Consider the following 72,089-nt stretch of genomic DNA (forward strand, 5'->3'; position numbering starts at 1 on the left):
TGGTGCTTCGTTTTTCTGCCAGAATAATGGGATTAGACCCTTTGCCGCGTTCATCAAGTGGGGGGTTAGTGTCACTTTATATTGTTTTATCAAACTTTTTGTACCGTGAAAAAGACAGAGCCAAGGATCTTCTTTTATCTATATTTTTGTAATTTCTTTAATTTGGGCTAGAACTTCCTTCCAAAATGTTTTAATTTTTGGGCAGTCCCACCATAGGTGGGCCATTGTACCAACTTCTGTACAACCCCTCCAACAATATTTTAATTTCTCTTTTTGATAATTATGAGTTCTATCTGGGGTGTTGTACCATCTTGCGATGCATTTATAATTCATCTCCACAGTGTTCACATCTACTGAAGAACTGTGTATTAGTCTAAGGCTTTTTTTTCCTAAATTATAACCTTTGTTCCATGCTCCTATTTCTTTTTCCCATTCTTCAATGTATGGCGGTACCGTTGGACCCGTCAAGTCCACCAATATTTTATAAATATTTGAGATACTGTTCTTGTATTTTTCAAAAGAACATATTTGCTCATAAGGGAGCAAATCGTTCTCCGATCTTAGCGGTTTTGGTAGGGTGGATACAAAATGTTTTAGCTGACAGTACCGCCATTCATTTATCTTCCATTTTTTTTCTTTTAAATTATTTATTGTGTACAACTTCCCCTTTTCTATGATATCCTTAACCCGTGAATCCTCATCTGTGATCCAGCTTCCTTCCGTCTCTTTCTGGCCTGGTGGAAAAAAGTTGGTATCTCTTAAAGGAATTAGTGGTGAATTGTATTTCCATTTGTTTTTTTTTTTGTGAATTGTGTCCCATATTCTCATAGCGTGCTGTGTAATCATATGTGTATTAATGTTCAATTTCCTATAGTGTGCAGGGATCCAAATAATTTTCCCTAATTGAGTGCCACTCATAGTGCTTTCTATTTTTATCCAACTTTTTTCGTTTTTTAACTTCCCCCACTCCATCACTCGTGACAGTAATGTTGCATCATAATATTTTTTGAAGTCTGGGACCGCTAGCCCTCCTTGGTTCTTGCCCTTAATTAATACTGTATATTGTATTCTAGGTTTTCCCTTTTTTCCAGATGAATTTGGATACTTGAGATTTCAACGTTTTAAAATATATTTGAGGGAACGGTATTGGTAACATTTGGTATTTATAGGCTATTTTCGGTAATATTGCCACCTTAATAATATTAATTCTTCCTATCCAGGATAGCTGTCTATGTGAGATCCTACTTAACTCCATTTTAACTTCATTTAGCAGTGGTATATAGTTTTCTTTTTATAGGTTTTCAGGTTTTGTTGTTAGTGTAATTCCCAGATATTTTAGGCCTATAGTTTTCCAGGAGAAGGGAAATTCCAATCTTAATTTTTCTTCTTCCTTTTTTTTTATATTGATATTTAATATCTCTGATTTTACCAGATTGATTTTTAGATTAGAAAGTTCTCCATATTTCTTTAAAATTTCCATCAGGTTTGGGAGAGTAATTCTTGGGTTGGAGATGTATAACAAAACGTCATCCGCGAAATCGGCCACTTTATGTTCCACATCCCCAATCATCACTCCCGATACATCCGGGCACCTCCTAATTGTTGCTAGGAGTGGTTCCAGAGAAAGGACAAACAATAGCGGGGACAAGGGGCATCGCTGCCTCATTCCATTGGACATCCCAAACGGTTCAGAGTGGATCCCACTTACCCTCACCTTAGCTGTGGGGTGGCTATAAAGTGTTTTTATCCAGACCATCATTTTTACTCCAAACCCTAATTCCTCCAAAGTTGTATTCATAAATTCCCAGCCTACTCTGTCAAATGCCTTTTCGGCGTCTATTGACAGTATTAGTCCCTGGGATCCACTCTTCACCATCTGTTGCATCAATATAAGTGTTTTTGCTCCATTGTCTCTTCCCTGTCTCCCTGGTATAAAGCCTACTTGGTCACTATGTACCCATTTCGTCATCAGGCTTTTCAACCTGGTTGCCAATATTTTTGCAAAAGGTTTTGTATCTATTTTTATAACAAAATGGGTCTATAGCTTGAACATGTTGTAATATCTTTTCCTTCCTTTGGGATTATTGTAATCGAAGCTAAAAGGGCTTCTTTACTCATTTCATATACTTGACCTAGATTAATAAAATAATCGTTTAATTTGGGTATCAATAGATCTTTATACTTTTTATAATAGTTCACTGTATATCCATCTGGTCCGGGGCTCATTCCTGACTTTGTTGTATTAAGGGCTGTTTTTATTTCTTCCTCTGTAATTGGGGCCTCTAGCTGTTCTAATTCGTCCTGTTGTATTTTGGGGAGTCTCGCCTCTCTTAAATATTGTTGAATTTTACTTATTTTATTCAAGTCTTTCTTGTCTGCTAATTCTTAAATAATTTAGAGTTTCCCATAGTAATCTTGAAATACTTTTGCTATATCAGTTGTTGAATGTACTATTTCCCCCTTACCATTTCTTATTTTCTCTATATAATTCATTGTTTTCTTTCTTTTTAATACCCTTGTCAAATTCTTCCCAATTTTGTTTTTCCATTGATAGCTCTCTTTAATGGCTTTGTTATTACCCTGTCTTATTTCTTGTACCCATAGTTCTTTTAGTATCTCTCTTCTTATTTCTAGTTGGTCTTGAGTCTCTATATTCTGTATGTCTTTATGTCATTGTTCTAGATCATAGATGTCTTTTATCAAGCTTTCTTTTTTTTCTACTCTCTCTCTTTTTTCCTTCTGGCCCCTTTGGAAATTAAGATCCCCCTCATATATGCTTTTTGGGTCTCACATAGTATATTTTTTGGGGTGTCTTCTTTTTCATTTATCTGGAAGAATAGTTCTGTTTCTTTTCTAATTTCTTCCCCCCATTTTTATCTCTCAATAGCTCCTCATTTAATCTCCAGGTGTTGGTTTTGGTCTGCTCTCCTGCTATTTTGGGACTAGAGTGAAACTGGATGTTTGGGACAGACCTGAAGACAGCAACCATCAGATCCAAATCCATCATGAAAGCAGGAAGCAAAGGTTTCCTCTGGGCCCCAAAACCTCTAGGCATGAGAGCAGAGGGTAGCAGAGCAGAGGTGACGTGGTTCCAGCAATGGTTTTTACAGTTGAGCATTCAATCTAAGCTTTGTCAAATATGTGATGTCCGCTGGACATTTGCTGACAGGGATGGGGGCGATCGTTCAGCAGGTCTTCATGATGCTTTTGGTCAGAACGTCAAAGTATTGGAGTATGAAAATGGCAGCCTATACATTTTCATTATAGACTTATTGATCTTACCTAGTTGCCGCCCGCGCTATAGCTGAAAAGACCTAAATTGCCAGGAGGGCGTACATTGACATTCTCCTGTGCATGAGCGGCCTTCGTGCTCCCGGCTTGCTCTGTGATCGGCGAGTCCATGAGACTCGCATGATCACTGATTGGAGTAAGGGGGAGGTCCTGCCCCTTAACACGTGATCAGCTGTCAGCCAATGACAGCTGATTGTTTAAAGTAAACAGCAGCCGGCGATCAGCTGTTTTTTCTCCTCACAGTCAGTGTGAGAAGAAAAAAAGCGATCGCCGGCTGCTGTCAGAGGGACCGGGGTCCTGAAGAGGAATGGAATTATTTGTGCCCCCAATGCCACCTGCCAGTGCCCACCAGCGCCACCTATTTATATAGGTGCCCCATTATAAGTGTCACCTACCAGTGCCTATTTTTGCCAATCAGTGCCGCCCATTAGTGTCCAGCACTGATAGTGACCTATCAGTGCCCATCAGTGTCGCCTATCAGTGCCCAACAGTGCAGCCTACCAGTGCCGCCTCATCAGCGCACATCAATGAAGGAGAAAAATTACCTGTTTGCAAAATTTTATAACCAACTATAAAAACGTTTTTTTTTTCCTTCAACATTTTCGGTCTTTTTGTTTGTTCAGCAAAAAATAAAAACACCAGTAGGGATTAAATACCACCAAAAGAAATCTCTATTTGTTTGAAAAAAAAATTTCATTTGGGTACAGTTTTGCATGACCACGCAAATGTCATTCAAAGTGCGACAGCACTGAAAATTGGCCTGGGCAGGAAGGGGGTTTAAGTGCCCTGTAGGCAACTGGTTAAAGAATACTAGGTATAGTAAAAGAAAAAACATGTGAGAACAGTCACATACATCATAAAATTAGTTTAGATCATCCAATTAGATTGTACGTGTCCATAAAAAACACCACCACAGTTCATATACCACAAGTAAAGGTAAATCTTCCACCATTGACTGCCACCAAAGAGCGTCACCTACATGCTCAATCGGGTGTTGCCTCAGCTGATGCAAGGGACCCTTTAATATAAATCAAGGTGGTCAAAAGCACTTTAATCACAGGCAACAGATCTGCAGCACCGAGGTCACATCTCCATATTTGCAGCTCTTGTAAAAAAAAGGCTCAAAAATATGTGCAATAGTGTAGTATTGCCAGTGACTTTATAATAAAAGAATAAAAAGGAGTAACACTGACAATGCACAGACACATACAAGTGTGTGTTCACAGCATGCTTATACACAGTGTAGACCTGTCAGCTCAGCGAGATGACACCTTGCCTCCCCTCCCCTCCCCAGAGTGATGTAGTTACACAGGTCCCTCGACGATTGGGCACGTGGATGAGACTCTTTGATGGCAGTCCATGGTGGAAGATTTACCTTTAATAATAACACAAATTGTGGTGGTGTTTCTTCTGGACACTTACAATCTAATTGAATGATCTAACCTAATTTGATGAAATATGGGATTGTTTATTAATTTTTTTACTTACAACCTAGTTGGATGATGTATGGGATTGTTTTCAAGATGTTTACTTTTTTTGCACAGGATTTATGATAATTGTGTACATTTAGGAGTTCTGTGGTTTATATGCACATTTGATAAATGTTATTGGGGAGCGCTTTGCTGTTAATAAGCATACATTTATTGATATTAGTGTAGTACAGCCTTTCTCAACCTTTTCAAACACAGAGGAACCCTTGAAATAAAATTTCTGGTCTCGGGGAACCCCTACTAAAAATTAAAAATCTAAAACTCATGGGGGGCGTAGCCTGGAGCGGCATGCAGTAGGACGCGAGTGAGAGGAGCTCCGCCGGCTGTTAAGGGAGAGGGTTACAGATGCAGAGCAGCGGATCAGTGGGGTTGAAGACTCCCTGCCCCCCCTTACAGCTAGCCTCTGACAATATCCAGCTACAAGTTGCCCAACTACTGTTGAAGCAAGATGATATGGAGAATAGGCTGCGGAGGTGCAACATTATGCTGATAGGCCTGCCTGAGGTAGCTGAGGGATCCCACCCTTCAGACTTTCTGAAGCAGCTACTAATTGACACCTATGGCTGTGAAGCCTTCTCCCCCACATTTGTGGTAGAGAGGTCCCACCGCCTCTCTGGCCGACCACCGCCTCAGGGGGCACCCCCCCCCCCCGCACCTTTATAGCGAAGCTTCTTAACTTCAGGGACAGAGACACCATCCTTAGACTTACCAGAAAAAAAGGCAACATCCCCTTTGGCAATGGGAGACTTGCAATCTTCCCTGACTTTTCAGCTGAAGTTCAGAAAAAGCGCAAAACCTTCATCGAGGTTAAACGCAGGCTCTGCATAAAGCACATTAAATATGCTATGCTCTATTCGGCCCGCCTTCGTGTGGAAGGTGAAGACAGAGTGCACTTTTTTGACGACCCTGAAGCAGCTATATCCTGGCTGGAACATCTTGAGGCGCGAGCCTGAAAGTACCTCATGCCTCCCTTCTGGAACTAATGAGACAAACAAAGAGGAAGCCGCTCAGGTGCAAGTTCAGAGCCTGGTACAGGTCAGATCCGTCATCCAAAAGTAGAAAAAATCCAAGTTGAGACCGCACTCAAGGTGATATGATGACGTCAATAAATTATTTTATTCCTCATAAATGAAGCAAACAGACAGTGCACAAACAGACGTGTCGGGTTGACGCGTTTCACGATGCTGTAGATCGCTTACTCATAACCACTCGTGTGGTTATGAGTAAGCGATCTACAGCATCGTGAAACGCGTCAACCCGACACGTCTGTTTGTGCACTGTCTGTTTGCTTCATTTATGAGGAATAAAATAATTTATTGATTTCATCATATCACCTTGAGTGCGGTCTCAACTTGGATTTTTTCTTTTTTCCCTTCTGGAACTACCTGCTTCCCCTTTTCAGAACCCGGCCTCTCCATCCTTGAATTAGATCACCTGCAAGTCTGTTTTGGCCAGGTCCTGTTTCACCAGCTATCTACCTACCCTTCTTTAAGTGCTGCTGTGGATTCGGATCCTGCTCTGGATGACTGACTATTGTTGTCCTGGCTCCCCCTGCGAGGAGGTTTATCCACCCCCCTTTTTGTTACCATTCACCTTGCCAGGTGTGCTCACCCTCCTGTCATATCCCTCTCCGCCTTCCTCACCTGGAAAAGGGACGGGCCTCCTTACAAGCCGACGGAGCACCTACATCTTCTAGCCCCTTATGTGCGATACCATCCCCTCCCCCCAATTTTTATTTTCATTTTTTTCGCCTTCTTTTTTTGTCTTTTTTTTGTCTTTTTTGCCTCTCTTCGCCCCCCTTTTTTGTCTCCTTCCCATTCTTCATTTTTTTTCAGCGAAGTGTCCTGCTCGCATGCCATGCCACCCAGCGAAGTTTCGCTCCCCAAGTTTGCCTATGTTAGGCACGCCTGCCAACCACCCTTCTGTCACCATGCACGGTGACAGGACTTGTTTTTCTTCAAGGCCCCTGCAATCTTTAGTGTTTTTTGCCCCTGTGTACTTTTTCCTCCTATGCTGGACCCTTTTTTCCCCCCTCCTGGGGATTTTTCAGCCTTGTTGGTTGACTGGTTGGGTTGGGATTTTTCAGGCCCGCACAAGTTGGGGTATGTGCAGGGCGGGGTGGGGGGCAAGATGTCTTTATTGATGCATTTTATTAGTAGTTTTTTCTTGTCTTTTAGCTATATGTCATGTATACTCATACCTGTTGTGCTTGTTCTAAATTTCGCATACAGTCATATCGTTGCTCCTAGTGATGCTATATGTTGGTCTGTCATGGGATTGACTAGAAATATTGTGGGTCGAACGGAACCCCTGGAGCTCCTATACATTATGCTGCTTTCCCTCCTAAAGGGCGTGCCTTAAATTTCTAACATGGAATGTCGGTGGCCTCAGGGACAAGATTGAGCGCTCAGCGGTGTTTGACATGCTCAAACGTCATAAGGCAGATGTTATGGTACTATTGGAGACCCATTTGGATGGCGCGCTGCAACAGGCGCTGAGGCGACCGTGGATAGGCTGGACCTTTCACTCCATGTTTACCTCCCATTCTCGGGGAGTAGCGATCCTGATCGCTAAGACTACACTTTGAGCTCCGGGGATCCCTAGTAGACCCAATGGGCAGATTTGTGTTTCTAGAGGTACTTTTGTATGGTGACCCGTATTTACTTATGGCATTCTACGCCCCCCCCCCCTCTCCTCGGCCATCCTATTTGAAGGGCTGGACTTCATGATGCTGCACCCCAATTCCTGTGATCTGGCTTGGGGATTTTAACAACACCATGAATCCCAGTCTGGACAGAGTGCACGTCCCTGGGGCCCCTCAGACTCCACCCACTACCACCAGGTTTGCCCGCCTGATGGCGGAGTTTAATCTTCTGGATTCTTGGAGAGTCAAGTATCCCACTCTTCAGGCCTTCTCCTGTCACTCCTCCACCCATCGCTCTATGTCCCGTATAGATCTCATCCTCATCTCCCCGTCCTTGCTCCCTAGTTTACTAGATGCTGGTTTCCACGCCCGCGGCCTCTCTGACCACAGGCCATATTGGATATCCCTGCGTCTCCGAGGTGTGCGGGCCAGACCCACTTGGAGACTGAACCCCTTTTGGCTCTCTCTTATTCCCGAAGAGAGGAATATAGCTGAAGACTGGCAGCTTTTTTTTTGCTGATAATACCGATTCGGATTCCCCTCTCGTGGTCTGGGAGACTTTCAAACTGCATGCCCGGGCGACCCTGACTGCCACCATTAATGCCATAAAATCTGACTCAGCACAGGCATATACCCAGGCCATGCAGGCCCTGGCTGCGGCGGAGGAGGGCTTTTTGGCTGACTCGACGCCGCTGGGAGCGGATCAACTTAAACTTCTCACTAGTGTGGTAGAACAATTAGACTATGAAAAAGCACGTAGAACAATTTTTTTTCAGAAGCAAAGGCTGTACGAACATGGTGACCGTGCGGGCAAACTTCTGGCCTACCTAGTTCATAGTAACGACAGACCACCGGTTGTTATCACCTTGCGCTCAGCTGATGGCACCCCAATCTCAGACCCTGCAAGGGTGGCGGACTGTTTCCGGGACTTTTTCTGTGACCTTTAAACTTCCACGGCTCCTGTTGACGACTCTCCAATTCTTCCTTACTTGTCCCCCGACGTGCTCCCGCAACTGACTGAAGAACAACTGACATTGTTAGAAGCCCCCCTGATGCAAGATGAAATCGTAGAGGCAATTGCCAAGTTCCCCAGGTCTAAGTCCCCTGGGTTGGACGGATTGCCCATTTAATTTTCTCTGCGTACTCTGACGTACTGGCACCCCAACTTCTGACAGTGTTTGAAAAAGCATTTGACGCCTCCTCATTGCCCCCCTCTATGCGAGAGGTCCTCATAGTATTAATCCCTAAACCAGGTAAGGACCCCCATCTACCGGCCTCCTACCGCCACATTTCCCTGCTACAGGTGGACGTCAAGATCCTGGCCAAAGTGCTCTCAATCAGACTCAATAAGGTAATCCTTTCCTTGATTCACCCGGATTTCATGCCCAGTAGAAACACTTTGTTCAATTTGAGACGCCCGTTTATGAATTTGCAGGCGCGACATGACAATTCCGGCTCTAGGGTTGTAGTGTCCTTGGACACAGCCAAGACATTTGACTCGGTGGAGTGGGGTTTCCTATGGCGTTGCCTGGAGGGCTATGGCTTCGGCCCCAATTTTATTCACTGGGTCCGGGTTCTATATCAGGCCCCGGTGGCCAGGATTCTGGCCAACGGATGTACGTCAGCGGAGTTCCCCCTTACCAGAGGGACCCGCCAGGGTTGCCCACTTTCGCCGCTCCTCTATGCCTTGGCAGCCGAGCCCCTGGCAATAGCTATCAGGGCACACCCTGGTATCTGTGGCCTTCGGGTTGGTGCCTTGGAGGAAAAAAGCTGAGTTATACTTACTGGTAACTCCTTTTCTAGTAGTCTTCCAGGACAGCCCATGAGACCTTAGGGCTCTTCCCCCAGGACAGGAAACACATTCCAAAATTTAAATAAAAGGCAGTCCCTTGATCCTCACCTTCAGTATTTCATGAGAACCGTAGGACATCCTGTAAAACATACATATATATATATATAATATGTATGTATATATATATACATACATATCATACATTATACATAATACAAGACAAAACCGGGTGGGAATCCGGCTGTCCTGGAAGACCACTAGAAAAGGAGTTACCAGTAAGTATAACTCAGCTTTTCTCAGAATCATCTTCCAGGACAGCCCATGAGACGATGAGCAAGAAAGTTACCAGTCTAGGGAGGGACTACTGCCTGGTGCACCTTTCGACCAAATGCCTGTTCCTGAGAAGAGAGGAGGTCCAGGCGATAATGTCTAACAAAGGTCGAAAAGTTAGACCAGGTAGCTGCCTTACAGATTTGGTCTGGTGAGGCACCGGCCCTTTCGGCCCAAGACGTGGACAAGGCCCTAGTGGAATGTGCGTTGATGAAAGGTGGAGCCACATTCTTCACTATATAGGCTTCTGTAATAGCCTGCTTTTTCCACCTAGCTAAGGTGGCTTTAGAAGCTTTTTCCCCTTTATGGGAGCCGGAAAACAGCACAAATAAGGTATCACACTTCCTGAAGGTTTTAGTCACCTCGAGGTACCTCAGAAGAGCTCTTCTGACATCCAAAAAACTAAATTCCTTCTCTTTTTCGTTACATGGGAATTTACAAAAGGTAGGTAGCACAATATCCTGTGTCCTATGGAAGGAAGTAGCTACCTTGGGTAAAAACCCTGGATCGGTTTTTAACACTATTCTGTCATCAAAAATCATAAGAAAAGGCTCCCTGATCGAGAGGTCCTGTAATTCACTTACACTTCTAGCTGAAGTTATTGACACTAAAAATAAAGCCTTTAGGGTGAGCAACTTTTCTGATAAGTCCTCCAAGGGTTCAAATGGAATGGTTACCAAAACCTGAAGAACCAAGGATAGATTCCAAGCTGGACACGTTTTTATCACGGTCGGCTTTGTTCGGGCAATTGCCCTGAAAAAATTAGTTATAACTGGATTTTCCCTAAGAGGAAACTGAAGAAAAACGCTAAGGGCAGCAGCCTGCACTTTCAAAGTCCCAAGGGAGAGACCCTTGTCGATGCCCTCTTGAAAAAATTCCAAAATAGTTGGTACGTCTGGAGATTGTCTCTGATTCTCAGCCATCCACATGTGGAACTTCTTCCATATTTTAGAATATATTTTTCTTGTGACCAGCTTCCGACAGCTGATCAAGGTTTTGATCACTTTGTCTGAGAACCCCTGAGAGCCTAGTATCTGTTCTTCAGATACCAAGCTGTCAGGTTCAGGGATTTGACATATGGATGGGCCACCGGACCCTGTGTCAATAGGTCCTGTCTCCAGGGTAAGACTATTGGAGGTTTGGAAGATAGTGCCTGAAGGCGTGCAAACCATGGCCTTTTGGGCCAGAAAGGGGCTATCAGAATCAAATTTGTGTCCTCCTGGATGAACTTCTGGAGGACCTTCGGGATTAATCTGACCGGAGGGAAGGCATAACAAAAGCGTTGACACCTAAGCACTGATCCCCTTGAGTTATGGAGAAAAACTTCTTTGTTTTCCTGTTTGTCTGGGCAGCATATAGGTCCACTACTGGAAGACCCCAAGTAGTTGCAATGTTTGCAAATTCTTCTGGGTTGAGGGACCAATTGTCTTGATTCACCTGGTGGCGGCTGAGATGGTCTGCTAGACCATTCTGAGTCCCCTTCAGATGAATAACTGAGATGGGTGCTAGATTTAGCTCGGCCCAGGAAAAGATCTTCTGGGCTATGGACTGTAACCCCTGACTCCGTGTACCTCCCTGTTTGTTGAGGTACGCCACGGTTGCTATGTTGTCGGATCGAATTTGTAGATGACTTCCCTCTGTCTACCTGAAAAAACTCTAAGGCCTTTTGTACTGCCATGAGTTCTTTCTGGTTCGATGAGGTTCTTATCTGTAGTGGGGACCATTCTCCCTGCGCCCACTTGTTCTGCAGATATGCCCCCCATCCGGAAGAGCCTGCATCCGTGGTTATCCTCTGTGATACTTGAATGGCCCAGCCTAGCCCCTTCGATAGGTGAAGACAAGATCTCCACCACCATAGAGTTCTTTTTACCTTGGTGGGAATCTTTACTTTTTGTTCCAAGGAACTTGGCCGTCCGTCCCAGCTCCTTAGTAAGAACTTCTGGAGGGGACGTTGCTGGAACCGTGCCCAGGGTACAGTTGGGAAACAGGAGGTCATCAAGCCTATTACCCTTGTTATGTCTCTTAAGGAGACCCATAAATTGGTCTGTAAAGAGGCTACCATCTGGTGCATCTTCAAAATCTTGAGCTGTGGGAGGAAAACCATTTGATCTCGAGAGGAAATCTCGTATCCGAGGTAAGTTACTCTCTGAGATGGTGTTAGGCAGGATTTTTGCTTGTTGATGATCCAGCCTAGTGAAGTCAGAAACTCCTGAACTATTAGGAGGTCTGCTTTAAGCTTTTGATATGACTCCGCTACCACCAGGATGTCGTCCAGGTAGGGGGTGATCATAATGGACCTTAGTCTTTTTTTTTTTTTTTTTTTTTTTTTTTTTAACATTTTCAAAATATTTTATTGGTTCATAAAAGATAAAGTACAAATGTACAACCAGCTTAAGTTGGCAAAAGAAACACGACAGAAATGTACAAAATTTTCAGAAAAAAGGGTACAAGCATGTAAACAGCCGAAGTCGGCAAATGTAACAGTATAAAATTGCATAAAATAAACATCATTGATAACCGTGGGGATCCGGGACAACTCTACCCTGTGAGGCGTATGAAGACAATCAGGGGTCGGAAGTGTGGACCTTAGTCTTAACGGGGCTAATGCCTCCCCCAGAACCTTGGTAAAGATACGGGGGGCTGAGGATAACCCAAAGGGCAGTGCCTGAAATTGGTAATGTTTAACTTCTGGTCCTAACTTCACTGCTAATCTCAGGAATTTCTGGTAAGATTTGTGGATGTGGAAGTAAGCATCCTTCAAGTCCAGGGTTGCCATGTAACACCCTGGATACAGCAGGTTCCCTATGGAGTATATTGACTCCATGCGAAAATGTTTGTATGTTATTGAGAGATTCAGACTGCGTAAATTCAGAATCAATCGATAACTCCCCGAGGGTTTTCTTATCATAAAAATGTGAGAGTAAAACCCTCTGCCCTGTTTTTTTCTTGGGGACAGGAATTATCACCTCTTGGTCTAATAAGTCCCCAAATTGGAGAATCAGGGCGGCGGCTTTGGTTGGATCCCTGGGCAACCTTGTAACCAAGGTTCTCTCTGGATGCTGGAAGCAGAATTCCAGCTTGTGCCCTCTGGCTACCAAGTCCAGAATAAAAGGGCTGGAAGTAATTCCCATCCACTGAGGGAGGAAGGCCCTTAATCTCCCCCCCACTCTGAGAAGGGAGTCATTGGGGCTTGGTGGGGTGTTGAGGAGGATTAAACAAGATGTTCCCCCTCCCCCCACCTTTATGCCCAGTCCAGTGCTTCTTGACTGCTGGCTGAGGCTCCCTAGATTTTTGCTGTTTGCCCCTGCCCCGAAAAATTCTTCTGGGTATAAGGGTACTTTCTCCTTTCTGGAAATGCTTTCTTTTTATCAGCAGTGCGTTCCAGAGCCTCTGTTAGGCCCGGGCCGAAGAGATGGTCGCCTGTAAAGGGAAGATCACAGAGGCGTGATTTAGAAGTACAATCACCTGACCATGCTTTGAGCCATAGGCTTCGTCTGGCTGAGTTAGCCAAGGCTGAGGTTTTTGCTGCCATTCTTACCGACTCGGCTGAAGAATCAGCTAAAAACCCCACTGCCTGAAACAGGAGGGGGAAAGATTTTACAATCTGTTCCCTAGGTGTTTTCCGGCTCATAGATGGGATTGAATTTGTGACAGCCATAATTCTAGGTGTCTGGCTATGCAGATGGATGCTAGGGCTGGCTTCAGACTCATAATAGAGGCTTCCCAAGCTTTACGTAACGTGATGTCAGTCCTCTTGTCCATTGGGTCTTTCAGTGAACCAGAGTCCTCAAATGCCACGTCTGTACCCTTGGATATTTTGGCAAGAGGGGCATCCAACTTAGGGACTTTATTCCATGGCTGCTCCTTGCTGTCGTCAAAGGGAAACCTTCTTTTCAAATTTTTGGGAAAAAAAGGTTTCCTGTCAGGCGTATTCCATTCCTGTTTGATTGTATCCAACAGGGAGCTATGCACAGGGAAAACTCTAGCATGCTTCTTATGGGCAGCATACATAAGATCATGCTTAGATAGTTGCACCTTCTCCTCTTCAATTTCCAATGTAACATATACTGCCTTAAGTAGATCATCCACATCCTCCAAGCTCAGTTTAAAATTGGAGTTTCCATATGAAATTCTTTCCTTGTTCCTCCCCTGACCCGGATTCCTCAAAAGAGGAATGGGAGGACTCTGATTCCTCCTCCTCAAAGCCATGTGCTGGCTTGGTCATAGTTGTAGGGATTTGGGTTTGGGCAGGGACCTGAGTTGGTGCCTGAATCTTTTCTATGAGGGTTCTAAATGAACTGAAAGTACTAGTCAGCTCGTCTCTAACCGAGAACAGCCTCTGAGTGGATGCCGTAGGATCATCCCTGACCAAATTCTCTATACATGTACGGCACACTGTTTTGTTCCAAGTGGAACTTAATTTAGCTCCGCAAACTGCACACTTCTTTTTGGGGGGCTGTGGTTGGACCTTGTCCTGAGCCTTGGTCTATAAATAAAAACAAAACACATTTTTAATTGAAGATCCCATTGCCCCCCCCCCCCCTCGTGGAAAGGTAAAGAATAGTGCTCCCTTCTAACCGACCATTGACTTTAAAAAGGAAGGGAAAGGAATACGGAGTCCCCGACAGGTATATGCAGTAGGGCCACAACCATCCCCATTGCTTACCTGTGAGGTGCCGATGCCAGAGCCGGCTTCTACCGACTGTGCGGGTGCTGCCGTGGGATCCATCGCTCTGTCCGGTGGTCACAGCGTGTGCTGATTCACCTAACACCGGTCGCCCATTTGTCTCAGCTGTTCGCTCCTCCGGAAACTGGAACGAGGGTTTCCTGGTGCCCGCGGATGTCGTCACTGCGCCGGAAGCAACGTGTGTCACTTCCTTTGAGGCCAGAGTGGAAGCGCCCGAGTTCCGCCCTCTCCGTTCTGGCGCCAAATTCAAATCTGTAAGTGGCGGTCTGCTGAAATCGGCGGTGCCACGGGTACACAGCGTGTGCTGCTCCAAGGGCACTGACAGAAATGGAAGAGGACTCCCCCTGCGCTTCACTTGACCACATCCACGGTCCTGCCCGTGTGGCCACGAGAACAGGAGACAGCGGTCAGCCCCTATTGCGGCACTAAGGGGTACCGCTATGGGCAGAAGATGCATATATTTCCAAGTCTTTCCATGGACAGTCCAGGAGACCGGGAGCTTCAGTTCCAGGAACATGTTACCCCCTGTCCGGAGGAAACACTAAATACTGAAGGTGAGGACCAAGGGACCGCCTTTTATTTACATTTTGGAATGTGTTTCCTGTCCTGGGGGAGGAGCCCTAAGGTCTCATGGGCTGTCCTGGAAGACGATTCTGAGAAAATAAGTATGTACGCAGATGATACTCTGCTGTACCTGGCTGATCCGAGTGACTCTCTTCGCACTGCCCTGTCCCTTATCGAACACTTCGGCCATTACTCGGGTCTAATGATTAACTGGGACAAATCCCAAATTTTGCCCATAGACGATATCCCCTCCTGCCCGGCGGACCCGCGCTTCCCTCTACAGACGGTGGAGCGTATCAAGTGCTTGGGGATTCAGATCACCAACTCCCATATGCATTATCTACCTGATAATATACAGCCCCTTTTTACTATGCTTAAAACGAAAACCCAGACGTGGGCGCGTCTCCCGTTGGGGGTACAAGGGAGAGTCAATCTGGTCAAAATGATCCTCTTGCCCAAACTGTTATATGTTCTATGGCATTCCCCACTTTATCTTCCCCTCAAACACTTCCTGCGATTTGACTCTATTCTTAACCACTTTCCCACCGGAGGATTTTGCAGCTTAAAGACCAGACCCCTTTTTTCAACTTGGCACTTCGTGACTTTAACTGATAATTGCTCGGTCATGCAATGCTGTACCTAAACGAAATTGACGTCCTTTTTTTCTCACAAACAGAGCTTTCTTTTGGTGGTATTTGATCGCCTCTGCGCTTTTTATTTTTTGCGATATTAATAAAAAAAGAGCGAAAATTTTGCAAAAAAATGACATTTTCAACTTTGTCTTTTAAAAAATATCCAATATACTCAATTTATGTCATTTTTTTTTGCCAAAATATATTTAGCTACATGTCTTTGACAAAAAAAAAATCAATGAGCGTATTTTTATTGGTTTGCGCAAAAGTTATAGCGTCTACAAACTATGGTGTAAATAGTGAAATTTACGCAGCTTTAATTTCTGACTGCCAATCTCATTTCATGAAGTGCTAAAATGGCGGGGCAGTACAAAACCCCCCCAAACTACCACTTTTTGGAAAGTAGACATCCTAAGGAATGTCCTGACAGGCATGTTGAGCTCATTGAATATTTCATTTTTTTGTCACAGGTGTTTGAAAAATGACTAAAAAAAATTTTTTTTTTTTTTTTACACAAAGTTGTCATTGAAATGATATATTGCTCACACATGCCATGGGTATATGTGTAATTACACCCCAAAATATATTCTGCTGCTTCTCCTGAGTACAGGGATACCACATATGTGGGACTTTTTGGGAGCCTAGCTGTGTAGGGGTCCCCAAAAACAAATCACCACCATCAGAATTTCAAAGGGCGTACATTTTTCATTGCATTTTCTCACTACCTCTAACGGTTTAGGAGGCCCTGAAATGTCAAGATACCACAAAACCCCCCCAAATGACCCCATTTTGGAAAGTAGACACCCCAAGCTGTTTGCTGAGAGGCATGGTGAGTCCATGGAATATTTTATATTTTGCCACAAGTTTTGTGAAAATTACAATTTTTTTTTTTAATTTTTTTTTTTTACACAACGTTGTCACTAAAAGATAAATTTCTCACACATGACATGTGTATATGTGGAATGACACCCCAAAATACATTCTGCTGCTTCTCCTGAGTATGGGGATACCCCATGTGTGAGACTTTTTGGGAGCCTAGCTGTGTACAGGACCGCAAAAGCCAATCAACACTCTCAGGTTTTCTAATGGCGTAAATTGTTCATGTCATCTCTGCACTACCTGTCACAGTTTCGCAGGCCCTAAAATTCCAAGATAGCACAAAACCCCCCCAAATGACCCCATTTTGGAAAGTAGACACCCCAAGCTATTTGCTGAGAGGCATGGTGAGTCCATGGAATATTTTATATTTTGCCACAAGTTCCGGGAAATATATATATATATATATATATATATATATTTTTTTTTTTTTTACACAAAGTTGTCAGTAAATGATATATTGCTCACACATGCCATGGGTATATGTGAACTGACACCCCAAAATACATTCTGCTGCTTCTCCTGAGTACAGGGATACCCCATGTGTGAGACTTTTTTGCAGTCTAGCCGAGTACAGGACCCCGAAAACCAACCTCCACTTTCAGGCTTTCCAAGGGCGTAAATTGTTGATTTCACTCCTGACTACCTATCACAGTTTCGGAGGCCCTAAAATTCCAAGATAGCACAAAACCCCCCCAAATGACCCCATTTTGGAAAGTAGACACCCCAAGCTATTTGCTGAGAGGCATGGTGAGTCCATGGAATATTTTATATTTTGCCACAAGTTCCGGGAAATATATATATATATATATTTTTTTTTTTTTTTTACACAAAGTTGTCAGTAAATGATATATTGCTCACACATGCCATGGGTATATGTGAACTGACACCCCAAAATACATTCTGCTGCTTCTCCTGAGTACAGGGATACCCCATGTGTGAGACTTTTTTGCAGTCTAGCCGAGTACAGGACCCCGAAAACCAACCTCCACTTTCAGGCTTTCCAAGGGCGTAAATTGTTGATTTCACTCCTGACTACCTATCACAGTTTCGGAGGCCCTAAAATTCCAAGATAGCACAAAACCCCCCCAAATGACCCCATTTTGGAAAGTAGACACCCCAAGCTATTTGCTGAGAGGCATGGTGAGTCCATGGAATATTTTATATTTTGCCACAAGTTCCGGGAAATATAATATTATTTTTTTTTTTTTTGTTTTTTTTACACAAAGTTGTCAGTAAATGATATATTGCTCACACATGCCATGGGTATATGTGAAATGACACCCCAAAATACATTCTGCTGCTTCTCCTGAGTACAGGGATACCCCATGTGTGAGACTTTTTTGCCGTCTAGCCGAGTAAAGGACCCCGAAAACCAACCTCCACTTTCAGGCTTTCCAAGGGCGTAAATTGTTGATTTCACTCCTGACTACCTATCACAGTTTTGGAGGCCATGAAATGCCAAGACAGCACAACCCCCCCCCAAATGACCCCTTTTCGGAAAGTAGACAACCTGAGCTATTTGCAGAGAGGCATGTTGAGTATTTTGCAGATCTCACTTTTTGTCACAAAGCTTTGGAAATTGAAAAAAGAGGAAAAAAAATGCATTTTTCTGTTTTTTCTTCATTTTCCAAAAAAAATTAGAGCTGCAAAATACTCACCATGCCTCTCAGCAAATAGATTGGAGTGTCTACTTTGCAAAATGGGGTAATTTGGGGGGGTTTTGTGCCATCTTGGCTTTTTATGGACTTCAAAAGTGTGATAGGTAGTAAGGAGTGAGATCAACAATTTACGCCCTTGGAAAGCCAAAAGGTGCGCATTGGTTTTCCGGGTCCTGTACGCGGCTAGACTGGCAAAAAGTCTCACACATGGGGTATCATTGTACTCAGGAGAAGCAGCAGAATGTATTTTGGGGTGTCATTTCACATAAACCCATGGCATGTGTGAGCAATATATCATTTACTGACAACTTTGTGTAAAAAAAAATAAAAAAATAAAAAAAAAATTTTTTCCCGAAACTTGTGGCAAAATATAAACTATTCCATGGACTCACCATGCTTCTCAGCCAGTAGCTTGGAGTGTCTACTTTGCAAAATGGGGTCATTTGGGGGGGTTTTGTGCTATCTTGAAATTTCAGGGCCTCTGAAACTCTGACAGGTAGTCAGGGGTAAAATCAGCAATTTACGCCATTAGAAAACCTGAAGATGTGGACTGGTTGTCGGGGTCGCGTACACAGCTAGGCTCCCAAAAAGTCTCACACATGGGGTATCCCTGTACTCAGGAGAAGCAAAAGAATGTATTTTGGGGTGTCATTTCACATATTCCCATGGCATGCATGAGCAATATATCATTTAGTGACAACTTTCTGTAAAAAAACAACAACAAAAAAAATAATAATAATTTTCCCGAAACTTGTGGCAAAATATAAAATACTCCATGGACTCACCATGCCTCTCAGAAAAAAGCTTTGGGTGTCTACTTTTCAAAAAGGGGTCATTTGGGGGGTGTTTGAACTGTCCCGGCATTTTATGCTCAATCTTAGCCACACATCACCCACTCTTCTAACCACTTGAAAATCAAGCCTTTTCTGTGCCTTTTTGTTTACATGAAAAAATATTTTTTTTTTACTAGAAAATTACTTTGAACCCCCAAACATTATATATTTTTTTAAAGCAGAGGCCCTATAGAATAAAATGGTGGATGTTGCAAATTTTTTTGTCACACGGTATTTGCGCACAGATTTTCCAAACGCAATTTTTGTGAAAAAAATACATTTTTTTTTAATTTATTGCACAAATACACTATATAATTCCAATTTTTTTGGTAAAATTTAAAAGATGATCTTATGCCGAGTTCATAGACACCTAACATGACATGCTTTAAAAATTGCGCATGCCTGCGCAGCGGCAAAAACATACGTACATTTTTAAAAACCTTTAAAAGTCTCTACAGGTTACCACGTTAGACTTACAGAGGAGGTCTACTGCAAGAATTACTGCACTCGATCTGGCGATCGCGGCGATACCTCACATGCATGCTGCAATTGCGGTTTACATATGACACTAGACCACCGCTTGCGTGCGCCATTGCGCGCAAGCACCGGGGGAAAGGGGGGGGGCTCAATTTTTTTTTTTTTTTTTCTTTTTTCTTTTGCTTTTTTATGTTATTTTGACACCTTTCCTTTCATTTTTTTTTTTTTAAATCATTTTTATTGTTATCACAGTGAATTTAAATATCCCCCATGATAGCAATCTGTGGTGACAGGTACTCTTTTTTAAAAAAATTGGGGTCTTTTAGACTCTAGATCTCTCCTCTGACCTTAACGCATCTGACCACACCAAAATTGGTGTGATAAAATACTTTCCCAATTTCCCAATGGCCCTGCTTATTTCTGGCGAAACAGAAGTCATGAAATGCTCGTAGCCTCCGGCATCTTAGGCCATAGAGATGATTGGAGCCATTCTCATCTCCAATTAGCTCTATGGTTAGACAATTGAACCACCGGCTGCACTCTCGGGTTAACCGGTGGGACAGGAGAGCCCGAGAAAAACCACGGAAGGCTGCGGAAGGCGGCGGTGGGGGGGGGGAGGCCCCTCCCACTGCATGTAAAAGCAGTCTAGCGGCCAATTACCTGCTAGGATTGCTTTTACATGTAAGCCGACCGCTGGCTGTAAAAAACGATACCAAGATGATGCCTAAATCTGCAGGCATCATCCTGGTATAACCACTCAAAGTCCAGCAACGTACCAGTACATTGCTGGTCCTTGTTTGGCATATAGGTTTTTTTTTTTTTCATGCAGCCTGTGGGCTGAACGGAAAAAAAGAGAACCTATCAGAAATCAGCACAGGAATAATGCGTAGTATTACTCATCATTAACCGCCCAAACAACCACCCACTGAATTTAATGATGGGTATACACGACACTATCCACGTATACCAAAATAGGATTTTAACTGCAGTGCTGAAATCAGAAAATCACCACAGCTGCTATCAGCAAAGGTATCCATATATGCTGAGCGCAAACACTGTTTGTGTCAGAATATATAAAATCAATGCGTGGTAGCCGACGAGTACCTGCTAGAGAAACAGGTCACAAAAGAATGAAAAAACAAAGGACATTAAAAAAAAGTACAGTAGGAAGAGTAGGACATATAAAATGACTGACACAACAAAAGTTTTTGGATTCTCATCATTAACCGCCCAAACAACCACCCACTGAATTTAATGATGGGTATACACGGCGCTATCCACGTATACCAAAATAGGATTTTAACTGCAGTGCTGAAATCAGAAAATCACCACAGCTGCTATCAGCAAAGGTATCCATATATGCTGAGCGCAAACACTGTTTGTGTCAGAATATATAAAATCAATGCGTGGTAGCCGACGAGTACCTGCTAGAGAAACAGGTCACAAAAGAATGAAAAAACAAAGGACATTAAAAAAAAGTACAGTAGGAAGAGTAGGACATATAAAATGACTGACACAACAAAAGTTTTTGGATTCTCATCATTAACCGCCCAAACAACCACCCACTGAATTTAATGATGGGTATACACGGCGCTATCCACGTATACCAAAATAGGATTTTAACTGCAGTGCTGAAATCAGAAAATCACCACAGCTGCTATCAGCAAAGGTATCCATATATGCTGAGCGCAAACGCTGTTTGTGTCAGAATATATAAAATCAATGCGTGGTAGCCGACGAGGGACCTGCAAGAGAAACAGGTCACAAAAGAATGAAAAAACAAACTAAGGACATTGAAAAAAGTACAGTAGGAAGGAGAAGGACATATAAAATTACTGACACAACAGTTTTTGGATCCTTTTATTTTTCTAACTGTTTCTTGATTTGGGACTGCGATCTTCTGCGATCTTCTCTTCCAGCTTGGGTCTCTCAAAATGTCGATGGACATCCAACATCTTTCGAGACCCTGTGTTTGTGCCCTACACTGTGTCGTGCTGTACCCTACGCTAATACTCCACTAGTGTATGGTAGCGCTCGAAACATTCCCCGATGCAGAGACCAGGTTGGTCAGGACATTTGGGACAATAATAACGGGTGTCACGCCTAAATCCGCGCCTGCTACAGACACGACATCTTTTTTGGGGGTATCTTTGGGTAGGGGTACTCGGGAGGACATAAGGAAAATGCCTCTCATGCAGCCGGCTCACTGCATCTGGAAGGGGAAGTTGGGCAGGCATGCCTCCTGGGTACAGGTAGGCAAGGATGATCTCTTCCTGGAATTCCCGGAAAGATCCAGTTCGTCCTGACGCCCTGTATAGGACAAAGGCGTTCAGCATAGCCAATTGGTAAAGGTAAACAGACACTTTTTTGTACCAGCGTCTGGCTTTACGGGCAACTAAATACGGCGCCAAAAGCTGGTCGTTAAGGTCCACCCCTCCCATGTTAAGGTTATATTCGTGGACACAGAGGGGTTTCTCCACAACGCCAGTTGCCGTAGTGATTTGGATCGTCGTGTCTGCGTGAAGGGAGGACAGAACATAAACATCCCGTGTATCCTTCCACTTCACCGCAAGCAATTTGTCCGTTTTCAAGCAGGCTCTCGCCCCCCAACTAAGACGGGAATTTACAAGCCGTTGGGGGAAGCCCCGGCGATTAGGTCGCACGGTGCCACATGCGCCAATTTGTAAATCGAGAAGGTGACTAAATAGTGGCACGCTTGTATAAAAGTTGTCCACGTACAAATGGTACCCCTTTCCGGATAAGGGTGACACCAAGTCCCAAACGATCTTACCGCTGCTCCCTATGTAGTCTGGGCAGTTGGGGGGCTCCACACAGCTATCTTTTCCCTCATAGACCCGGAAACTAACTGTATAGCCTGTGGCCCTGTCACACAATTTATACAGTTTGACCCCGTACTTGGCACGCTTGCTGGGGAGGTACTGTTTCATAGCAAGGCGGCCAGTAAATTTAATCAGGGACTCGTCAACGCAGACAACTTGTTCGGGGGTAAACAAGGCTGCAAACCGCTGATTGAAGTGGTCTATGAGGGGCCGAATTTTGTGGAGCCGATCGTATTCAGGGTCTCCCCGAGGACGACAGATTTCATTGTCGCTGAAATGCATGAATCGCAGAATTTGCTCGTATCTCCCCCTGGACATGGAGGCAGAGTACATGCGCATATGGTGAACTGGGCTAGTGGACCAATATAGCCGCAATTCACTCTGTTTAGTTATGCCCATGTGGAGGGAAAGGCCCAGAAAGATCTTAAATTCGGAAACCGTTATAGGTTTCCAGCCGAATTGTCTGGCAAGGTGTGAATTTGGGTTGGCGGCGATGAACTGTTGTGCATACAAATTTTATTGATCCACAATCGATCTGTAAAGATCTTCCGTGAAGAACAGCTCATAAAAGTTTAGGGGCGTAAAACCAGCTGTCTCCACGTGGATTCCAGGTTGGGCGGTGAATGGGGGAAGTACTGGCGCTGTAGTATCGGTGGGTTGCCAATTAGGATATGCCAGCGCATCAGGGAGGGCACTATGGGCTCTACGGGCCTGTCTACGAATACGCGGTGGCTGCGGGCCACTACTTGTGCTAGCCACCGCACCAGCTTCAACTGCACTTAGGGGACTCGCCACGTCACCAGGTCTTACTGCAGTGCTGGTTGTACTAGGTCCAGGTTGTACTAGGCCGCTGGCGCTTGCCAGGTCGCCAGAAAAATGAGCGGCACTAGTACCCACACTCTGCTCCATACGAGCACCCTGCGATTCCTGCATCTCAACAACTTCAGAATGGGGTCGGGTACGCCTGGGTCTAACAGGGACCCATCTGTCGTCGGAGCTATCTGTCAGGGAGCCGCTGCCGTCATCAGGTTCATATACTGACACTAATTCGGTCATTGTAGCTTCCCCTTCGCTATCAGATGACTCGGTCAGCATATAACTGAGAAGCTCTTCATCCCTGTACGAACGTTTGGTCATTTTGGTAACTAAATTTACTCGTACAGTGATGCGACTCACAGGTAATAAAAGCACCTGGTTGTCGAAGATTATTTCAAGCGCTACAAAAAAAAACTGCTAATGCTAGCAGGGATCAGGCCTGACTCTGCTAACACAGCGGTTTTGTGTCTTGTGTTTTTTTGCAAGTGACAGTAATCTATTGATTACTACACTTGCCTGGGTGAAAGGGTTAAACGCAGGTGCTGGCCGGAATCAGTACTGATCGTGCAAACACCGCGTTTTGGGAACCCTAAACTATGGGGGCGCTAGTATAGTTCTGATCAGATCAGATATTGATCTGTTCAAACACTATACTAGAAAGGGAAGTGTAGGTGCGTGCGTGCGTGCGTGTGTGGCAATCAAGGGGTTACTTCTAAACTATGCGCTGGGGATCTGGGGGGGGGTGGCGGGGACCCTAAACCTCCTTTGGGAAAGAAACTAGCTAGCTAGCGCAACCTCAAGTCACAATGACACCAATACAAAATACAGTAAAAACAGTATATTATGTGTGTATTAGTGCTAATGTGACAGAGGGTGTAGGGGTTAACGGGATGTGATCAGGGGGGGATCAGGGGTTTAAATCTTTATTGGAAGGGGCTGGCGGGTATCCTAAGGATAAAAGGAACGGTGGCAAGCGCTAAACCTGGTCACAAGTCACACTTATACAGGTATATAGAAAATGCTATATACTGTATACAGTGTGTGTTATGGCAGGGGGTGTAGGGGTGATCAGGGGGGGATCAGGGGATTAAATCTTTATTGGGCGGGTGGCGGGGACCCTAAACCTCCTTGGGACACAAACTTAGTCGCCTGCGCTAATTCTGATCACAATCACACTAATACAAAAATACAAAAACACTGTATATTACGTTTGTATTAGTGCTGATGTGACAGAGGGTGTAGGGGTTAACTAGCGGTGATCAGGAGGGGATCAGGGGGGATCAGGGGCTTAAATCTTTATTAGGGGGGGGTGGTGGGTAATTCAAGTGGAAAAAGGGGGGTCGCAAGCGCTAGACCTGACCACAAATCACACTTATACGGGTATATAGCAAAATGCTATATACTGTATACGGTGTGTGTTATGGCAGGGGGTGTAGGGGTGATCAGGGGGGGGTCAGGGGCTTAAATCTTTATTGGGCGGGTGGCGGGGACCCTAAACCTTCTTGGGACAGAAACTTACTCGCCTGCGCTAATTCTGATCACAATCACACTAATACAAAAATACAATAACACCGTATATTGCGTTTGTATTAGTGCTGATGTGACAGAGGGTGTAGGGGTTAACTAGCGGTGATCAGGGGGGGGTCAGGGGAGATCAGGGGCTCAAATCTTTATTAGGGGGGGGTGGGGGGTAATTCAAGTGGAAAAGGGGGGGTCGCAAGTGTTACACCTGTTCACAAATCACACTTATACAGGTATATAGGTATATGCTATATGCTGTATATAGTGTGTGTTGTGTCAGGTGCTGTAGGGGTTAATCGGGGGGGCGATCGGGGGTGAAATGTGCCTATCTAACTGTGTGTGGGTGTGCTTGGTGCAGTACTCACAGTAAGATGTGCTCTCCTCTCACGCTGGATCCAAAAAGACCGTTGTGGGGGGAGGGCACATCTCCTCTAAGCCTGTGTTTACATTTCACAGGCTTAGAGGGAGATCTGATTGGGCAGGACCGATCAACAGGTCCAGACCAAAAATGATTGGCCTGGACCTGATGACTGATCGGTTCTGAACCCAATCGAGCCATCGGTGTCGGCGGGCACGCGCGGGAGCGCGCACAGGACCGGCAGGAAGTAGCGACGTAGACCTACGTCACTCTGCCTGGCCGGGGCCGACTGCCGCAGTAAATATACTGTGCGCAGTCGGCAAGTGGTTAAACCCTTTATATGGGGCTCCAGCCGACAAACTTGCATGGAGGAAAGTCAAAAATCCCACAGACCTAGGTGGCCTGGCGCTCCCCGGCTTTAACATGTATTATCTGGCGTCGCAGCTTTCCCATTTCTTCCATCTACACAACACGGACAGATTCTTAGCCCTCTTTGCTCCGTCATGGGCCCGTGCATCTGCTGACCCCCTATCCCTGATACTGACGGGTGTGCGGGGGATTGAGTCCTGAGTAGACAAAACGTCTATGCTGTACCAATACAGACGTGTGTGGGATGTTGTGTCCATCAAACTGGATGTCCCCTCTATCCATGATCACACGCCGTTGTGGAACAACGCTCATCTCCCCGAACTGGCCTCTATTCCTGATGCACATGCCTGGACCCGTTACCGAATACATTTTCTGGCCCAACTTTTGACCGACGGTCACCTTAAAACGTTTGATGCCTTGAAACACCAATTCAATCTCCCACACCAGTTATTCTTTAGAGATCTGCAACTCCGACATGCATTCGCCTCTCAATTTCCCCAAGCTGTGCGGGACAAGACCCCAATATCCATAATAGAAGTGCTTCGGGGATGTGAACCTAAACTTATCTCACACCTATACAATGCGCTCCTTTTGCCTGCTTCCTCTGTACTAGCCTATGCTATCAAAACTAAATGGGAGGGTGATGTGGGACCCGTGGGTGGAGGATGAGGAGTGGGAAGATGCCCTTGACAATTGTAAGCTAGTATCCCCGAAATTGTCAGACCGCTTAACCCAATTGTTTATACTCCAAAGGCCTACTTGACGACTATCATGACAGCCAGATATCGTTCGGGAGCCTCGGCTATGTGTCCCATGTGTGGCGGTACACCTGGTACATTTTGCCATCTTCTGTGGAGCTGCCCAATCCTCCAGGGCTTCTGGAGGCAGGTTGTGGGGTTTCTGCACGATACCATGGGCTCTCCTTTAACGCTGGCCACCAAACCAGGTTTACTAGGCATTTTCCCAGATGTTAGTATCAACAAATCCACCTCTCAGTTCTTACACGAGACTTTGTTTCATGCCAGGAAGTGTATTGCACGACAATGGATGCGATCCACCCCTCCCCCCGTCTTTCCATGATTGGCTTAGGGAGGTTAATGCTGCTTTACCCTATAAGAAACTGCTATATACTCACCTAGGTTGCCCGTCTAAGTACAATAAAATTTGGGACAGGTGAGTTCAAGCTCCGGAGACGTGCATCTAGTCCTCACGCCTGAATTGCCCCTTTTGCCTGGTAAGCTGCTACTGCCTGGGTCCCCCAGCAGCTATAACTACTTGTGGTATACTATGCGGATTGTCCAGACCCCATGAATCTTGGAGTTGACCTCCTCAGCCCTTTTTTTTTTGTCAATACCCCATAGCTGTACTGAGCCCAGAATGTAATATAACTATAACTGTACATGACTGTATTCTGCCGCTATGTTACTTCGGATTGTCTTCTTTACAAGCATCTCTTAACCACTTTACCACCGGAGGATTTTGCTGTGTCTTACGTCCGGGCCACTTTTTGCGACTTTTTCGGCACTGTGCGACATTAACTGACAATTGCGCGGTCATGCAATGCCGTACCCAAATGAAATTTACGTCCTCCCCCCCCCCCCCCCCACAAACAGAGCTTTCTTTTGGTGGTATTTGATCACCTGTACGATTTTTACTTTTTGCGCTATAAACAAAAAAAGAGCGTAAATTTTGAACAAACAATATTTTTCAAGTTTTTTTTATATGAAATTCCCCCCCCCCCCCCAAAAAAAATGTAAACATCAAATTTTCTTACATTTTTGGTCAATTTGTTTTCTGCTACCTATGTTTGTTAAAAAAGAAAAAAATCACAAGTGTATTTTGATTGGTTTGCGCAAAATTTATTGCGTTTACTAACTAAGGGAAAGATTTGTCATTTTTGGTGTTTTTTTTTTTTTAAACGAGTAATGGCGGCGATCCATGATTTTTTTTGCGGGACGGCGGACAGATCGGACCCTTGACTGACATTTTTGGGGGTACCAGTGACATTACTACAGCAATCAGTGCTATAAATATGCACGGTTACTGTAAAAATGACACTGGCAGGGAAGGGGTTAATTTCTTTGGAGAGGGAGGGGTTAATGTATGCCTGGTGCTTACTGACATGTGTGGGGGGGAGGTGACTGAGTGACACAGGGACAGATCGCATTTTCAGCTATGCTGAACCCTGCAATCTGACCCTGCCTGTCACTTAGGAGATCCGCCCGCTCTGTTTACACAAGCGGGTGGATCTCCAGACTCGATTTCCCGACGATCGGGGAAGAGCAGCGGTGATTGGCGCTGCTCCTCCCCTGGCCCGACTCCCACTGTGACTGAACACAGCGGGAGCGAGCCTCCGGCAGCGCGCCCCGCCCACAAGGGGAGGAGTCCAGCGATGTAGGTCTACGTCGCTGGACAATAACGAGCCACATTGCTGCAGTAGCAGCAATGTGAGCAGACGGCAAGTGGTTAAGGAAAAAAAAAAAAAAAATCTAAAACTCATGATACAGTGTGAGAGCCAGTTGGAAGAATGCTGCTTACTCCCGTCATCATTGGGAAGATTTATCCCCTTACAGATAGATAAAAGGAACAATGGTGTCATCAGAAACTTATCTGAGAGGCAGAAACTGCCCATTGCTCAAGGAACCCCTAGCAACCTCAGGAGGAACTCTAGGGTTCCATGGAGCCCTGGTTGAGAAAACCTGGTGTAGTGATTAGCATGATAAAAACTGAAAGAGAGGCTATTATTTTTTTATGTTGGTTTATTTTCTATATATAATAGCGCAGGGTTTTTATACCCAATACTAGGCATGGACAAGTTATTTTGGACTAACTTATGAAATCTGTTAATGTGTAAATACACAGACCTCAACATCAGATACCCTACCAATGACTTGTGTTTCTCAAGGATGGTAAGATAATTACAGCAGTCTGCTGAATAAACTTCAGTTCCTAATCTCCTTCATTGACACGTTTATAGAAAGCTTCCTTGTCATACCAATTAATTTTTTGAGAGTAAAAAAGGGTGTTGGGGGGGATGTTGTTATATTCAATAGTTTAAAATTTTTTTAGACAAATATTTGTTAAAAAGAATGTATTGATTGTATTACCCTCTGATATGTAAAGCCATTTGACATATCTGTTTCTACTGTACATTTGCCGATACCACCTGGAACTACTACTACCAGTCCTTGTCTATTAGGGGGTGATATCCATCTTGGACTTGTTTTGTGGTTAGTGAGGACATGCATGGGTCCTAAGCTGGCAATACATTACACAATTTTCTTGTTCAATTTCCTTCAACTATGGAGTACAAGGGCATGCCTGATTGGATACAATTTGAAAGTGTTTAGGTTTGACCTCATATTATTTGGTTTTGGTAAATCTAAAAAGGAAAAAAATTGTACAATGTACAGCCAGCCTTAGATACAGCCAGATAGACATCTCAGATAATATCAGTGCCCTTATTTTCACCAGCACTAATATATATTAAATATAGTGAAAACAATTTGTAACAAATCAAATACCAAAAAACACAAACGCATTAAAGGGTAACACCTTTTATTTTTTTTTAACTTTAAAAGAAATAAAAAAACAACAAAAAAAAAAAAAAAAAACCAAAAACAAAAAAAAAAACAGCAGATGGTCACAACAATTTAGTCATTTTCAAAACCACATAAACCGTAAGTACAAAAGCACCACTAATTATTGCTATAGAAAATGGCATGGAAAATTCATAAATGCACAGTAAAAAACAACATCACTATATGCACAAGACTTTTTTTTTTAGTTTTGTTTTCTTAAAAGCGATAAAAGTAGATATGTAATACAGCCTCAAACACACCCACTAGTGCTATTCTTTTGATATTCTTAAAACTTGCAGACAAAGAAAATGAATCAGCAAAGCATGAATAATGAAGAGGAAAACGTTCATGTACATTATATATATGTAAAAGTTAAACTACCGTAGTCCTAAAAAAATTAGCATTTACAAAATACTTGAGAAAAATATTTTTTTTTCTTAAAGTTCTTCAAGAGGTACGTAAAATCAACGAAAATTTCCATGACCAAGTTATTCTGTCTCATCATCCGCTGCTTCAGTTTTCTGTGCCTGGGTTAAAAAAGGAGAGAGAAAAAAAAAACCAAATCAATTGCTGCAATGCTGATTGACAACTTCAGCCTTTCTATTTTAGCTCCTAACTCAACTATAATAGCAAGCTAATATACAGTGTGAAAACAGAGTGTCCTAGTCTATAAAAATACTGTCCATTGTTACTTGGTGCACTCTCATTTGATAAACCCAAGAAGCCTTACCTGAAAGCTTCACATTTTCCACACAGAAAAAAAGAACCACACTGCTAGCTCTCTATGCACTGCACACAAACATGATCTACCGTACCCTTCACTTTAACTGTTTCAATCTGCCCTTTTATTGACAGTGTGCTGGGCAGGGCACTTCTGGATGTGGAAACATTAACAGTTGAGCGAGAGATGTGAATCTGTAATAACATCATGGGCAATAAAAAGAGGTATTATCAACATGCAATCCAATGGTTGTACAGCTAAAAAAAAAAAAAAAAAAAAAAAAAAAAAAAACACCACCACTGATTCAATCTTTGAAATGTACCTCATCAACTCTATTTTCACCATTTTCAGAGGGAGCAGTACCTTCCTTTCCAGCTTCTTGTTTTTCATCCTTCTTCCCTTTAGCACCTTTGTTTGCCTTTGTGCCTGGCTCCTTCTGCAAAGGTAACGTAAAAAAATGGACATTACATACATGAAACAATCATGTTCTAACAGTAAACCTATAGCATATGTGTGTAAATAGCTTGGATTTAGTAAACCACTTTTATGCATACGTGGCACTGTAAAGGGCAGAGGTGCTCTTCCATTTATTGAGGACCACAAGGGTCAGCATATCCTTTCTCTGGAACCACAGATAAGAAATTTACAATTGTTCCTAACTCCCAAAATCATTCCTAATACAACCCAAATACTGTAGGTCATATCCTAGAACTTTAAAGCTGCATAATTTGAGTAGGACACACAAAGGGTATAGGGAGTTTCCCCAAACTACTGATAGCACAGCTCAGTCATTATGTGTGCCATTGGCATAGTATCCTATGAATATTTAACAAAATTTGCAATGACCAAATATGGTTAACCCCTGCACAAAATTAAAACCTATACATGGGAATGACCTCTCTTTACAGAACACTTTAATTCCATTTCTTACCCTTAAACCATTTGGCGCCATCACCTCCTGGCCCTTTAAGGAGTTTTAGATGCTAGGAGGCGGGGTTTAGGGTCACGTGACCGCCATGATTGGCTGTCACATGATCGGACCGCTCCTGATCTCAAGCAGCGATTGGGAGTCTTCTGTTAGCGGCCGGTAACTGTGCCCACAGCTGTTTTTGCAATATTGTACGCGATAACGCAGCCATGAGCACAAATTGGATATGGATGACATATATGGTAAATGGAACCAATTTGCGATTTACTTGACATGCATATTATATGTCCTGTACTACCCATTATTTCATACATTTTCCTTCACTTTCGCTCTGAAATAGGTTAAAAAATTGGAATGGCTGTGCCTTAAAGTAGAACTAAAAGGCAAAGATTTTTTTTTTTTTTTATATATATAGATTTGGAGAGTAGAGATGGATTAGAACACCTATAAAGGTTTTTATTGTTGCATTTGTCCGATTTACCATTATCATTGAAAGTAAAAAAGAAAATCCCAAACTTTGGGTTGTCCTCAGAAAAGTAATAGGGGGAAATTTTCCAATAATATCACATGTATTGGTGACCGGGGGGAGGCCTCAAGGTAATCCCTTAAGTGTCAGAGATTTTCTGTCACGGCTATAGGACAGGAAGTTAAGGTAAATCTCCACAATGGGACACAGAATTGTTTTTTCTTTTCTGTCATCTAACAGGGGTTATTGCCCTCCCTTACTCTATCCTAAATGGAGAAAATAACAAAAAAAAAAAAAAAAATTTGCCTATAGTTTTTATAGCTTTACGACAGGATACAATTTTTTTTTTTTTACCCAACAGAAGTATAGGAATTTCTCCAATGGAGCATTCTATAGCAGTAAAACCTGACAGGAGTGCAAGACCTTCTCCACTCTATCCAAAACTTATAACAATAGCTATAGATACAAGTTGATGAACATTTTCTAGGACAAATCTCCAACTCAGAAATTCCATGTTCAGAAACACAGTAACAAAGCTAGAACTACTTAAATCCCAAGACTTTGGCTTATGACTTTGAAGATTACCTTGGCTGCAGGTTTCTTTGGTTTTGCGTCAGGTTTAGAAGGGGCAGGTTTCTAAACACAAGGAAAAAAAAAAGAAGAGCAGGAGAAAAATCAGGAAGAGGTATTGTACTAATTTGTCAAGCAATCAATCATGAAATGGACTAAAAAAAAATAATAGCTACAGTATTTATATTTGTGGACTTTACATACAACTCTGACAACATTTTGCTACCCTATAGAATTACCTTTTACTGGCATTTCACCATATACAAGAAGCATCAGAATTACCAATGGCAATTGTCAGTATACACATTCCCTTAGTTCAATTGTTATTAAAGTATAGTGTATGTAAAAATGGTTTTTTTGACATTAAAATTCATTTTTCTGATGTTCACTGACAGACACAGCTGCTGATCTTTTTAACCATTGGGTTATTACTGCCCCCTACAGGAGTAGAACACTAGGCAGAAAAAAAAAAAAAAAAAGACTGGATACCCTTATGAGCAGTCCCAGGGGGTATACTCCCTCTCTCTGCTATAGATACGCAGTTTTGTTAAAAGCAGGGTCAGAGAGAAATGGATTTTATGGTAAGTCAAAAATCCTGTTTTCTCTTTCGTTCATTGACAGACAACTCCTGATCATCTTAAACATTGGGATGTCCCCAAGCAGTGTTAAACATGGAGGGGTGGGGAACAGCGAAAAAGAAGCTTCCAAGCCCAACTATAGCCAACCAGGAGCTCAACCAAAAACAACTGGAGTGCACCTGAGGAAAAAAAAAAAACCCATACACCCTCAAAGAGGAACAGGTCCTCTAAACAGCAGTCTGCAAAAACATTGTGGCCAAAGGAAGCATCCGCAGATGCCAACACATCCACTTCATAGAACTTTGTGAAGGTGTGCACCGATGACCAGGTGGCCGCCCTGCAAACCTGTATTACCGAGGCCTGATGACGGAAGGCCCAGAAGGGAATGAGCGCCCAAGTAGAGTGCGCCTTGACAAGGAAAGGAGGAACCTGATCCCTGATGGAATAGGCCTGAATCACCGTCTGTCTAAACCTTCTGGAAATGGTCGCAGAGGAAGCAGACAACCCTTTTCCGTAAGGACAAATTGTGAGTCTGACTTCCTAAAAGACTCCGTAGCTGCCAGGTAAACACCAATTGCCCAAACCACATCCAAGACATGCACTGCAATTTCCTTAGGATATTTTGGCCTGCGACACAGGGAAGGCAACACAAGGTCTTCATTCAAATGGAAATATGGGACAATCTTTGGGGGGGGGGGGGAGAGGCAAAGTACCACCTTATCTCGGTGAATCACCAAGTAAGGAGAATGACAGGATAACGCCACCAGTTCCCAAACCCTACACGCAGAGGTAATAGCCACCAAAATAGCTACCTACTGAGAGCGCAAGCAAGGGAATCTCCTGAAGATTCTCAAAGGGAGGCTTCTGGAGGACCGAAAGCACCAAATTGAGGTCCCAAGCTGGTAACGGAGACCGCATTGGAGGAAGCAAATGTCGAACACCCTGAAGAAAGGTACGCACGAGGGAGTTTGTGGCCAAGGGATGTTGGAAGAAGACTGCCAAAGCCGACACCTGGCCCTTGAAGGTACTCTAGGCTAATTTCGTCTCAACCCCTCGTTGAAGGAAGGTCAAGATTCGAGCCACGAGAAGGAGCGAGGAAGAACCCCAAAAGACTCACACCATGCGATGTACGTCTTCCACACATGGTAGATCTTCCTAGAAGTAATTTCCTAGCTTTTAACAGAGTTGGAATCACAGATTCAGAAAAACCCCCATCCATCAGTACCTGGCTTTCAAAGCCAAAGACTGTAAAGCAGGATGGAAGATTGGCCCTTGGGGCAGCAGATCCTCCGAAAAGGAAACGTCGGCCACCAGCTACACCAGATTAGCGTACCAGACCCGGCGAGGCCAGTCCTGGGGCCAGATGACTGGAATCCCTTCTGCCTCAATCCGGCATAGAAGTCTTGGCAGAAGCTTAAGGGGAGGAAAGACGTAAAGACAATACTGACACCACGGGGCCACCAGCGAGTCTGTGGTGTCTGCTAGAGGATCCCGTGACCATGCCACGAACCTCTGCACCTTTCTGTTGAGCCGAGATGCCAACAGATCCACCTCAGGGTTGCCACACGGGAGACACAACTGATGAAACACCTTCAGATAAAGGGACCACTCCCCTTGGTCCAACATCTACTGACTGAGGTAATTCGCCTGCCAGTTTTCCATTCCCGGAATGTGTACGGCGGAAAAGGCTGGAATTAAACGTTCTGCCCACCAGAGAATGCCGGTTACCTCCAGAGCTGCCAGGACACTTCTTGTACCCCCTTGGTGATTGACATAAGCCACGGCTGTGGCATTGTCTGATTGAATGCGCACTAGATATCCTTGGAGACGATCTGTCCAATGTTCCAGGCACAGTCTGATCGCTCGGAGCTCTAGGACATTGATCAGTAGTCTGGACTCTTCCAGGGTCGAGCAGAATTTGTCGTGAACGCCTCCCCACCAGGACAGACATCCGTGATGACCACCATCCAATACAAGGGGAGGAAGGATTTGCCCTGCTGGAGAACGAAGCCACCAGATCAGGGACCCTTGTACCGCAGCCCAGGTGGATCTGGTTGTCCAGAGACTGCGGATGCGTGAGGTATGCACACGCTAGCTGGCCAGACTAGGGTGACCACTGGATCTAGATTATCCAGCCCGCGACCCAGTCCAGCAGTTGATTGTAGATCTCACAGGAAAAAAAAAAAAAAACACAGGAGAAAAAAAATTGCCAGAAGCAGAGATCCCAGCAAGGAACGAGGTCCTTACTCCTGACTAGGTAGAAAATAATATATAGTACATATAGCAGAGAGAGGGAGTATACCCCCTGGGACTGCCCATAGGCGTAGCCAGACTTTTTTCTTCCTAGTGTCCTACTCCTGTAGGGAGCAGTATAACCCAATGGTTAAGAAGATCAGGAGCTGTGTCAGTCAATGAACGGAAGAGAAAAAGCTTTTTTTTTAGATTTGGATAAAGTTAGGGAAGACTAGTTGTTTATGATGTCCCAGGTCTGAAAAAAAATGTTACAGCTGTGACCACAGCAAAATGTGTGGGGAAATAATTTACTGATGGCAAATGTTCCAGTGACAACTACGATAGAAAATCCATTTCCAGAATAGGAAGTGAAGGAAAAAAAAACTAAATAAAATTCCTCACTGAGACGGAAGGGCTCACGTGGGTTTTAATCTTTCCCTAGGCTTTGAAAACTAAAAGTTGGGGTTTTCTTACACTTTAAGCTGGCCATACTCATAAATTTGACAGCATTAACATCTTCAGTTACTCATTCCAAAACCCAGCGGCTTTTTACTCAGCGCAACAAAGGTTGGCTTTGGGCATGCTTCATGTCTGCGAGATGTGCCATTCTGAATAAATTGGGCCTTCACTCCCCCCCCCCCCTTCTCTCCTAAACCTTCTATGAAAGGAAAAACTGGACACGGACTTGTCCCACTATGCAGTTACAACCCATTTCCGAAATAAATGGTCCCTCTCTGTCACAAAAATCCACCCCATAAAAGATCACAACTACCAGAACACTTCAGGATTCAAGAGGATATCATAGCCCTTTAAACATCTCAGCAGATCCTTCCCTGTCGAAGACCTTAAAGCCTCGGTCACATGCAATGCACCAGCCCCTGATGGGAAAGTCACCTCTTTACCTCATTGCCCCTAAAGCCCCCAGCCTCACCTGCCAAGCCTTCATGCAAGCCATAGGAAACCCTGCCAATCCCCCTTTTCCCTTGCTTCAGCTACATCTCCCTGTCTTCCACCACTCGACATTCCATCCGCCTCGTTTTTATAAAGTACACCACCTACTGTTTATTTTAGTGATTTACGCTATATGTTTTACAATGCAATGTTATCTAATTTTGAGGTTTGTTATACCGCCACCTCAGGGGAAACCTCTTTCTCCTAAGATCTCGATCCACCTTGGAGAGGGACCCCGAGGACTGCAAACCTTGCCTCGTTTTCTTGATGATCCTTCCTTTCTTTACCTTTGGCCTCAGCGCCCCTAGCTGCTACTACAACTCAATTTCTAACTAACTTGAAACTCGATTTTATAGCATACCAATTCCTCCCTTCGGTAATTTCTACTGGTACCGTATGCTGCATTTCAGTACACTATGGTTCACTTTATTCTGACGACAGTTAAGATTTCTAAACCTTGAGTTTACTTGACTTTGTTCGCCTGTTCTTGTGACATCATATATAATATATATTTATTTTTACTCTTTTTTTAAATAAAACCACCTGTTTGTGTTTTAGGCCACTTTCACAGTTCACAAAGCAGAACTTGTGTTTTGCGTGGTAATTTTTTTTACATGATTCCAGGTGTCACGCATGGGCTGCCCTAGGCACGTTTGTCACCCAAAAAAGCTCCTGCTTCTTTTTAAGCGACAAGCTTCACGTGATTTGTAAAAGACATGTTTTTCTTTTGAGTGACAATGAAGGAATAATATCCAATCCAAATGCATGTCTTGCAGCCACTGCCACTGATTTGGAGTAAAATTCAAAATCGCTAAGCAAGTGTGAATGGGGCCTTAATAAAAAGGAAAAAACTGATCACTTTGCTTTAGTTTTTTCCTCTTTGGATTCCATTTTAATTTGAGGTTTCAATAAACTTAACGCTGGGAGAAAAGGGCATTTGGAGTAGACCAGTGGATCACTTTCACAAGTATGTCTTTGTGCAGTCTGGGTCTCCACTATCAGCAGAAGATAAACAAATATAGTGAACTCTATTTAAAGAATGGATACACATTCAAATGGAATGCATGAAAGTCCCACTGATTTTTATGAATGCCGAAACAGACGAAAGGCACACTTTCCCACACAGAGGCTTTATATTTTAAAACAAATCCCTCTATAAGGATATCACAAATTGTAACTACACATTTCATTCTTGCTGCTTAGTTAGAATTTTAGTGAAAGAGGAGGGCATAATATACCAAACGTGAAGCAGGCACAAAATGTCCATGAAGAAAGAACAGATAACTTAGGAAGCAGGAACGTTGGAAAAAAATACCACTGGGGAATGCATAGAAAACATTTGCAGGATTCAACTAATGTTCCTAAAAGTGTTCTTCAGCCTAAATTTAACATTGGCTTGTATTCCAGAGAAATGGCACATTAAATTTTCAATTATTGTGGTTAACAGGGTTTTACAATACACTAGCAAGATCTGTTAATCAAAGTGATGCAGCAAACTGTAAATCATTCGCTAATTTTATGTCTCAGCTATGGCCAGCAAGCATTTCTGAATCCCATATCATTCATTTTAGGTCTGCAAATTTTTATTTATTAATAGTTATTAGATTTGATTACTGCAGAATAGTTTCCAGGGTACTATTTTCACCTTTCTTACCAAAATTTGCACTTATCCTTTGAATAATAAACTTGCATTAACATTTCATAACAAAGGCCACAAGGTAAATCCCTATAAGCACACCGGAAAACGTATAGCAAATGAAAACTTACTGATGACAGTCTTGCCGATCTTCTTGTAGGCTTTAAAAAAATAAAAATAAAAAATAATTAAAAAGAAGAGTTCATTATCACAAGAATAAACTACTAATCTACTCAAATTTTTTCTGCTAAAAGAAGCAAAACCGAAGACACGCATATGTTATAGGATCATCTTAAAAACAAACAAAAAAATAAATAGAATGAAGATACTCGACTTTATGTCTAAGGCCTCATGCACACTAAGTATTTGCTCAGTTCCTCTGAACGCCCTTTCTTCTGGCAGGAGAAAAGCTGCCTAAAACAAATAGCCTAAAACCAGGTTTTGCGCGTTTATGGATTTCATTGGTAAGCATATTCATTTTTTCTGCCTTTTGGAATAAATGAGAACTCAAGTGCTAAATGCACCTAGCGTTGAGGAGTTTAAAACGCATTCATGTGCGTCTAGTGCTTTTATCTGCTTAAAAGCTCCTCTCCTGCCCGCACTGTTTTTTTTTTTCAGCCTGTAAACACTCCTCTTCGAATATACCTGTAAACGCCTATGTGTGTATGGACGCATTGGCTAGCATTGATGTGTGTGTAGAGGGAGAAAAAAGAGTCAATCGCCTGTGAAAGAGTTTTTTTAGGCCACTGTGCATGAAGCCCAAATAGAGGAATCTGAATTGGTGATTCACTATTTTTAGTGCGGTAATTCACCTCAAGGTGTATTTTTTTGATCGATTAACAAATGGGGGGAATTCAATAAAACTGCTGTGCCACTTTTCTGGCATTAATCCCTTGTTAATGTATTTAGAGCCGGTTCACACTGAGGCGATCCGACTTGCCGGGGCGACCTGTGAAGTCGCAGTGCACAGCGCACACCGCAACCTTGGAGCGACATGCACAGACTTCATATCATTGAAGTCAATGCAGGTCGCCCCAAAGTAGTACAGGACCCTTTTTCTAAGTCGGAGCGACTTGTGTCGCTCCTATTAGAACGGGTCCTGTGCTAATCTATGGCAGGCGACCCACAGCGACTTGTCAGGCGACCAAGTCGCCCCAGTGTGAACCAGCTCTTAATATATTGTATACATAAAGAAATTGCAACACTTTTGGTTCGGACAGCAACTTGTGCACCAAATTCAAGTAGTTCTAAAAACGTGTCACTTATACGATGTGTCGCATCGAATATGCAAAAATGTAAAAAAAAGTGCAGCTAATGTGAAATGTGGATGGCTACACTTGCAGGCAGGTCCCGGCGAGGTGCCATATCACAACTTTCTTAATAGAAAGGATAGCACTTGGGCAACCATTCACCACCTGAACATTCATTCTCATCTATTCCTAGCGGATGGGATTACATTAAGAGTAGTTGAAGATTTCCTTTTAAAAAAGTATATAGCCCACCATAGTCTGAACATCTGACGTCTTTCCGGAGTCCTCACCATTCTATCAGTGTAAATGTATGTACCTTGGAGAACTTCTTATTCTCTATGATCTAAAGCCCCAATACAGCAGGGTTCTGTGTGTTCAGCAATTTTGTCTTGTTAGTCGGGAAATGTTTTTCTTTTGTTAAACTGGCTCCTTTCTTGTTTTTTTTAAATGTATATATAAAGTTGTCCTAAGAAACTATAAAACAGATTTACCTTGTACTTGGGGGGGGAAAAAAAAAAAAAAAAAAAAAAAAAAAAAAAAAGAAAAGAAAAAAGTGAAGCTAATTAGAGACCAACTCTTTTGGCATAGAGAGAAAATCTGGGTCAGGCAGATTTTGCAAAGTGTCTCACGCGCAGTCTAAAAGTGGCGCAGCATAAGCCAAGTTTAAAGAGGTTGTAAACCCAGAAAAAAAAAAAAACCCTGCAAGACAAAGGCATAATGAGCTAGTATGCATTGCATACTAGCTCATTATGAATTACTTACCCTAGAACGAAGCCCCGACACGGACCCCCGGACACCGCTGCGGGCGCTGACATGATTCCACGGCATCTCTTCCGGGTTCGGCGGATCCGGCGCTGTGATTGGGCGGAGCCGTGATGACGTCACTCCCGCGCATGCGCGCGGGAGTGATTTTCCGGCAAGCTCCCGGCAAGGGAAGCTGAAGGTCCGCGTGAGCGGCTGCATGCACTGCAAATATCTCCTAAACCATGCCGGTTTAGGAGATATTAATTGTACCTACAGGTAAGCCTCATTATAGGCTTACCTGTAGTTAAAAGTGAAAAAAAGCGGGATACTACCGCTTTAAGTACACATTCTAGACAGGTACATGAATTTGGCGCATTCTTCACCACTTTTAGAATGCACGAGAGAGGCATTGAAAAATCTGCCTGTGCCAGTCTTTATGAATTCCAGGGACAATACCATATTATAAAACATACTTACATGCTACCATTTGGAAAACTGTAAAAATGCTTCCTTGAAACCAAAGTTATTAAAAAAACATTAAATTAGAAAAAAGGTGCTTAGATTTTCATGAGAGTTAAAAAATAAATTCCAACTGTACCTCTTGTTTAGTTACTTTGCCAGCATCCTTGGCTTCAGCACCCTCTGGAGACTGCAATAAAAGAAAAGTTATGAATAAACAAAATGTCATGTATGGTTTGAAGGAAAAATATTACTTTTTAACATCTGCCCCTGGTTGGAAATTGTTTAGGCAACAGAGGATTCCTCAAGTCCCGTTCATACAATAAACCCATTCTGTTTAATTATGGATCCTTCCAAGTACAGAAGTCGGCTGCATAGCACACTGGATAGGACATGATTATTTCAATTTTATAAATGAACTTTTACGGTTTCAGAATCCGGCTGCTCCAGTTTTGATCAAGGTCCCCCCATGATCCTATTGTTATGCAGGATTCTACTGTCTGCAAACTCCACAGGAATGTGGAGATGGAAGCTGATAAAATAATGCATTTTAACTTTTAATCCCATCATAGAACAAGAGTAAAACGTTTTTTGTAAAGGCAATGACACAATTATTGTATAAAATCAGTAGGCATTCACTCAATTATATAAGCCAAAAGGCATTGTTAAAAAAAAAAAAAAAAAAAAAAGGTACACTTTATTTAATTATAGTCCTATCATTTAAACTCACGCAAGGGGTTTTGACTGCCTGATGCATTGTTTTTTTTTCCTTGTGTCAGTAATTTGGTCTTTACTGTTATCCTGCTCACCAAGCTACTATAAATTTCCAGAATTCTTGTTTGCTAAATGAATGGATGAATTTGGGCCTGCAAAACGGTCGTCCGGTGACTTCACTGGCTCAAGCACTGCCTCCTCTAAGGCTGCATTCACACTGAGCGTATCGTTTTCGCACGTTTTTTACAGCGTTTTTGGAGGCAGGCATTGACATCTAACAAAAACGCTGGTAATCAGCCCAAAAAGAAGCTCCTGTACTTTTTTCAGCTACAGGCGTTTTGCTTCAGGGGACAAAAACGCTCAGATGTGAACAGGGGCCATTGAAATGAATGGGATTTTGATTGTTGGGCGTTTTGGATTTTCACAGATGAGCGTTTTATGAGCTGAAAAATGCTCAGGTGTAAACAGAGCCTAAGCCCACTGTAGCATTGCCTGCATGTACAGTAGCATAGGGGAAAAAAAAACAGCACAGAATCAATTTACCAGATCCTGCAGTCCTCCCCAGAAACAAAGCATTGGATTAGGGCTGCAACCTCAAAACTCTAGGCATTATTGGACTTTAGGAGGGGAAAGGCCAGTGTTCAATGCTTCTAGTGTCAATTATCCACTATAGTAGGGATCGACCGATACAGTTTTTTCATCCAAGGAAGCTCCAAACAGGCAATCCCCTTACAAGGGGAGATCAGATAAGGCCTTCTTAGAAGTCTGGTCCTCAGACCAGCATTTCAGCCAGATAATACGCCAAAGGACCACTGCTTATACAGGCAGCCTAGAAATCAAAGGAGCTGCATACAAAGAGACATCACAGATAAACTGTAGCCCCTGGAACGGGGTAGCCGTTTTTCATCCAGGTCCCAGCATAAAAGTTTAGCCCACTCAGTCAAAACTTGGGACACCAGGGCAATAGTAAATAAATGCTGAACCAGCCAAAGTGAACATATGGCGGGCCAGAGCCTCCACCCCCTATCAGCTAGATTTTAAAGGCCAGGACTCAACGGGAATGAAGGTAGCTTTATTTAACCTGGAAACCGACGAGTCCACTACAGGTGGGACCATCTACCTTTAAACGCAGTTATTCCTCATAAGGACACCGCAAGCAAAAAGCGCTTTAGGAACCACTGTGTTTTTGGACAACCCCATTGTTTTGTGACAATGTTGTCAAAGTAAGCGGAAAAAGGAACGCCCTTGCCGTTTTGGAGGGCTTATGGGTGCCAAAAGGGACCAGTGCCTCCGATGCAGCATAAGCCGCAACCTCCATTTTTAAAGTGTCAGGCACTGACACAAACAGTGCATACGCCAGCGTCTTTTCACACATGCTAGAGGTACAGAGGAATCATCCTCACTATATGAGCACTCAGGGTGTGTGGATGCAGACCCAGTAGGGTCGCTATATACTAAGCTCACCCAGAAAACATAACAATCAGGGTAGGCTGCCAACTGCAATCCCACAAAGGGGTTGCCGTCCAAGGGCCCACAAATGGACCCCGCAAAAAACAAAGGGGTCGCTCTGTGACGTGGATGCACAGGCAGGGTACCCTGATGGTCCGGCAGAGCTAAAAGGGGCAGGTGCCCCACACAATAATGGTGGTAAGGCCATCATTAAAACAAATTAAGCCCCCCCCCCCATTTTAAGGGAGGTGCCATGCTGACCACATGGCCTAGCAGGCTGCGGCCTAACTTTTTGTGGAGGCCCAGCCGCAAGTGCACGGATCCCAGCCCGGCAGATGCCCAAAAGAAGAGTGGGGGCTTCAGCTAAACGCATTGGGGCTGCCCCCATCAGAGGCACCCGACTCGGCTGCTGCCTTCATTTTTAAGTGGCTATAGCAGAGAGAGGGAGTATACCCCCTGGGATTGCCCATGGGTGTAGCCAGAATTATTTTCTCCCTAGTGTCCTACTCCTGTAGGGGACAGTATAACCCAATAGTTATGAATATCAGGAGCTGTGTCAGTCAATGAACGAAAGAGAAAGGTATCCTGATCTCTTTGTATTGCTTCCTTCGTGTGAAATCCCTGGTGTTCCTGTAAGTCCCTCTTCTTTCCTATTAAAAACTGACCACACTAAACCGGAGAACACAGCGTAGGCAGTTCTCTAGCTGTGCTGGGAACTCAGCCCACTCTCCTCCAATGATCTGACACCTGCCCCTGCACAGCTCAGTGTACTGTTGCTTCCCCTCCCCCCCAGCTCCTATGCAGCTGAGAACAGAGGATATGTGATTACTTAAATATATATATATTAATTAATTATATTAAGAAGTGTTTATAATGTGTTTTTATTTCTTTTTTTTTAACAGTTTTGAACTGTTAGAAATATTTTGCCTTTCATTTCTATTTTAAAAGGAATGTTTTTTTTTTTTTTTTTTTAATAAGGTGATCGTTTCCAATCACTTTAAAGCTTTAAAAGAACCTTTATAAAAAGGCAAATGATTCAGACACCTCATCTAAGCACTGGAAAGCTGCAATATATTAAACTGTTGGTATTTATTTTAGTTAGGCTTTAAACATTCTATTAAAAATGTGTGAGGAATAAGTAAATGACCATATAAAAAAGTCCTAATTGTTTAATTTCTAAATAGTTAATCATAAATGTTCAAATCTTTTCCAAATCAGCGGTTATTGACATTTTACTACAGAAACCTAATCCTGCTACACGTGTCCAGACTAAAGTGACAGCAGGAATAAAATAATTAGCAGGTCATACTGGCTGAACTGTCCAGCATTTTTTGGGTAGGGAGTTTTACTCTGGAGACCAAAGTGTCAGCAAACAGTAAAGAATCTCACGCTGCAGTGAAGAACCTAGCAGCCAGCTATTCTTTTTGCATATGCTGAAAACGTTACAGGTCAACAAAGCAATGAAAAGAACATGGTATACAGCTAACAATCACATGTAGTAGCTAGAAAAGTCCAGAGCTCAGTCTACCATTGTTTGGACAGACTGTTTTAAAAGAGTAAAAAGGAATATACCTGAACCACTTAAACCAGAACTTCTTTTTAGTGAATTGGCAAATAAACCTTTTCCCACGTTTAGGAGGTGCTGATTGACTTTTTTTCCCCCATCTGTTCTCACTCCAATAAAAGGGATCCCTGTCATTTATAAAAAGGGAACGTATGCACAATTGCCTAGTGAAGTTAAGAGCTTGACGGAAAAAGGACTATAGTACACCCTGTCACATGGGAAAACAATAGTCATCAGTTAGAGTCGGTTCACACTAAGGCGACACGACTCTGTACTACTTCGGGGGCGACTTGTGCATTGCCATGCACCACGACTTCGGTTTGGAGCGACTTGCAGGGACTTCACATAATGGAAGTCAATGCAAGTCGCTCCGAGGTCGCCCCGAAGTAGTACAGGACCCTTTTTCTAAGTCGGAGCGACTCGTGTCGCTCCTATTAGAACGGGTCCTGTAGCGGTCAATGGACCGCGACTTGTCAGGCTGACAAGTCGCGCTAGTGTGGACCGGCTCTTAGAAAAATCCTGGGCAATTAATTATTTTACTAAACAGGTTTGTCCATCAGGCAGTGGTGACGGCCTACAAAACATACCAACATTCACTGATGCAACGTAAATGGCCTAAATAGGGACCTTTTTTTTAATCTTTGGGAACCTTATGGGTACCCAAAAATATGGGCTGCTAGTTTTAGCCAAGAATCTAGTTCCTACAGATGGTCCTGAACAGAATAAATCAAATCGGACAGCTTAGGATTTACAATGTTCCTCAAGGAGAAAAACCATGCCAGAAGAATCTTTGCCACCCCCCCCCCCTCCATTTACACTTAAGTTTAGTGTAGGTAGGCGATTGAGGCTTTTTTTGAGTATTTATAAGAGTGAAGTGCCATACAAGAGAATCTTTGGGGCAGGATCACACGTTTTTAGTGTTTTAGACTGGGGGGCTTGAAAAAACGCACAGAAAACGTGTTTATTCACTTCCTCCTGATGAAGCAGCAGAGTCAAAACCAGCCCATTTTAAGTCAGCAGTGGTATATGTACCTTTTTTGACCTTCAGGCATTGAGCTACAGGAGCCTGAATGCTCAAAATGTGATAAAGGACAATTTAAAAAGCATAAGATTTAGCTTATGGGGCGTTTTGGGCTTTAAGCTACAAAACATTCAATGCGGGGCTTTCAATACCACTTTTTTCACCCCTCTGAAGCAAAACATTCTTGTATATGGAGCCATCAGACTATTGGATCATACACAAACATCCAATCTTATGTTAAGGTGTAGGGTGGGTCTATGCACACTGGCATAAAAAAAAAAAAATGCGTTTTAGGAACATTTTACATTTTTTTCTGCTAGAAAATGCAAACCAGAAGGGTTTTTTCTGCCTCCAAATGCCCCAACGTTCATCAACACATAGGATAACACTGAGCTGCTTCTACAGGTAAAATGCTAAACTCGTTTAGAAGCAGAGTTTTTTAAAGCCAGTGTGCATGGACCCTAATGGCGCGTTTCCACTGAGCTTTCTGGTACGGTTCGGTACGCTTTTTATGCCGTTTCCATTATGAATGGTACCCTAATTCCGAACCGTACCACTTTTTGGTACCCTTTCGTTGGGGTACCAAGCACATTAGACCCGTACCAACTGGGTGGAGCTACACTCTGCAGAACTTTGATTGGTTGACAGAGAATCGTCTATCACAGCTTTCCTGCTGTGACCAGCTACACCACGCCTATCATGAAAAGGGTACTATTGGCAGTGGAAACGCAATGTGTACCGTACCGAACCGTACCGTACTGAACCGAACCACTCAGTGGAAACGAGGCATAAGAGCCCATTCACACTGATCTGACTTGGACCGCGACTTGTCAGCCTGACAAGTCGCGGTCCGTCGCGCTCCCATTGTTCGGTACAGGAACGGTTCTAATAGGAGCGACACAAGTTGCTCCAACTTAGAAAGGGTCATGTACTACTTCGGGGCGACCTGCATAGACATTCATTTTATGAAGTCCGTGCAAATCGCGCTGAAGTCGCGGTGCACGCAACTTCAAAGGTCGCCCCTGAAGTCATGCCGCTGCAGTGTGAACTGGCACTTAGACTGACTTTACTGTAGGATAGCTGCTACCACAAGGTACTGGCACAAAACACTAACTTATAATAATTCTTCAGGAGCCCCAAAACCTGGGCGTGCTCAGCATTTCCACTTCAAATCCAAGCCACCCAATCCATGCCCGATAGCGATAGCCACACCTGCTATAACCATCATGTTATATCCAGCTATAACCGTCACCTGAACCCTGAATTAAAGCTCTTCAAGTGGTTAACAAGCTCCCTTTATATGCAAAGCTGCCAACAGCCAGCATCTGCAAGAAAACATGAACTTAAAGGGAGGGTAAAAGAAATTGGTCATGAAAGAATCATGGAGGTCGCCACTGTTGGTCCACCCTTAAAATGCTAGCTGCCTGGCTGCTGCTTTAAAGTTTCAATTAAAAACCATAGGGCAAATTTTCCCTATGAAAACAGCTTACTTTAAAGTGGAATGTCATACCCGTCCATGAATTTTACTTTCCAAGGTGCACTCGCTTTACCTTAAATACTAACAAGCCTACCAAATCCTGCGCGGTCCTTTTCTTACATCCCACACAGCCATCTTGAATTGGGACCTGGCTGTCTATGTCGTTTGCACAGTTGGCCCATATATGTTGCTTATTTGATCCCACACACGTGCAGGGGAAATAAATAAAAAAAGGACACTTCAATTGCACAGCCTCCTGGGATGTGAGATACATATATCCTAGGCAGCCGTTAACTGGAGGTGGGAGGCCGGTAACAAAAACGTAAAAAAATAATATTTGCTAAAATAAACAAAAAGAGGAAGTTCAGAACAGAGCAATCTTCGATACGATCTTACTGTTGATCAATTTACTGCCTATGGGGAAAAAAATGTGATCAGAGGACTGTTTGATGCATCATTCACTTATCTTGATCCATCTACTTTCCTATGAATTTTCCCACAACCTGATCAAAATAATTTCAATGAAATTCGTTGGTTTTGTTTAAAAACGATCAACAATGGAGGAAATGTTTTTTCAAGAACTCATAGATTCGATCAGATTGCACAATTCTGTTAAGAATCATTCAATTAGCCCGTTATGTGTATGGCCACCATATAGGGTAAAATCTGCCCATACAATCTCAAATGGCAAAAAAAAAAGAAAAAAAATTTAGATCTACCAAAACGATATAAACAGGCCTTTGCAATAAATACTGGTTAGTAGATCTAATGGCGCTTTTCCACTGCATGGAACCGTACCGGTTCGGCACCCTTTCGTGCTTTTCCACTGCTGGTACCGCATGGTATAGGGTCGGAACGGTACGGTATAGGTTTGCTTTTCCACTGCATGGAACCGAACGGTACGGCTCTGAAAAAACAGTACCTACTCGATTGTGGTTCCAACAGGTACCAAACTGGTACCATATCCCACAATCCTTTGCATGCAGTCACTACTAGCCACTGATTGGTCAGAGAATCCCACCCACCCCTTTGTTATCCCACCCACTTAACTTAGTACTACTTTAGTGGAAAAGCAAACCTATACCGTACCGAACCGTTCCGACCCTATACCATGCGGTACCGCAGTGGAAAAGCAAACCGGGCCAAGCAGGGCCGAGCCGGTACTTGCAGTGGAAAAGTGCCATTAAAGGAGATTAGAACCACTTTAACCACAAGTTACAAAGGCAGGTTTTTCATCTGAATGCATTATCAGCATTAAGATAAAAAAACATGTGTGCAGCAGCCCCCTCATACTTACCTAAACCCCATCTCGATCCAGCGATGTTGAGCGAGAGCATCGGCTGTCCGGGTCTCCCCCACCTGATTGGCGCCATTGGCTCCCGCTGCTGTCAAACTCAGTGAGCCAATGAGGGGAGAGGGGTGGAAGGGCCGAACCGCGGCTTTGTGTCTAAATGGACACACAGCAGCTTAGGTGCCCCAATAGCAAGCTGCTTGCTGTGGGGGCAATTGGCAAGAGGGAGGGGCCAGGAGCATCAGCGAGGGACCTGAGAAGAGGAAGATCTGGGCTACTCCATGCAAAATCAACTGCACAGAGCAGCTAAGTATTACATGTTTGTTGTTTTTTTTTTTTTTAAAAAAAACACTCTAATATCACTTTAAAGCGGTTGTAAATCCTAAAAAAAAAAAAAAAACCTGCAAGACAAAGGCATAATGAGCTAGTATGCATCGCATACTAGCTCATTATGTGTAACTTACCTTAGAACGAAGCCCCGACACGGACCCCCGGACATCGCTGCGGGCGCTGCCATGATCCCTCGCCGTCTCTTCCGGGTTCGGCGGCTCCGGAGCGGTGATTGGCTGGAAGAGACGGCTCCGGCGCGATGATTGGCCGGAGCCGCGATGACGTCACTCCCGCGCGGGAGTGATTTTCCGGCAAGCTCACGGCAAACATAATTGAAGGTCCCCCCCGGACCTTCAGAGCGCCCGCGCGAGCAGCTGCATGCACTGCAAATATCTCCTAAACCGGCACGGTTTAGGAGATATTATTTGTACCTACTGGTAAGCCTTATTATAGGCTTACCTGTAGGTAAAAGTGTCAAAAAGCGGGATACTACCGCTTTAAGTGCCAGTTCACATTTCTGCCATGCGGGAACGCTGCGAATATACAGAGTGTTCCCGCATCGCATCTGCACCCCTGGCAGTTCACACCGCCATATGCGATACGCTGGGGGTGGCAATTAACAAAACCCCCAGATAAGATAACATATTGCAGTGCGATCTGAAAGTTTGCACAGAATCGGATCACACTAGTATGAACCGCCATATGATCCGATTCTGCTGCAGACCAAAAAAAGGGTCCTGTGCGTGTTTTAGTGCGAATTTAGCCATACGAACTATATGGCTGAATTTGCACCGCAGACAGAGATCGCATGTAATTTTAGGAGCAGTGCGCTCCGAATTACATGCAATCTCAGTGATCGCACAAATCTGAACCGGCACTAACCTATTCTTTTGTACTAGACAAAAGCAAATTCTGCATGAGCCAAATTATAATACACGATTTATATAGCGCCAACAGTTTGCGCAGCGCTTTACAATATAAAGGGAGACAATGCAGTTGCAATACAATAGGGTTAAGAGGGCCCTGCTCATAGGAGATTACAATCTAATAGGGTTGGGCATATCTTTGTGGCTAAGTATCCTAAATATGTGATTATACATTACAATCACAAATTGCTTAATACAAAAAAAATGTGTGTGTATATATATATATATATATATATATATATATATATATATATATAAAAAAAAAGACCCATTATGATCAGTTAGTTTTTAACCTTTACACGTGTTTACATAGGCAAAAATTGCTCTTGTCCATAAGTAGGGGAAAAGAAAATTAAGCTAAATACTTCCAGTGTGTTTATTAAGTCACTAAGGCTGTAAAATGCTTACACAATAGAAAAAAAAGCAGCTGTAACTGAAAACCTAACTACATAAAAAATTAAAATAAAAATATAAAAAAAAGAACTCAAAAATAAAGTTATTCCATCGGGAATGTGTATTTCATGTGAAAAAATAAGAAGGCCGACAGATATATCCACCAGGGGGTTCAAAAAAGTTGGGTCAACAATAGGGAACATCTCACTGCTCTTCAAGCACACGTGCCAGCAGCTTTGCGCCAAATGGTTACTCTTCTTACAACAACAGAGGAGAATGCAACGGATCCCATTGAGAATTTTTTTTTTAAAAAAAAAGTTGACCAGCCCCAGACAGAAATATACAGAAACTCTTACAACTCCTGTAGGTTTAGCTTTGTCAACATTTTTTCACATTACGTCCCATGACACTCTTTACATATCTCAATTAGCTCTGGTCTTTGTGTTCTGTTAGGTCTATACAAAGAGGGGGGGGGGGGGTTATTAAACCGGAGCAGCACTGCATAGAAACCAACCAGCTTTTAGCTTTAGCCTGCTCAGTTAAGCTTTGAAAATGAGAGCCAGAAGCAGACTGGTTGCAGTGCACCCCCCCCCCCCCCCCAGGCTTAGTAAAGTTTTATACTGGTCAGAATTCAAAACTACAGAGGTCAAGTGCTCATCCAATAGCAGCAATCCGATCCTTCAGACAATCGGATAATATGATCAGATCTATGAATTTCCAAAATGACACGTCCTGTGTCCTCGATCGATTTCGAGCAAAGCCGATCAATTCAACTGACATTGTTCTCATAGGTTTGGATGGAACGTTTGATTGTTAGAAAGTAGATAATGGTGCATCAAACAATTGTTTAGATCAGACAAGTAAAGTAGGCCATAGACGAGGGGAAAAAAAACAAACAAAATTTGTGATTTTCGAATCATTCACGTGCCAGCTGCGACACGTGATGGAAAGTGCCTGATCCAGCATGCTGGTTTTTTTTTCTTTTTTTAAAAAAAATTGAAACAATTGATGGCACAATAGTGTGAGAGCTATTTTTGTTTTTCGATCGACTTAACCTTCTTTTTCGAATATGGCCTGCTTAAATGGAATAACATGTGGTTGTATATAAAACTGTACCATGCAGGACTATTAATTTATTTCAGGTACTTATATAGCGCTGTCAATTTACACAGCGCTTGTACAATGTATATGTAATTTGACATCAGGACTACTGTTAGGACCAATTTTATATACGATTGTATTTTTGAATATAGATTTCCTATCCGATTAGAAATACGATCGCTAGATTATTCTACACATACACTTAACCATCATATTGTATCGTCTACTTTCCTACGATCTGATTTTCTATCTAGACTGATCCGAATAGTTTTGATCAACTTTGACAATTTGTGTCTTTGATCATTGATAAATCCAATCTTATGAATTTTTTTGGACCAGATATGAGCCCCATCAGTGATTTCTAGCCACCCCCCCACCCCCCCCATGGCCATGTTAGCACTACAACAACAAGGTGGCTACCCTGTAACGGTCTATCAGGAATGACATATGGAGTCCCACATTGGCCATGATCTGATCGATCTGCCCTGTAAAGTTCTCAGAAGGCGGCCAAGTTCTTGCTATGGGTTGAGGCTGAGAAGTTTATAGGAATGCGGGGACGATGGGAAGGCCGGGGCCCTCTATAGTCCCCACCATGACACCAGGATCTAGGACGTCACACTTCTCCACTCTTTCCGTGAGTCGTCATTGAACATGGCCAATGATGGAGGAGGGGGGGGAGAAAAAAAATAACGATGGGGATCGAGGACCCCACCCCCTACATCCAGCAGCCGAATAATTCTAGGGAGATGTGCTGGGATCAGATATAGTGATGATCGGGGGGGAAGGAGAGGTAGGCACCACCTGCAGACAAAGGGGGGGAGACCGCAACACGCACACATACAAGGGAGGGGGGAGAAGTCGGATCGGACACGTATTCAACACGAACAGCCGATCGGCTTACCTTTCTCTTAGGCATGGTGATTTCGGGGATGACGGCCTCGCCCTGGAACTGATATGGAAGAAGACGAAGAAGAGGACTCTGGCGATCGCTGGTGCTCGAGAGGAAGCGCAGTGACTGGAGCCTCACAACCGCTTTCCGCACAACTAGTCTCCCTCCTCTCCACCTCCAATCCTGGCTCGTTCAGCGCTACGACCCTCTGATTGGAGGAATCTAGTTTACAAATTCTGCGAGTCACGCCCACTCCCAACGCAGACCACCTACAGCCTCGACCGAGATGGGCGTGGCCACGCGCAAATATGACAGTATGTGATTTACTACAGGCACGCCTCTTCCCGATTCTCCGCCCAGCTCTGCCTTTGCACCTATGGGAAGGAGCGAGAGGGCTCGGCTTCCATAGTTCAAAAGGGAGACAGTGGGCGTCGTCCCGGTGACGTCGGCTGCTAGCCGCGGCGGTTGATTTTCTATGGAGCCGTTGGTTTGTGGCGCTAGCTCCGCCTCTCGGCGCCGTTGGCTGTTTATTTTTGAAATGTGTGGAGAGCGCTGGATGTTACTCGGGTGTCATAAGGCGCCATTTTACTACAACAAAGAGGAAGCCGGCAGAGTTGGAATTGTGCGCAGCCCGCTTAGACTAGAGGCTGTGCTGCCTCAAGGTCAGCGGTTTTTGCCGTATTGTGAGGGTCACGTTAGGTAATACTTAGTATGGAATCGTATTAGTGTAGTCTGTATGACCTGTATTCCATATGGCTGCTTTACACGGCTCCTGACTGAAAATAAAATGTACATAACCCCTGCTAAGTGCGGCCATATCATTAATAGGAGCTTCTGAGGGAGGGGGCTACTGGAGGCTCAATGGCTTCCAGTTTAAACAAACCTCTTTGTTGGGGGGGTTATTAATGCCCCCTCCCCCCTCCATACTTTTTATGGCTGATGACATGTGACTAACTATGGGCTCATGCACACTGCAGCTAGAAAAACACTGCTTTTACAAGCATTTTAACTTTCATTTCTCTACCTAAAAGCTTGAAGCACATGCATTTTTTTTTATTTGCATGTTTTTATTGAGAGCAGAACACTTTTGTTCATAAACCCTCTCCCCCGCTCAGTTTTCCTTCCCCTTTTTTCTTTTTTTTGTTGTGTTTATTTTGGGTGCTTATGCATTTTTTTTATTTTTTTGTTTGAAAGCTCCTCTCAAAAAAATGTTTGGCGGGGGTTCTTCTGCCTGCATGCTTGTATGTATGTATGTATGTATGTATGTACACTGAAAAAGCCATCAGCATGGACACATTGGCCAACACAGAGGGGAATTTCCAGGCAAAAAAATAAATACTTTGAGATGCATTGTGCATGAGGCCTCATGTGCTCGGGACATTAGAAAAACACCAGTAGTATTAGATGTAGAATGAGTTTTGCAGTAGCGTGTTCCCCCCCCCCCCCCCCCCCACACAAAAGCTTATGGCTCTAAACGCTGATAAATGCAGATTATCAGCATTTTTTATATTTTCAGAGTCAGGCTTGGTTCACACTTGTGCGATGCGGGAACACTGCGAATATGCAGCGTGTTCCAGCATAGCATCCGCACATCCGGCAGTTCACACTGCCATATGCGATACGCAGGGGGTGTCAATTAAAAGTTTAACGACACCCCCAGTTTGATCGCATATCGCAGTGCGATCTGCAAGTACGCACAGAATCGGATCGCACAAGTGTGAACCACTGTGCGATCCGATTTTAGATGTGGCTCAAAAAATGCCTCCTGTGCGGATGCAGCCATACAAAGTGTATGGCTGAAATTCGCACCGCACATGAGATCGCATGTAATGAAGGAGCAGTGCGCTCCGATTTACATGCGATCTCCGCAGCCGCACAAATGTGAACCGGCACTGAAATTGTTTTTTTACAGCTGAAAGACTCCTCAAAACCCACTAGTTCTTTTTTTTTTTTTTTTTTTTTTTTTTTTTTTTTTAATCCAGCCAGAAAACTCCCCTGCCAAAAACCACTGATAGCAGCCTATGTGAGCATGGACACACAGAATAACATGCTGGGGAGTTTACTGGCTGCAGGAAAAAAGGTCTAAAGCCAAAAAAAAGCGGCTGGAAAAGTGTGCATGAGGCCTAAGGCCCTTTTCACACATACTCCATCCGTTGATGGGTGAAAAACAGACATCAATGCATCTCTATGTAAAATGGATGATCATCCGCTAACATCATATTTCATCCGCTTCCGTTAATGTCCGTTTTTTGGAATGAATGCCCTATTTTTCTTCCGTCAAAAAACGGATGTAAACTGACAAACGGTCAATTTTTCATTTGTTTTTGCATTGGTAGTGGATGTAAAAAAACTGATACATTTTAACGTGACTGAACTGAGCGGACTGTATGTGTGAAAGGAGCCTAAGGCCCCTTTCACACATAAGGTCCATTCAGTTCATCAGTTCAGTGCCGGTTCACATTTGTGCAATTGCGGAGATCGCATGTAATTCAGAGCGCACTGCTCCTAAATTACATGCAATCTCATGTGCGGTGTGAATTTCAGCTATACTTTGTATGGCTGAATTCGCACCACATCTGCAATAAACACGCACATGAGGCTTTTTTTCATCCGCAGCAGAATCGGATCACATAGTGGTTCACACTAGTGCGATCCGATTCTGTGCGAACTGTCAGATCACACTGCGATATGCGATCGCAACTGGGGGTGTCGTTAACTTTTAATTGACACCCCCTGCGTATCGCATATGGCAGTGTGAACTGCCAGAGGTGCGGATGCAATGGGGGATCACAGTGCATATTCGCATCCTTCCCGCATCGCACAAATGTGAACCGGGACTAAGTCACGTCAAAATGTATCAGTTGTCATCTGTTTTTCGTCAGTTGTCATCCGTTTTTCGTCAGTTATCCGTTTTTTCGTCAGTTGTTATATGTCTTTCATCCGTTTTTCGTCCGATACGTTTTTTTGACGGATGAAAACTAGGGCATTCGTCCGTTCAAAAAAACGGACATTGACGGAAGCGGATGAAAACGGATGTTAACTGATGATCATCTGTTGTCATCCGTTTTTACATAGAGATCCCATTTGTCAAAATTGGCCTGGCTGATTTGTCCCTATATATTTGCTTTCTAGCTGAGGAAGCGAAATGTCACTCCTATTAATGGAAGGCTAGCATTATTCAGGCTAGCAAACTCTCGCGTGTCTGCGAAGGGAGTGATTCTATAGGGACACACGGGCAGCCTTTGGTGATTTGTCATTAAAATCAGCTGCATGTTATCAGCCTATGGTCTCTGTAGGGTTCAATATTGAGTTGGCCCACCCTTTGAGGCTATAACTGCTTCAACTATTCTGGGAAGGTTGTCCACAAGGTTTAGGAGTGTGTCTTTGGGAATGTTTGACCATTCTTCCAGAAGTGCATTTGTGAGGTCAGGCACAAGAAGGCCTGGCTCATAGTCTCTGCTGTGATTCATCCCAAAGGCATTTTTTTGGGTTGAGATCAGGACTCTGTGCAGCCCAGTCAATTTCTTCCACCCCAAACTCGCTCCTCTGTCTTTATGGAACTGGCTTGGTGCACAGTCATGTTGTAACAGGAAGGAGCCAACCCCAAACCATTCCTAAAAAGTCAAGCGCATTAAATTGTCCAAAATGTCTTGGTATGCTGACTCCTTAAGATTTCCCTTCACTGGAAATAAGGGGCCAAGCCCAACCCTTGAAAAACAGCCCCATGCCATAATCCTCCCTCAACCAAATGATTTGGACCAGTACATAAAGCAAGGTCCATTAAGACTTTGAGCGAGTTTGGGGTGGGGAAACTTGATTGGCCAGCACAGAGTCCTGACCTCAACCCAATAGAACACCTTTAGGATGAATTGGAGCAGAGACTGCGAGCCAGGTCATATAACATCAGTGCCTGACCTCACAAATGTGCTTCTGGAAGAATGGTCAAACATTCCCACAGACACATATAAACCTTGTGGGCAGCCTTCCCAGAAGAGTTTGAATCTGTTATAGTTGCAAAGTCTGGGCCAACTTAAAGCGGAGTTCCGGCCACAAAATCGACATAACAATTTTGTGGCCATCCGCTTGCTTTTCCTCACCTGAAACAGAAATGGACAGTTAGGATTTTTTTTTTTTTTACTTACCTTGTAATTGTAGAAAGATATACTCACCTTTCTTCCACTTCCTCCCTCGGCGGCCGCGGCCCACGCCGTCACTTCCGGTTTGCAATGATTCCTGGGAGCTGAACGTCATTCCCAGGAATCAATGCGACGGCACCGGCCCCGCTCGTCACTTCCGGTGCGACGCCGCATTCCTTGCTAAACAGCTTCTGGGCATGCCCAGAAGCTGTGGAGGAATGCGGCGCCGCACCGGAAGTGACGAGAGGGCCGGTGCAGGCGCATTCTGGGAGAAAAAGACACGGAAGAGGACGCAGAAGAGGATCGCGCTGGCTTCAGCTGCCCACAACAGAGATGGCAACGCTGGAGAAGAAATTTTAAAAGTGAGTATTTCTTCTTGCAGGTAAGTGCGAACTGGGATAGATCAGAGGCTAGCCATTGTGGAATGTACTAGCCCTGACTGTCTCGGGGGGTATGTTCATTGAAAACATTTTTTTGTGCCCGGAACTCCACTTTAATATTGAACCCTAGGGACTAAGATGGGAATGCCATTAAAATTAATGTGTGTGTAAAGGCAGGCGTCCCAATACTTTGGTATTATAGTGTGTAAATATATATATATATACATACATACATACATAAATACACCATCAATCCCTGATTTCAAGGAGCTTACAATCCTAAGGGCCCGCTTTCACATTCATACATACACATACTAGGACCAAAATAGACAGGAGCCAATTACCTCATTAGCATGTCTTTGGAGTATAGGAGAAAACCCAGGGAGAACATTAAAAACTGTATCGGTAGCGTTGTGTTTCAGATTCAAACCGATGACCCTAGCGCTGCAAGGCAGAAATAACCATTTATTAGGCCTGGTTCACACCTATGCAGGCTGCAGCAGATGTGTTTTGTTTACATGTGTTTTTGATGCATTTTGCATTTCTTAGGAAGGGTCTGTTGTCATGCCGAAGAAACCAGCAGAAATGCGTTTAAAAACCATTGTATTGAAGTCTATGGAACCAAAAATGCGACCTGCTGCTGGAAAAAAACCTCCCTGACCCTTTCCAAAAAAATTGCACTGGTGGAAAACGCACAGATGTGAATGTTGCCTACAAGAAGTCATGTTAAATAGAGTGTAGTGTGTTTTGCAGGTACTGAAAATGCACTGATAATAAAAGCATAGGTGGGAATCGGGCCTTATTCTACATTGTGTAGAATCAATGTAAGGCCCCTTTCACACTGGCGATCCGATCCGCCTGTCAGTTTTTGCAGGTGGACCTGATCGGATGATCCATGCATCCCTATGGGGTAGCGGGTGTCAACGGTGACATCTCAGCTGACCCCCACTGCTATCCTATCCTGTCTGTGAAATCCGGACGGATGGAAACCCTATTTTCCAACCATCTGGAGGATCGGATGAGAACAGACAGGCGGATCGATCCCCCGCTGAACAGAAAGGACTCCATCGGACGGTGCACCCTTGTGAAAGGGGGCATAATCTGTAACTGGGATCGCAGATGTGTGCAATCACCAATGGCCATGAAGTCTGTACAGATGGCAGGTTGTTTGCATGTAACTGCACATTAAGTGATTGGGGATAAGTTAAGCTGGATACACACTATACAATTTTCTTTAGATTTGACCTCATATAGTTTTGATAAATCTAAAGGAAAAAATCTAAACACGTTCAGTTGGTATGCAATCAGGCAGGCCCTTGCACTACATAGTTGAAGGTAAATCTAAAGGAAATTGAACAACAAAAGTTGTATAATGTGTATCCAGCTTTACTGGCCCTAAGTGCAGACAATTGTAACCTCCACGAAGCACCTGTGCAGGTAAACACAGCCCTCACATGGTACAGATTCATACACCCTGTGTGCATAAGGCCTTAAAGTACATGTATAGCCAAAACATTTATTTTCAATTGAGTATGCAGTCAGTAAGGACCTAGAAAATCTTTTCAAAATGAGGGAAATTCCTGTCATAGTAGTCGCCTGAATATTTGTCCCCTTTGAAAGATATTCTTCACCCCTTGCTTTGGCTTTTCTCTACCTTTTTTGTCCCATTAAAAAAGGTCGCCAGGACAAATAAAGGGGTGACTCTTCCCTGTGGAGAGAGCCACAAAAAGTTGACAGTATCTGACTCTTTAGGCCTTAGGCCCCATTCCCACCTGAGCGTTTTTCAGCTCATAAAACGCTCATCCAAGACGCCCAACAAGCAAAATCCTATTCATTTCAATGGCTCCTGTTCACATATGAGCGTTTTGTCACCTGAAGCGTTCTGTCACCTGGTTGTTGGGTAATGCAATTTGACGCAAACCCAGAAGCACGATAACCCCACTACCACAGCCCAGCACATCAGTTTGCTTCTGCCTAGAGAAGGAGTAGGACCTAGGTTTCCTGCTGGGTCTGTTTTTTTATTATTTTCAGAATATTTTACTTTTATTTCTCTTTACTCGCTTACTAGCTAGTGTTCAGGAAAGAATTTTCCTGGTGATCTGCAAACAACGATGCCGGCTGGGGCTTCGCACTGGATAATCTAGATCCTTATGGTCCCCCCCCCAGTCTGGCCTACGAGCGTGAGCAGGTTATAGTTTTGACCTAAGCCTAGCCAAGACGGTCCCCCTTTTCGGGAGGGGGACGAGCCTGCGAGCGGATGCCTCGATGGGACGCGATGACCTGGAACACCCTGAGTCGCAGCGTACCCCTCGGCTGGCAGCACCCCCACTTTGGGTGGGAGGCAGTCTGCCCAGAGCGGAGCCCACCCGGTCCATGGTATGGTGAGTAAATGTACCCCCTTTGCCTCTGCTAGCCTTGGGGGGATGTGGGCCCTTTCCTTGGGATAATGGATTTGTACCTCCCAAAAGATCCCCTTGGCCTGCCCGGTCTGTGTGTCCTTCCTTCCCCCTTCCCTGCGGTGGCTGTGTGTCTTGAGTGCCCTGCCACTGAAGGGGGGTTGACATGGTACCTTGGGCTTGCTGGTACCTGTTGTGGTTCCTGAGGCCTTCATGTTTCGGTCCCTAGCCACATGGTTCATAGTGGGTGCCGCCATCTTAAGTGTGGGCAATGTGATCCCCCCCCCCCCCCAAAGACTTGTATGGAGCAGCCATTTTCACTGTAATTTCTTATTGTTTTGTTTGGGCTGCTGTGCCGAGGTCATTTCCTGCCTTTCTCTCCATGCTGCTGAAGGATTCAGGAGGATGGTTTGTCTGAGGTGGTACGGTACTTGGGGGCCCCTGCGGCATATCCTTGCACTTTCTACTGTCAGTTTGGTTTAAAGGGGTTCCCTGCAGACCGCGGTGATTGGTGGTGGATACCGTGATCAGCGCTCTTAAAGCGACAGGAAATAATTTTTTTAAAAATTGCAATATGGAATCCCAAACTGTGCAATCACCCTTAGACCCACTCTGTGTGACTCCCGGACAGTGCGGTTTGCAGTCGCTGGCCGCAATTTCAGCAGTCCTGGACAGCCTGGCGACTACAGTTGATTTAGTCATCAAAAAGGTTGATAGCCGAAAACGGCTGCTGCCTTCTCCTTCTGTGGAGATGTCCTCTGATTCAGAGGCTGATGGGGTTGCTGTCCTTGCAGTCCGCTGGTAAGGAGGACCTGTCTTCTGCAGCGCGGGAACGCGCGTTAGTGGAAACCCTGATTATTTCAGTGCGGGATACTTTAAAATTGGCTGATTGAGCTGACGCCGGCAGGGATGCGGGCGGGTTTTGGCTCTCAGAATTCTTCAAAAGCTGACAGGGTTTTCCCTTGTCCTGACACCTTTCACGATATTGTGAATGACCGATGGCGGCGCGTTAAGCATTTGTTAGTGGTGCCTAAATGCTTTAAACACCAGTACCCTTTTGCTGAAAAGGTCTCCAACCGCTGGACGGTGCCACCTAAAGTGGGTCATCCTGTTTCCAGATTAAACAAATCTACCCTTGTGCCTGTGGAGGACTCCCCAGTTTTTACGGATCCAGTGGACAGGCGGGAGGAATCCGTTTCCCACCATCTTCATATGCTTGTGGGTTCCATTTTGAAACCGGTTTTTGTGTCTGTGTTGGTGTCAGACGGTGACGGAATGGATTAGGGTTTGCGGGAGTCCTTGGACCCTGAGACTGTTCCTCCAGAACAGCTGGAACTGTTGAACCAGGTAATGCAGACTCTGGTGTTCCTTTGTGATGCGGCTCTCCTCGTGGCCAGGGTCTCGGCTGTGGGCATTATTTAAAGACTCATGGCTTGGTTTAAGAGCTGGTCGGCTGACCAAGCTTCTACTAAAAAGCCTTAGCGGATTTCCCTTTTCTGGGAGACCGGTTGTTTGGCGACTCATTGGATGAGTTAATCAACGGCCTGACTGGCGGGAAGAGTACTCTTCTTCCTCAATCCTCCAAGGGTAAGACACCCCGTGTTAAACGGGGTCCCTCCTTTTCTGCTCATAAATGTGTTTTTCGTGCCTCTGGGGCACAAGCAAAAGGTAAGCCGTTCAGAACTTCTGGAGGAGCTAAGAAGCCCTGGAGCAAGCCCAAGGCTGGCCAGTCTGGTGCGGCAAACAAATCCTCTTTAGGGTGAAGGGGCACCCTCACCCGTGTCAGGGGTGGGGGGATGTCGGCAGCTTCTTTCAGGAACCCTGGACTTCCTTCATTCAGAACGATTGGGTTCGCAAACTGATTTGCTCCGGATATAAGATCGAATTCTGGTCCCAGGCCAGGGGACAGGTTCTTTCAGTCAAATCTTTGCCTGTCTCCGGAGCGTTTGAAGGATCTGCGGTAGGCTGTGCGAGATCTCCTGGCTCAGGGGGTGATTGTGCCAGTTCCTCCGGAAGAACGCTCTCAAGGTTTCTATTCAAACCTGTTCACGGTGCCCAGAAAGGAGGGCAAGGTGTGCCCAATTATGGACCTCAAGGCTCTGAACCGCTTTGTGAGGGTGCAAACGTTTTGAATGGGGTCCATTCGATCGGTGGTGGCATCTTTGAAACAGGGATTTTCTGGCTTCCATCGATCTCAAAATGCGTATCTCCGCGTCCCCATATTCGAGGGACATCAGCAATTTCTCCGTTTTGCGATGGTAGAGGAGCACTTTCCATTTGTGGCGTTACCCTTTGGTGTGGCCTCGGCTCCCAGAGTTTTTACCAAGGTCCTGGCCCCCGTGCTGGCCTTGTTACGTCGGCGAGGTATCTCCATTGTGGGATATCTGGACGATCTCCTGTTGCGTGCAGTCTCCCATTCGGATCTGCTGGACAATGTTTCTATCACCATTCAGACCCTTAAAAGATTCGGGTGGGCGATCAATGTCACCAAATCTACACTGACTCCTTCCGTGTGGGTCACATATCTGGGGCTGATCCTTGCCTCTGCTCTGGCGATGGTCTTCCTTCCCTTGTACAAGTTTCAGAAGTTGCAAAGGAGCGGTCCGGTTGCTGGTGGAGGCCAAACAGTCCTCATTGCGGGCTTGCATGAGGGCCCTGGGTCTGATGGTCTTACCTTCAAAGCACTCCCGTTTGCTCAGGCTCATACGGGACAGTTGTAGAAAGAGATTCTGTCAAAATGGAACAGGGATCCTCGGTCATTGGACCTGAAGATTCTGGTGAGCCATCTCACGAAGTTGGCTCTCTTGGTGGCTCCAGTCACCTGTCCTGTGCCAGGGCAAGTCCTTCCTGCTGGTGTTTTGGACAGTGGTCACCAGGGACGCCAGCCTGGTTAGGCTGGGGTGGAGTGCTGGGGAAGCTCTGTGGCCAGGGGACTTGGGTGATGGAAAAGTCTTCCTTGTTGATAAATATTCTGGAGCTTGGGGCGATCAAGCTCTGCCTGCTTCACCGGACGAGTCGGTTACGCGGCTCTCCAGTTCGGGTCCAGTCGGACAATGCCACGGCCGTGGCTTACATCAATCATCAAGGGGGCACCAGGAGTGCCTTTGCAGCCAAAGAGGTGGCCGAGATTTTGGTTTGGGCAGAACACAATCACAATGTTCCAGTTCTCTTCGCAGTCCACATCCCAGGTGTGGAGATTTGGCAGGAGAATTACCTGAGTCGTCAGGTGTTGGATCAGGGGGGAGTGGTCCCTGCATCCGGAGGTGTTTTGTCTCCTGTGTGCCTGGTGGGGGACTCTTGAGGTGGATCTGTTTGCATCTGCCTCAACAGGAAAGTTCAGAGGTTTTTTTGTGGCCAGGTCTTGGGATCCTCTGGCCGACGCTACACACACGCTGGTGGCTCCTTGGAGCCAGTATCGCCTGATATATGCCTTCCCTCCACTAGTTCTGCCGAGGTTTCTTTGCAGGGTGACAAAATGCATTCGGGTCATTCTGGTGGCACTAGACTGGCCTCGGCGGTCTTAAGCCTCGTACATACGCAACGATTGTTGGCCGTGAATTTTCGGCCAACGTCCGATCAGCCGATTGTCGGCTTGTTAGTATGATGCTTCCGACAACCGACTGTGACTTTTCGGCCGAACAAAATCTGGTGTGCATGCTATAAATATTTTTTTTATTTGTTTTTTTGTTGGCCGTCAACAGAACGACCGATTTTCCATCAGTCAGTACAGATTTCGGCAGACAAAAATCAGATGAGCAAGACTGGGCATGCTCAGAGAAGAAAAAGCACACGGAAAGTAAACCAGCACATGACATCACTTCTGAAGTTGGTTGTTGTTGGCCGGGAAAATTTTGTGTGCAGTCTAGAGCACATTTCAACCAACACAACAACACTGGACAAAAGACGGCCGATCGGTCGGCCAACAATCGTTGCGTGTGTACGAGGCTTTAGTACGCAGAGCTGGTGTTCTGCATATTTAGATTGCTGGCGCTGTGCAAAAAAACACCATTTGTTTGAAAGCAAGCCAAAGGCACATTCCACCATTTTTCTTGCTCTAGTCGGCCTGTAATTGAACACCCTCTTTGCTCTCCTAACGCAAATGCTTAATCCCCAAGGAAAACGTAGGGTGCAGTTAGATGATTGGTTCTTGGTAGTAGAGAGTTTGTAGGCAGGTCCAGATCATTGGAGCGCAGCCTCTGGCCGAAGGTGGAATGGGCAAAGATGCTGGAGTCCATAGGAACCAATGTCAACATATCGAAAGCGGTAGTTGGCATCCACAACCGTCAAAAGGACCAAAGAGAAATATTTTTTATGATTGAAGTATTTTCTTCCACTTGAAATTGGTTGAACAATGCAAATATGTTTTCTGTCTACCGCTCCAATGCAGTTCGGAAAATTGCACCTCTCCCATAACAAATTTGATATTGATAGCCATTCCTCCTTCGTAGGCTTTGCCATCATCCTATTGTGCATCACATCCCAAAGTGTCGCGTGTCGTGAATTATATAGCTCGTGGTTGATTTTCCAATCATGAAAGATAAGTGCAAACTGGCCAATAATTGTCCAGTAGCTAAATACCTGTGAAAGAAAGAAAAGACAATTTTTTTGTTTTACAGTACTCATTAAAAAAAAAAAATGTAGATGCCTACACAAGACATTTATTTATTTCAGGTTCTTATATAGCGCTGTCAATTTACGCAGCGCTTTACATATACATTGCACATTCACATCAGTCCCTGCCCTCAAGGAGCTTACAATCTAAGGTCCCTAACTCACATTCATTTATACATAGTAGGGCCAATTTTATACAGGATCCAATTAACCTACCAGCATGTCTTTGGAGTGTGGGAGGAAACCGGAGTACCTGGAGGAAACCCACGCAGGCACAGGGGGAACATGCAAACTCCAGGCAGATAGTGTCGTGGTTGGGATTTGAACTAGGGACCCTTTTGCTGCTAGGTGAAAGTGGTAACCTCTACACCACTGTGAGTTTAGAAGTGGCCAGGCTGCCAATGAACCTCCTAAATTCCTCCACGCAAAGGAGTTTTTGAGGCCAGTTCTAGAAATGAGCTGGTAAGTCATGCTCCTTTGTGTGACATATGAAGTAAATCGACATTCTAAAGCATTTTTCTTTTTTTTTCTTTTACAGTACTCAAAGCTCATGGGAATCGGCAGCTGCTGCTCCTGTTTCTGACGAATACAATGAGAGCCCTGATGAAGAAGGCAGCCAGGCAATGCCTCACATACCCCCAGAGAATTTTGACAGCACATCAATGGCATCTTCTGGCGAAAACATGACCCCGCCAGGTGGAGTGGTCACCCCTCTGGCTGGAGTGGTTCGTTGGCAAGGCCCTCTCGAGGCAGGGGGCAGGACAGATTCAACCGGCTGGTTGATTTAATGGATGACTTAGGCCCCTTTCACACAGGGGAGTCCATCCGCTGAATCAGTTTTTCTCAGCGGGGGATCGATCCACCGATTCCCCTGCTGAGCAGGCGGATGGCAGCTGTTTCTCCGCGCTGTGTAAGGAGACAGCTCTCAGGTCCTGCAGTTCTCTATGGGAGAATCGGATGGGAACGGACCGTCTGTCCATTCTGATCTGATCCGCTGGACGGATGGAAAATAGGGTTTCCATCTGTCCAGATTTGACGGATCGGATGTCAACGGACATGTCTCCGCTGACATCCGATGCCCCATAGAGATGCATGGGGAATCCGTTCAGATCCGCCAAAAAAATGGACAGGCAGATCTGAACGGTCCGCCTCTGTGAAAGGGGCCTTAGCCAAAAGAATTGAGGATAGCTCAAATATTTCATTTGTAAAAAGTTTAAATGAATTTGTACTGCAAGTTCCTGAATCTAGGTAGTTAGAAATGCGTATAGCACTGCTGACTAGGGTTTCATCGTTCATTCCCAAAACACCACCCTCATAACTTCCACCCGCCCCATCAACAAGTTATTAACAGTACTAGTTTTCATGCTGCATCATCATCGTATACATTCACACCACCTGCCCCCTACACATATTTCCCACATTACCCACCCAGCTTTTATCCCCCTCCTCCATCCTCATACCAACATGACTATTATATCCACCTTTCAAGTCCCATTCATTCATTCCAACACTCTGCCATGCATTTGTCTACTTCCACGCATCCCTCTCAATCATCTACGTCCACGCATCCATTCCAACCCTCAACTTATATGCATAGTTCCCAAAGGTCATTTCTCCCTCTGAATATTTTCCTTGCCCACCGACTACATCCTCCAATCCTGCTCCTTCCACTGCACAGGCCACGGGAATGAATGATGAAATGCATCGTCCAATATCCTCACCCCGCAGATTTGAGAATCTGTGAAGAATCCTTTTTTAATTGCTTTGGTAGGAGTGGCACCTGGTGTGATCTTCTGCTGCTGAAGCCTGTCTGCCTCAGGTTCAATGTGTTATGCATTAATGATATTCTGCAAATCTTGGTTCTAACGAATGGTTATTTAAGTTACTGTTGCCTATCTCTGTCTGCCCATTCTCCTCTGACTTGAGGTAGAGAAAGGATTTGATCCCTGGTGCCATACATCGGTGTGGTCCTATTGATGGTGTTTAGAGTGACAACTTCTGCCTGGACCAAGCCTGGTCCAGGCAGAGGTTGCCACTTTAAACACCATCAATTAATCTTCCTCCCGGTTCAATTTGTTGTACCTTTTAAAAAAAGATATTTTGCATACCTTGGTTCTAATGAATGGTTATTATTTTACTGTTGCCTTATCAGTCTGCCTGTTCTCCTCTGATCTGAGGGAGAGAAAGGAGGTGACTCTATTATGTTATATACTAATAAAGCATACAGTTCTGAAAAAAAAATAAAATAAATGTGTGCGCTACAAGTACACTTTATGCAACATCGGTGTTTGTGTCTCTTATTCATAGTGGGTAGGGGAAATAGGGGAGGAGGTGGTTAGGGAATAAGGATATTTCCCTATTGTCCATCGACAGACGCAGCCTCATCTCCATGAGCTGAGTGGGTTATGCTGCCACCTGCAGGAGTAGTCTAGGCAGTACGTTAGTACAAAACTTTTAACATGTACACACGCACAGGGCTGTCCCTCCAGGCATAAACCCCACTGCCACAGCCCAGCACATCAGTTTGTTTCTGCCTAGAGAAAGAGTAGGACCTAGGTTTCCTGCTGGGACTCCTTAGTCCTGTCTCAGTTTTTTTATTCTTTTCAGAATATTTTCTTTTTATTTCTCTTTACTCGCTAGCTAGTGTTCAGGGAAGAAGTTTCCTGGTGATCTACAAGCAGCAATGCTGGCTGGGGCTTCACACTGGATAATCTAGATCCTTATGGTCCCACAGTCTGGCCTACGAGCTTGAGCAGGTTATAGTCCCGACCTAGGCCTAGCCACGACAGAGCCCCTTTCCGAATGGGGATGAGCCTGCAAGTGGATGCCTCACTGAGACGCGACGACCTGGAATGCCCTGAACCTACCCCTCGGCTGGCAGCACCCCCACTTCGGGTGGGAGGCAGTCTGCCCAGATCAGAGCCCACCCAGTCCATGGTATGGTGAGTAAATGTACCCCCCCTTTGCCCCTGCTAGCCTTGGGGGGATGTGGGCCCTCTCCTGAGAATAATGGAATTTGTGCCTCCCAAAAGATCCCCCTGGCCTGCCCGGTGCCTGGTCTGTGTGTCCTTCCCTGTCCCTGCGGTGGCTGTGTGTCTGGAGTGCCCTGGCACTCTGGGGTGGGGTTGACATGGTACCTTGGGATTTCTGGTACCTGTTGTGGTTAATAAGGCCTTCATGTGTCAGCCCCTAGCCGCATGGTTCGTTGTGGGCGCCGCCATCTTAAGTGTAAGGCAATGTGATATTTTTTTCTCCCCATAGACTTGTATGGGGCAGTCATTTTCCCTGTTGCTTCCTATTTTGTATGGGCATCCATCTTTGTGTAGTCCTGGTGCTATTCTCAGCAGTGTAACCTTATTCAGGCGACATCACTTCCTGTGCAGTCATTTTCTGCTTCTCAGCCGAGGTCATTTCCTGCCTTTTTCTCCATGCTGAAGGATTAAGGATTCAGGAGGACGGTTTTTCTGAGGTGGTATAGTACTTGGGGTCCCTGCGGGCATATCCTTGCACTTTCTGCTGTCAGTTTGGTTTTAAAGGGGTTCCCTGTAGACCGCGGCGATCGGTGGTGGATACCACGATCAGCTCTCTTAAAGCGACAGTACATCATTTTTTGAAAATTGCAATATGGAGTCCCAAACTGTGCAATCACCCTTAGACCCACTCTGTGCGACTCCCAGACAGTCCGGATCGCAGTTGCTGTCCGCGATTTCAGCAGTCCTGGACAGCCTGGCGACTACAGTTGATTTAGTCATGAAAAAGGTTGATAGCCGAAAAAGGCCGCTGCCTTCTCCTTCTGTGGAGATGTCCTCTGATTCAGAGGCTGATGGGGTTGCCCGAAATGCCACTCTGCCTGAGGGGTTGCTGTCCTCGCAGTCCGATGGTGAAGAGGACCTGTATTCTTCAGCTGCAGTGCGGGAACCCGCGTTTAGTGGAAGCCCTGATTATTTCAGTGCGTGATACTTTAAAATTGGCTGATGAGCCGACGCCGGCAGGGACGCGGGTGGGTTTTGGCTCTCAGAAGTCTCCAAAAGCTGACAGGGATTTCCCTTGTCCTGACACCTTTCACGATATTGTGAATGACCAATGGCGGTTAAGCACATGTTAGTGGTGCTTAAACGCTTTAAACGCCGGTACCCTTTTGCTGAAAAGGTCTCCAACCATTGGACGGTGCCACCTAAAGTGGATTATCCTGTTTCCAGATTGAACAAATCTACCCTTGTGCCTGTGGAGGATTCCCCAGTTTTTACGGATCCAGTTGACAGGCGGGTGGAATCCTTTGTGCTGGCAGGTTCCATTTTGAAACAGTTTTTTGTGTCTGTGTTAGTGTCACAGACGGTGACGGAATGGATTAGGTGTTTGCAGGAGTCCTTGGACCCCGAGACTGTTCCTGTTTCAGTACCAAAAGCGGTAACCCCGAGCCACACTCAAGATTACCCCAGAATCATACTCACCGTCCCTGTGATCCCCGGCGTCCTCACACTCTCTCCCCTCTCTGTGCACAGCCAATTGCCGGCACTTGCCTTCTGGTTCCCTCCTGCGAGCATTTCGACGCAGGGGGTGGAACTGGCGGCAAATTCAAAAGTGTAAATACACAAGTGACATGATACAAAGCTGTGATCCTAACAAATTACACTGTATCGTGCCATTTCAGCACAGGATTGCACTTGGTGACTTTTCTAGTGCTTTGTGACTGGAAAGTTTTGAACGACCATGGCGTCCAAAAAGCGCTCTTTTTGCGCAAAAACGCTTTTAGACAAACGGGAAAACAGCGAAATGAAGTTACTTGAAGAACTGAGCGATAGTGCTTCGTGGGAAAATTTGTCATCAGGTACGGAAAGTGACGACAGCGACGATTCTGATGTCTCTTTCTGGCACATAGCTTGTGGAATTTGGGAAGTATATCAAATGATTCTTCAGAATTTCCAACGGAGCTATATGCCAGAAAGATGTATCAGAATTGTCACTGTCGTCACTTTCTGTACCTGATGACAAATTTTCCCACTTTTTCAAGTAACTCAGTTTCGCTGTCGCTGTTCGCCTAAAAGCGCTTTTGCGCAAAAAACAACACTTTTTGGAGGCCATGGTCGTTCTCAATTTTCCAGGCACAAAGAACTGGAAAAGCACAGGCAGGGCACTGGAAAAGTCACCAGGTGCAATCCTGTGGTGAAATGGTATGATGCAGTGTAATCTGTTAGGATCACAACTTTGTATCATGTCATTTAGTGTACTTACATTTTTAAATTGCCGTCAGCTTAGAGTCTGCAAGAATAGTGTGCTTTATTCAAAAACAGCGCTTGCTACTAAAGTAATAAATATATATACAAATTAACATATGTTGATGTGCTCAAAACAAGAAAATAAAAAAATGAATAAAGTCTGCACCTTATTAAGGTCTACACCTTCTAAAACAAACACAAGCTAAGTGAGACCTATATAGTGAAACTTTAAAGTCCCAAATAATCCTCTGTGACATCCAGTGTGTAAAGTTCTTCCTGCGGTGGTTGACAGATTCCTCCAAAGATATACCCCAAAAAGAGGGTAAACACCACGTGTAAACAATAAAATGAAGATTCACACTCACCGAGCGTTGTTGTTGTTGACTCTCCTTGTCTTATGACAAAAGGATCAACAATAAAGGCTTTGGTGGTCTCCATGACCAAGATATATCCTCCAGCCAGTTCCCAATATGCCTTCCTCGCGAAGGTCAAAGGTTCCAAGGTGAAGAATCAATGGCAGAAGAGGGGAGAAAAAACTGAGAACAGACTCCTCATAGCATAAAAAAGTTTTGGGTGACTTTATTAAAAGCCTCTGTAGTAGGCTATACATGCAAAAAAACCCTCCCGTGTGAGCGTCTGCACTGTACAATGGGAGCAGTGAAGGCATGACCCTATTGGTATCAGTGGCATTCCAACTGAGTACAACGTAACACAACATGCCAGCTTGTCTCATTTTATCAGCATGACGTCTTCAGAAGCTGCTGTACAATTTTGCATATATAGCCTACTACGGAGGCTTTTAATAAAGTTGCCCAAAACTTTTTACATTATGAGGAGTCCATTCTCCGTTTTCTCTCCCCTCTTCTGCCATTGATACCTCACCTTGGAACCTTTGGGAACCGGCTGGAGGATATATCTTGGTCACGGAGACCACCAAAGCATTTATTGACCCTTTTGTCATAAGACAAGGAGGGTCAACAACGTTTGGTGAGTACGGATCTTCACTTAATTGTTTACACGTGGTGTTTACCCTCTTTTTGGGGGTCTATTATTGGATGTCAACCACCGCAGGAAGGACTTTACACACTGGATGTCACAGAGGATATTTGGGACTTTGCACTTTAAAGTTTCACTATATAGCTTTCACTTGCTTTGTGTTTGTTTTATACAGTAAGGTGCTGACTTTCCTATTTTTTTCTTTTCTTGTTTTGAGCACATCTTCATATGTTACTTTGTATATATATTTATTTGTATATATATTTATTAGTTTAGTAGCAAGTGTTGTTTTTGTATAGAGCACACCACTCTTGCGGACTATATATCATTACATACAGCTTATACGGCGGGCACATCTAGAAGAGAAGGTAATAGTTAATTTGGATTAGCTTGCTCCGAATTAGCTATTCAAACCTCACTTATAGCTGGAGATCAGCTTTAAGCATAGTCCAGCATACAAGGAGTTCATGAGCAGGTATGGGACTAATTGTCAGATGAGTGTTTTGCCCACAAAAGGGCAATCAGTTTGGGTAGATCTTGCACTTAAGAGTTGTACTGCAAGGAGCAGCATGTGTGTGGACACAAGGAGCTGTGTTCATGCCTGTGTAGCCTATAGACAGACACAGACTGTCGTCTGATGAGATGGGAGTGGGATTATTGAATACGAAGAGTCAGGAAAAGTGTCAATACCCGGAATGTAAATGCATAGTTACAGCAAAACTTTCAGTACTGTTATGAGCTTAAGATGATGTAGTGTGCATATGCTGGGTAAATGACACGCGTAGGAGCTAGAAAATGTTGAGGTATTATTTCCACTAGTGTGTGTGTGTGTGAGTGTGTGTTTTTTTTTCAAGTATCAGAGATGAAATTAAGGGGAAAAACGTCCATCCAGACAAGGGAGGCAGGTAGGTCATAGAAGAGGTGAGGGAGAAGAAAGGGTGAAAAAATTATGGGGAAGCGGGGTGAAAGAAGGCTGTTCAAAATCAGCTAATGGGCTTAGGACAGAATTTAGGAACACTGAAGAGCTTCAGGTTCAGATGTGGAAGAAAACTCAGTCCAGCAGAACCAACTTTGCCAAAATTTGTTGTGTGTCGGAGGCAACAAGATCCTCGATTCGCTTGATTTAATTTGCTATAGAGGGGTGTGATTGTTTCCACTGGTCTGGGATACAACTCCCTGTAGTATTAAAGGATAAGGCCCCTCTTACACGGCCACCTCTGTGCTAAGGGGGGGGGGGATCACTCTGCTGAGCAGGCGGATGACAGGTCCTGTCTGCTCTGCTGTGCAAAGCCACAGTCCTGCTCTCCTCTATGGGGCAATTGGATGGAAACAGATCTGCCAGACGGATGGAAATAGGATCACCATCTATCTGTTTTTTGGGGGCAGGGTCGGATAGTGGCATGTCCGCTGACATCCGCTGCTCCATAGAGGAGACTGGAGGGTCAGATCAGGTCTGTCTGAAAAACTGACAGGCAGACCTGATCAGCAAGCCTGTGTGAAAGGTCCCTAAATTCACCCGTTCACAAAAAATTATAAAAATAAAAAATGCACATTTCTCTTACGTACATTGATGGACACAGCTCTTCTGAATCAGGACCATTGGGTTATATCACCACCTACAGGAGTAGGACCCAAGGCAGAAAAAAAACTCAGGACCCCCTTTAGGCAGTCCCTTTTGGCTAAAAAAAACCCTCTCTGCTATAGGCAATCCAGATTTTTCTTGGTCCATTGACACGCAGCTCTCATACTTCTTAGACCATTGGGTTATGCTGCCCCCTGCAGGAGTAGTACTAGGCAGGAAAAAAAGCAATTCACCATGCCCACGGGGCTGTCCCTATAGGCATAACCCCACACACCCTGCTCCAGAAAAACAGTTTGTTTCTGCCTAGTGAAAGGAGTAGAACCTAAGTTTCCTGCAGGGACTTCGGTCTCAGTTTTGTTTTTATTCTTTTAAGAATATTTTGTTTTATTTATCTTTACTCACTTTGCTAGTTAGTGTTCAGGGGGATTCCTCCTGGTGATCTACAAGCAATGCCGGCTGAGGTTTCGCACTGGATAATCTAGATCCTTAAGGTCTCCCAGCCTGGCCTATGAGCGTGAGCAGGTTATAGTCCCCCACTAGGCCTCTCCATGATGGAGCCCCTTTTTGGATGGGGACAAGCCTGAGAGTGGATGTCTCGCTGGGACATGATGACCTGGAACGCCCTGAGTCGCAGCATACCCCCATCGGCTGGCAGCACCCCCACTCCGGGTGGGAGGTGGTCTGTCCAGAGCAGAGCCCACCTGGTCCATGGTATGGTAAATAAATGCAGCCCCTGGTCCCCTGGTGGTCTTGGGGGGGACATGGGTCCTCTCCTTGGGATAATGGGACCTGGACTTCCTAAAAGATCCCCCTGGCCTGTCAGGCTACCCGGCCCTGTGCCCTGTCCTCCTCGGCTGCAGCGCAGGAACGCGCTAAGGTGGAAGCACTGACTCAGTAAGGGAAACTTTGCAAATGGATGATGAGCCCACACAGTCAGGACAGCGGGTAGTTTTTGGCTCCCGCAAAGCCCAGAAGTCGGGTCAGGTGTTCCCTTGTCCCGAAGACTTTCACAATAAAGAGAATGAGCAATGGCGCTCATTCACCTTAGTGGTAGTGGTGCAAAAGCGCTTTAAACGCCGCTATCCCTTTGCTAAATTAGTCTCAAATAAGGTGGTTCACCCTGTTTCCAGACCAAATCTACTATGGTACCTGTGGAAGACTCCCCTGTGTTTACGGACCCGGTGGACAGATGGGTGGAAACCCTTTCCCGCCACCTGCATTTGCTGGCGGGGTCGATACTTAAACCTGTATTCGTGTCCGTCCTGGTTTCTCAGACGGTTACAGAATGGGTTGAAGTGCTTAGGGGTAACTTGAACGCTGAGACAGTTCCCCCGACTCTGATGAGCTCACGGACCAGATGGCCCAGGCCCTGGTGTACCTGTGTGCTGTGGCCCTGGCCGCGGATCCTCTTGTTGCCAGAGTGTCAGCGGTTGGGATAGCCATACGCCCCATGGTGTGGCTGCAGAGCTGGTCGGCGGACCAGGCTTCTAAGAAGGCTTTAACTGATCTCCCATTTTTTTGGGTGAAAGCCTGTTTGGGGACTCCTTGGATGAGTTAATCAAGGGTCTAACGGGGCGGTAAGAGTTCTCTGCTACGTCAATCCTCAAAGGCAAGGCACTTCGCGGTAAGAAGGGACCCTCTTTCACGGCTCACAGGTGGTTTTTTCGTGCCTCAAGGAGGCGCAAGCAAAAGGTAAACCATTCAGAGCCTCTGGAGAAAACAGGAAGGCTTGCTCGGGTAAGCCCAAGACTAGCCGGTCAGGTTCGGCGGACAAATCCTCTTCTGCGTGAAGGGGCATCCTCATCTGATTCTGGGGTGGGGGGACGTCTGCGTTACTCACAGGAACCCTGGACATCTGCTCAGGACAAATGGGTTCACGAACTGATGCGTTCAGGGTGCAAGATCGAATTTCGGTCTCGTCCAGCAGGCAGATTGTGTCCATCAATTCTCCGTCTGTCTCCTGATCGAATGAAGGATCTCAGGGAGGCAGTGCAGGCTCTCCTTGCACAGCGAGTGATTGTGCCGGTTCCTCTGCAGGAATGGTTTCAAGGTTTTTATTCAAACCTGTTCACAGTGCCCAGAAAGGAGGGCAAGGTGCATCCAATTCCGAACTTCAATCCATTGCACCACTTTGTGTGGGTGCAGAAGTTTCAGGTGGAATCCATTCGGTCAGTGGTAGCATCTTTACATCATCTGGCCTCCATCGATAACAGTTGCGTATCTGCACATACCAATCTATGGGGGTCATCAGCGGTATCTCCGTTTCGAAGTGGCGGTGGAGCACTTTCAATTTGTGGCACTACCCTTGGTCTAGCCTCCG

General features: G+C 44.7%; 1 protein-coding gene across 3 annotated transcripts; it reads right to left on the minus strand.

Moving 5' to 3' along the window:
• Positions 1 to 28,880: 28,880 nt before the first annotated feature.
• HMGN3 (high mobility group nucleosomal binding domain 3) lies at positions 28,881 to 50,738 on the minus strand. Of its 3 annotated transcripts, none has more exons than XM_082249790.1 (6): positions 50,465 to 50,729; positions 39,437 to 39,487; positions 36,976 to 37,005; positions 31,463 to 31,513; positions 29,806 to 29,919; positions 28,881 to 29,289 (listed from the first exon to the last, which is right to left on the minus strand). In XM_082249790.1, the coding sequence occupies exons 1-6, from the start codon at positions 50,477 to 50,479 to the stop codon at positions 29,251 to 29,253; spliced, it is 300 nt and encodes a 99-aa protein (XP_082105916.1). In that variant the 5' UTR covers positions 50,480 to 50,729; the 3' UTR covers positions 28,881 to 29,250. The 3 variants fall into 3 exon arrangements, with proteins under 3 accessions (XP_082105916.1, XP_082105917.1, XP_082105915.1); XM_082249791.1 differs by having other exon boundaries at positions 29,847 to 29,919; positions 50,465 to 50,711; XM_082249789.1 differs by lacking the exon at positions 28,881 to 29,289 and adding an exon at positions 29,374 to 29,677 and having other exon boundaries at positions 50,465 to 50,738.
• Between the last annotated feature and the right edge of the window lie 21,351 nt (positions 50,739 to 72,089).

This window comes from Pelophylax lessonae, assembly GCF_965119305.1.
Source record: "Pelophylax lessonae genome assembly, chromosome: 3".
Taxonomy (NCBI): domain Eukaryota; kingdom Metazoa; phylum Chordata; class Amphibia; order Anura; family Ranidae; genus Pelophylax; species Pelophylax lessonae.

Coding starts and splice junctions, on each gene's coding strand:
- HMGN3 (XM_082249789.1), bottom strand. Junction 31,514..36,975: donor GATCGGCAAGACTGTCATCA/GTAAGTTTTCAT, acceptor CCTTGTGTTTAG/AAACCTGCCCCTTCTAAACC. Junction 29,920..31,462: donor CAAAGAAACCTGCAGCCAAG/GTAATCTTCAAA, acceptor TTACCTTTGCAG/AAGGAGCCAGGCACAAAGGC.